This window comes from Molossus molossus, unplaced genomic scaffold (genome assembly GCF_014108415.1).
Source record: "Molossus molossus isolate mMolMol1 unplaced genomic scaffold, mMolMol1.p scaffold_m16_p_6, whole genome shotgun sequence".
In the NCBI taxonomy this organism is placed as follows: Eukaryota; Metazoa; Chordata; class Mammalia; order Chiroptera; family Molossidae; genus Molossus; species Molossus molossus.
In genome coordinates, this window is record NW_023425399.1 from 11,221,303 (window position 1) to 11,290,347 (window position 69,045).

The 69,045-nt window shown below is 53.2% G+C and overlaps 2 protein-coding genes across 9 annotated transcripts; both read left to right on the forward strand.

Annotated features, from left to right (window-relative positions):
• The first annotated feature begins 3,188 nt into the window (after window positions 1-3,188).
• ELMO2 (engulfment and cell motility 2) lies at window positions 3,189-38,419 on the forward strand. 8 transcript variants are annotated; one of them, XM_036244416.1, is made up of 22 exons: window positions 3,189-3,243; window positions 13,642-13,769; window positions 14,065-14,105; window positions 14,568-14,640; window positions 15,014-15,064; window positions 18,381-18,562; window positions 20,069-20,168; window positions 21,229-21,380; window positions 22,248-22,326; window positions 23,510-23,545; window positions 25,428-25,478; window positions 29,679-29,801; window positions 30,115-30,249; window positions 30,794-30,898; window positions 30,978-31,086; window positions 31,509-31,645; window positions 32,753-32,916; window positions 33,019-33,131; window positions 33,267-33,374; window positions 34,127-34,209; window positions 35,751-35,828; window positions 36,942-38,415. In XM_036244416.1, exons 2-22 carry the CDS (start codon window positions 13,692-13,694, stop codon window positions 37,140-37,142), a joined length of 2,199 nt encoding a protein of 732 aa, XP_036100309.1. In that variant the 5' UTR covers window positions 3,189-3,243; window positions 13,642-13,691; the 3' UTR covers window positions 37,143-38,415. The 8 variants fall into 8 exon arrangements, with proteins under 8 accessions (XP_036100309.1, XP_036100302.1, XP_036100308.1 ...); XM_036244409.1 differs by lacking the exon at window positions 23,510-23,545 and adding an exon at window positions 36,196-36,249 and having other exon boundaries at window positions 36,942-38,403; XM_036244410.1 differs by lacking the exons at window positions 3,189-3,243; window positions 23,510-23,545 and adding an exon at window positions 36,196-36,249 and having other exon boundaries at window positions 13,692-13,769; window positions 35,754-35,828; window positions 36,942-38,403.
• A 1,491-nt stretch (window positions 38,420-39,910) lies between these two features.
• SLC35C2 (solute carrier family 35 member C2) lies at window positions 39,911-54,164 on the forward strand. Its single transcript, XM_036244830.1, has 10 exons — window positions 39,911-39,966; window positions 45,863-46,234; window positions 46,823-46,973; window positions 47,784-47,847; window positions 48,524-48,596; window positions 49,125-49,293; window positions 49,371-49,454; window positions 51,906-52,081; window positions 53,126-53,255; window positions 53,582-54,164. Exons 2-10 carry the CDS (start codon window positions 46,115-46,117, stop codon window positions 53,734-53,736), a joined length of 1,122 nt encoding a protein of 373 aa, XP_036100723.1. The 5' UTR covers window positions 39,911-39,966; window positions 45,863-46,114; the 3' UTR covers window positions 53,737-54,164.
• Window positions 54,165-69,045: the final 14,881 nt, after the last annotated feature.

Sequence of the window (69,045 nt, forward strand, 5' to 3'; positions counted from 1 at the left end):
AGAGAAGACCAGGGTTCTGAGCTGGGGAAGGAGGGAAGTGAGGCCACAAAGGGGATGACAAACTACACAAATGTGGGAGGCCAGTGGATTAGAGAACTGGGAGGGTATTTCGATGCACTCCAGTTTCAGATATGATTTTAGAGGAACTCAAACTACTACATTCACTCACACAGTAAGTACTTATTGAGGACCTGCTATACTTTTTTAAATTGCCTACAATTTATTGAGCACTTATTCTGTGCCAGGCATTGTGCTAAATGTTCCTTTACTGTATCTCATCTAATTTTCACAACAATGCATTAAAGTCAGTACTGTTATTGTCCTGACTGTACAGATGAGGAGACTTGAGGTTCAGAGAGATCTAGTAACTTTCATAAGAATGCACAGCTGGTAAGTAGCAGAGAGCTCTGTATGATTACAAGGCCCAAGCTGTGCTGCGTTTGTGCAATCATGAAATTCAGATTCAGGTAATTCTCCTGCTTGATCCCAACCTGAAAACAGGGCACCTGGCCTCAGTTGCCCAGGGGTAGAAGCTGGGAGTGGAAGTAGAGGGATCTGGAATTCTCTGGTGTCCTGTCTTGATGGAAGTGTCAATCAAGTGCCCACCCTCCTTAGCTTAGGGGAAGACTTGTTACCTGAACTCAGCCAATTGGACTCTTGTGCCAGGACTTCAACATTGATCAAAGAAAGATCAATAAAGGGGAGAAAAAGGTGGAACTAATCCATTTTGTCCATCTAAACACTCAAAGCATCTCCAGTCTCTGTTCTTTTCTACGCCTGGTTCTCCAGCTTCCTGCCACCTCTGTGAATTCACCACTTGCCTGCCAATAAACTCCTTTCCTGCTCAAGTTAGCCAGAATTGGTTCTGACTTGCAGTTTAAGAATCGGCACTGGCATATCAGGAACAAAACAACAGAACGAAGTATTGTAAAGCTAAAGGGAATGATTTGTTCCTGTTATAAACTATACACCGAGCAGGGCCAGGACTAGGGCGAGACACCGCAGACACAAGATTCAGGGAGGCTTTTACTCTCAGAGCTGTGTGAGTGCAGGGCTGGCTCTAAGGAGCAGGTGCCTCCCTCCGAAAAAAAAAAAGGCAGTGGCTTAAAGAACAAAGATTCCTTCTCTCTCACAGAAGGGCGTGAAGTGCTCCATGCAATCATTCTGGGAGGGACGCTGGCACCTTCTAGCTGTGGCCCTCTCCTCCCCCAGAACATCCTCATCATCATAAGGTTAAGGCTGGGCCTAGCCAGGGAGAAGCAGGGAGGAGGCAGGCCCTCTGACTAAGGGCCGTGCCTGAAGTTTCACCCATCATGTCCGCTGGCGAGGACTTCGTTACTCACTGCAAGGGAGACTGGGAAGTGAACACAAACTGAGCAGCCACGTGACTGTGGAAGGCAGGGAGAAGGTGGACAGTTAGGTTCCACTGCAGTCACGGCCCGCAGGGAACCTATTTGCCAGCCGATTCTATTGTCTGTGATATTAAAGGCTGCGAGGTATAAGTACGATGGGGAGAGGTGTTCATGGGCTGGCGTACTGTGGGAGAATGTGCCTGAGGAGTAACCCCTGGGCTGGGAAAAAGGTAAAATGAGCACGGCCAGTCGTCCCGCCAGGGGACAGGGAGGAGATCTGCTGGACCCAAGTAGAGAGCGCTCATGTAATCTCACAACACACTGTGGGAGACAGAGGATGTGGGATGAGGAAAGCTGGATCTGACTTCCGGTTCCTGGGTTAACCTCGGGTCAGTCCTTAACCTTGACATGCCTTAGATTGCTCCTTTGTGAAATGATAAGGATGATAACAGCATCATCAACAATGATAATACATTAATAAGAAACAATGGCAGTACAAAAAGTAACAATGTGGATGTGAGGATCCCGCAAAGCCATGGTCTATGAAAGGCTTTGGTATGCAGCAAAGTGTAGAGCAGGGGCCGGCAAACTACCGCCACAGGCCACCACCCATGTTGTAAATAAAAGTTGCAATAGAACGTAATCATTTGTTCCTGTAGTGTCTGTGGCTGCTCTCACACTACAAAAACACAGTTGGGTGGTTGTGACAGGGATCATGTGACCAAAAGTATTTCCTCTCTGGACCTTTATGGACAATTTTCGGCAAGGACTGTAGTGATGTCAGCTATTACTGAGCCTCAACTTCCTTGGACATTATTTTATGCACTAGTAAAACATGACTAACAAAAATCATCTTCAATTCCAAGATGCTTTGAGGACCAAATGAAACAACATATGTAAAACTGCTTTGCAGGCTGTTAAGTGCCATATAAATGGCAGTCATGATTTAGTTCCTTTGCTGAGTATCAGTTGCATGATTTAGTCTCTGCTGAGCATCTGTAAAACAGACAACCACAGACCTCCCTCCCCGAGTTGTAAGCATCTGTGAGCCAAAATGGTTAAAGCGTAAACTTTGGAATCAAACAGGCTCAAGCTGGTGTCTTGCTCCGCCCGTACCAGCTGTATGATCTCTGGCCCTCTCGGAGCATCGGTTTCCTCATCTGTAACAAGGGGATCCGCTTTATACCTGCCCCAGAGCTGCTGTGAGACAACACGAGGCAGGCCTTGGCGTCCTGCGGGCCTCGTTCCCATGGCTGTTGCAGTAACGAGTGCCACCGCCCACGGGTCTCTATCACCAGTACAGCTGAGCTGTATCCCTCTGCCTCTGCTCAGCGCCCACGGTCAGCTCTGGGTGCCGGTCTAATTAGCTCCATCTCGTTGGTGAGCATGCTCACAGACTCTGACACGACTGTCACCTCCCACGCACTTATCCCCTCTGCTGGGCACAGGTCTGAGTGCCACCAGAGGACAGGCTTAGCCCTCAAAACCTCTGCTTTGTCACATGGAATCAAAGCCTTTTCCTTCACTCCCGGGCTGTATCAAAAGAAAAGTTTGAAGGGGAAGAAATGCTGTCTCTTGCATTTGCTGAGAAATCCCTTCCCCCTGATCTCATAACCCGCAAGGGAGAAAGGCAGCCTGTTTCTTTAAGAGGCCTCCGCTAGCGGGGCGGGGACCGCCGGCGTTTCCCGCGACAGCTGAGCCCACCCTTTCTTGACTGACAAGCAAACAACCTAATTGAAGAGAGAGAGATCATCGTGACGGCGAAGCGGAGCAATAGAAACCCGGGTTGGCCCGCGCTGGGCGGGGTCTCGGGAAGGCGGGGCGGGCGGAGGCTGGAGGAGCCGCGGCGGCGAGAGCCCAGCGCGGGAGCAGGGCCTAGGTCCGCGCCCAGGTGAGTAACGAGCGCGGGCAGTCGGGTGGTGGCGGGCTGCGGAGAAGGGCCTGACCCTAAGGACGCAGCGAGGAGAAGCGAGGTCGAGCTAGGAAGGGGGCCGGGGCTGCTGTGTGCTTCTGCCCTGGGGGCTGAGGGGCTGGAGAGGGCGGGCCTGGGCGGCACTGCGCGGGTTCGGCAGGCCCCCGAGGGGTCGTGGCCCAGCTGAGTCTGCCCGGCCCGAGGGGGCCCCAGTTCCTGACCAGGAAGGGGAGTCGCGTGCGAGAGAGGGCGGGCCAGGCCTTGAGCAGCGGGGGCTGCGTCGCCCGAGGGAGGAGGAGGAGGAGGAGGAGGGAGTCCGGGGGCGCGACGGGAAGGTGCGGGGCGAGGAGAGGGGCAGGATGGGGGAGGGCTCAGGAGGAACCTGGAGAGTGCTTGCGGCTGGGTGGCACAAGTTCGAAGCCTGGGAGTTTTTCATGACACCCCGCGACACACACAGACACTGCTCATCACCCCGCCCGCCAGTCGGGCCGGCCCAGTAGCCCGCATCCCGTCCACTTTGCATCTTTTCGCCTCCCTCTCAGTTCAGGCCTCGCATCTGGACTGTTCCAGCGCCCAGCGGACCCGCTCCCCTGCACTCGGGCCGCTCTCTCGTGGGCCTCGGCCGTGGCCAAAGGGCTCTTTTCAAAATGCAGATCAGATCCGGACCCTCTGCTAATTAAAGCTGGCGGGCTTCCCACCTCTTGTAGGGTCAGCCCAGATCCTCATCCAAGCCCTGGAGATCTGGCCCCTCTGACCTTTCCCTCCTTCCAGTCCATGAATCCCTCTTGCTCAGTCCTCTCCTCACACTGCAAATCCAGCCCTGGCTGCCCTCGGGGTCTTTACCCTGAAGACCTCCTTCCCCCTGGGCCTCTCTTCTCACCCGACTTCTCCAGTCAACTCTCCATCCTTCAGCTCTCCATTCAAGTATCACTTCCTCCAGAGGCATCTGCGTCCCTGACTCCCCCACTGGGTGAATTCCCCACTTTCATCACCCCGTGTACTTCTCCTTCACCACACTTGCACAGCTGCAGTTTTACTTTAATTTAGGAAAGTACTAATGTCTGCCTGGCCCACCAGACAATAAGGTCCACAAGGGCAAAGTGTCTGCTGTTGCTCCTTGTACCTCCAGCATCTTGCACAGGGCCAGGCACTGTGAATATTCATTTAAAAAATGAATGGAGGACCTGGCTTTGGCAGGAGGCAGGGTGTGGTCCCCCCCCCCCCATGTCCTACCAGTGGGGGGAGGAAACCAATAATGGAATACTTTTCTGTGCCACGCTCTGCGCTACAGCAGTGCTGTCCAGTAGAAATACGATGCAGTATATGTAATTTAAAATTTTTTAGTAGCCACGTTAAAAAGAAACAGGTGAAATTAATTTTTGTAGTATGTATTTACTTAACCTAATATTATCCAAATTATTATTTTTCCACTGAATTTTACATGGAGTAGAAGAGAAGGAGGGAGGAAGGGAGGGAGAGAGAGAGAGAGAAACATCAATGTGAGAAAGACACATCGATTAGTTACCTCCCAAACATCCCTGACCGGGCTGGGGATGGAACCTGCAACCCAGGTACATGCCCCTGATGAGGAATCAAACCCATGACCCTTTGGTCCGAGGGCTGACGCTCTAACCACTGAGTCATATCAGCCAGGGCATTCCAAAATATTATTTTGACATGTAATCAATATAAAAACATTATTAATGAGGTATGTCACATTTTTGTGTGTGTACTGTCTTTAAAATCTGGTGTGTTTTACACATATAGCCCATCTCAGTATGTGGCAACCATATTGCAAATGCTCGGTAGCCACAGGCGCGAGGGGCTGCTGTGTTGGGCTGTGCAGTGCTAGGAGCGTTATATACCTGTGGCATTTTATCCCCTTTAGAGTCTTTTGAGGAAATTATTGTTATCTGCACTTTAGTAGTAAAAATAATGCAGCTCCTAAAAGTCACCTTGCCTGCCAGCAATCGTCCTAGATGTTGTGAGTGGAGGAAGCAAGATTAGGACTGGGACCCCCATCTGTTAGTATGGAGTCTTTCTATACCCCTTCTGCCTGTAGGAGGTGCCAAGGAAGTTTAGGGGTGCAGGAAGTGGGAACGAAACATTGGAAACAGTGGTACTGTGGGTATATTGCACATTCTATCTCGTTCCATGCAGAGATAATGTGTCTGGATACCTTAGTACCACCTGCCTAAGTGGCTCAGCAACAAGTGTATTTGATGCAGTTGAAGGAAACACCTGCCTTCTTTGACCCAGTCCCTGTACCTCAGTGCAGCCTGCACCAACTCAGCCTGGTCCCAGGATCTGGGTAGAACAATGTACGCACCCTGCAGTACCTCAAAGGTGCGGGGAGTGCTAGGCTTGAGTTAACAGTCTGGTCCTTCAGTTCAGTAATTGCTCATTGAGTGAGGCTCTCGGTGCTGTGAGGCCAGCACGGTTCTAGGCCATTTAGGGTGACTGGGGAGTATAAGTCACAGCCTTCGTCTTCAAGATGCTTATCGTGTACTTGGGAAGACAAGACTAGATTACAGAATGATTAGATGCTGTGCAAGACACCAAGGTGTGTGATGAAGAACTAGAATCAGTGGTGTGCAGAGACTGCAAAGTGGTTGTCTAAGCCAAGCTGTGTAATGTGTGTGAAAGTGTTTAATTTTAATTCTTTAGGCAGGATGAGCACTTTGTGGTTTGCCACAGTCCCTACATAGGTGCTACTTGACGTATTTACTTACCTGCCTGGCTGCTTAAGGCATCTGAATTTGTAACCCCATTAGACATGCTGGTTTTCCTTGAGTTACTAGAAGAGATTTGTTGAGCACCTGTTGGCCACAGCTCTCTAACTGACTTAAACTCTCCAAGGTTATTCTGCTAGAAGAAAAGAATAATAATGATAATAATAATAGAACAACACCACCAGCAGTGCTTTGCCTCTTGTATTGATTTTCCTCCCTTTCACATATCTTCTCTCATTTTGTCATCATTATACTTCAGCCTGGCAAATAGGGCTCTTTGATGCTGGGGAAACATGGTTACAGTGTTTTTGCAATTTCAATTTCACACAGTTGGAATTCTGCTTATTCTGTGTCAGGTATTATGTTTAAATAGTTTACCTATGTTATCCCACTTAATGTTTACAACAACTTTATAGAGTAGGATTGATGCTAATCCCCATTTTGTAGATAAGCACATTCATTGTTAGAGCTGGGACCCAAATCCAGGTTTGTCCCACTCCAAAACACATGCTTCTAACTGCTAAGCTATACTGTCTCACTAGAAGGTCAGGTAGGAAGAGATGTCAGAAACATCAAGTGCAATCCCGTCACGTAGATCAGGACCTGAGGTCCAGCGAGGCTTGTGCTTGTAAGCAGTCAGGTCTCCTGTGCCCCAGTGGGGAGGACTAACCCAGAAGTGGAGGCCTACGCCTTCTTTTGTCCCTAACTGGTAGTGTAGCCTTGCCAGTTCTCTGGACCTCAGTTCCCTTATTTATAAAACGAGAGGGCTTGGCCTGATTTAACAAAAACAATGCTGTGTTGTTAGGGTTGATATTGAAGGAGTCAGGCTCACAGCCCGGATTTCAGTCCTAACCCAGGACTCTTAACTCCCCACACTCTCTCCTTACAGCTCTGCCTCCTGGTTGCAACCATGGTAGAAGGGAAACAGTCTCTTAAAGGTCATCTGATTTTCCACCTCAGTTTCTGTTTCCTTTGATTTCTAAAAACTGAAGCAAGTGATCTGTAGACACTGACCCCTTCTAAATCTTTTTCCGCAGTTATGATAGGGTTTTGCAGAGTTCCAGGCAATGGATAATCCTCTGTTATTGATGTTTTTATTTTATTTTAAAGGAGTTAGGTCTAGGGGCGTCCTGGAGGGTATTTTTGGTATGGAAATCTTCGGGCACAGCTGTTTACTGGGCACTGTGCTGTGGCTTTGGGGGAGTAGACACGGGTTTGATGAGTTCCTGTCTTCAAATTGCTGACCATCCTGGAGCTGTGGCTCTCAACCCTGGCACCCATTAGACTCACCTGGGAGAGTGTCTCAGGACTGTGGAGTGGGCTTGAACCCCTGGTCGAGAGCTGCTTGTCTGATGTTGAAGTGCATGTGAACCCCCCAGGGGACCTGTTTGAAGGCAGATTCTGAGGCAGTGGATGATTCTGCGTTCCTGTGGGCTCCCAAGCAGTGCTGATGCTGCTGGTGTGCAAATCATACTGTGAGTAGCAGGAGAAGACACTGCCCGTAGAGAACTCACAGTCAGTGGGATTGTGAAGGTCTGTATAAAAGACTCGGGGCGCAGATGAGGGCACAGGGTGACAGACTAGGAATACACTTAGATGAGTGATTATCTGAGCTGGGTCTTGAAGGATGAGTAGGAGTTTATCAGCTGAACATGGTGAAGGGAAGCAAAAGTCCAGACTTAGAGGAGCATGGTGTTTGAGGGAACAAAGTAGCCTGCTTGACAGATGTAACATCTACAAGGAAGAGGCTGAAAGCCACAGGGAACTGGAGTGAGCCAAATGCCCTGCTGAGGGGTGTAAGCGTAGGACTATTCTGTAAGTATAGGACTATTCTATTCTGTGTGTACAGGACTGTTGTGGTAGGTTTCTAAGCAGCATAAGGGAGACCTAGGCGATTCTTAGGGTAGGTGTTAAGCGGAAGAAGCCCAAACAGTTACCCTGTTCCACACCCTTCCTCACCACACTTTGTCTTTATCTAACTTAGTGGCTTTTAACCACGTATTTGAGTAAGTCCTGTGTCCAACACATTTCAACAAAAGAAGAAACCTCAGCTGTTTCTCAGCATTTCTAGCAGTGAATGTCAGAACATGAATCCTTGCCCACCGAATTCCCCTCCCCTCTTCCTCAGAGCCTCATCATCATTCAGTGGTTGGAACTAAGGGAAGTTGAGTCACTTCTCAGATGAGAAGATCTGAGGGAGAAGCCTCTACTGAGATTGCACTCTTGATTAGAATGATGGTGTGACCCCTAGTTACCTTCCTGGTGCAGCATATTCTGCTGCAGGAAACAAACCAAATGTATCCCTGCCTCCCCCACGGAATCAGAAGCAAAAGAACAGAACAAAGAGCACTAGGCAATCCCATCCTTAAAGGCAAGGGGGGAGGGGAGAGCTGGAAACCTCTGGCATTCTTCATTCTGAATTCCTTACTAATGGGAAGGGATAGTCTTTCACTTCCTTTCCTATGAAGGGCTGTCCAACCTCTGCTAGAGTCCAGCTCCATGAAGGAGTCACTGCATGGGCGATAGACTGAGAAAGCTCCGTGGTGCTGATTTGACAAGCACACCTTCCAGAAGCCACCTAGAGAATGCTTCATTGGAGACACCAACGTTGCTGTTCTTCCCTTGTTGCCCCAGCTTTGCCTTTGAAAACCTGGGCTTTCAATTCTCCTGTCTTAGAGAATTACCTTCTTCAGATCAGTGTGTACCTCTCTCCTGTTTTGCGGCATCTTGAGTTTTCCAATATAAAGTATTACTGTATACCCGTAATAATTCCAAGGGGGGGGGGGAGGCAAGGGATGGAAAGTCGTGTAATCTGAAGAGGCATTTTACTTCTTTGCCCCTGGGCCTGGATGTGGAGCTACAGTTCTCTTGTCCTGACTCTTCGCTAGTGAGTTCTATAGTATTGCTGAGTGGTAGAGCAAGAGGCTATTTATAACCCCGAGAATTTTGCAATGTTATTGAATTGCTTCGACCTAATTTCTACTTCCTTTCTAAAATGAAAATGAAAAGAGTAAGCAAACAAGTGCTGGTAGAGTTCCCCACAGGAGATCCTTTATCTTGGGAAGACTGGCGAATATTGTGACTTCTATTCCCCTATCTCCTGACATTTCTTAGGGAGAAAAGCAGGACATTCCCCTTTTTCTTTTAACTAGAGTCAGGGGTACCAAATCTGATTTTCCAGTGAAACCCATTCTAATGTTAGATATGAAAACAAAACTTTAAACAATGGAATACTGTGTAGTCGGGAGGTGGTGGGACATGAGGGGAACATCAGGCAACTGGGACAATTCCTGCCAGCCCCCTTCCATGTAGAGCCAGCCAGTGCATAGGTGTTGAAGCAGTCAGAGCTGGTGGATTTGAGCGGACACAGGTGCTCACTGAACTATAACTGTGTGCCAGGTGCTATGCTAGGTTATGAGACCACAGGGGTGTTGCTGCCCTGGAGGAGGAGATATCAGAAAGAGAGATGTGTAAATCCTATTTTGTTTTGCTAAGGAAAATTAGGGAAAGCCAAGAATGGTACAGAGAGGAAGTGAAGTATGAGCTGGGCTTTGGCGCTTGAATAGGAGCTCTTTTGATGGTCAAAGGAAGGAAGAGAATGTGCAAAGTTACAGAGGAAATGAAGGAATATGGCCTACCTCATAGAAATAGCAAGGTTAAATGAATTAATATTTGCAAAGACCTTAGAACAGTACCATAGCACTATGTAATTGTCAGCTAATGTCATCACTATCAAAGGAATTCTTATGTAGAGGGAAGAAAACTAACTTTGAAGTCCTAAGACCTAGCCTCGTGACCCAGTTCTGAGGTGGAGGCATATGGAAGACAAGTTTCTCAATCCATCTGAGCTTCAATTACCTCACCTGTAAAATAGGGGTGATTTTCAGGGTTCTTGTGAGCATCAGCTATAATAATGCTGTAGAGTGAGTGATCAACTATAAAGAGGCATCTACACATAACTATTACATACAGATGATTGCTATAAAGTCACCATGTAACTGCTCTGTTTCAAACAAGCCAGACTTATCTGGGTTCTGCTCTTCATTAATTCAGCCAGTGTTCATTAAGGGCCTGCTTGATGCATCACCTTAGGCCTAGTGTGCTGGTGTCTATTCAGACCTCCATTTTAGAGTTCCTTCAAAGCTCGAGGTCAATCTTACTGTAAGACTTTTTAGCTGCAATGAACAGAAATGCAGGCTAGTTTAATTTAAAGGAGTTTTATTGGCATGAGACAGGGGAACTTCCGGTACTGCAAGTGTGGGAGGTGTAGCCATGGAATCTCGAAAGTCCTCAGGCAGTGGTTTCTTCCATCTCTTCCTGGGACTTTGTGGTTTCTGGTTTCTAGTCTCCACTCGTCTGTATATTTCTGGATTCTTTATGCAGAGCAGCTTCCTCTGCAAGGCGCTTGGTTTTTGCTTCTCCATGTCTTTGGCTTATGAATGGCCTCGGCTTGCCATGGTACCTGCTCTGAAGCTGACTATGATCTTTCTGTTCCAGGGCCTATTGCCACCCAACTCCCTTTAAGCCTGTGTCTGTGAGGTCAGGAGAAAGATTGGACTAGTCCAGCTAAGGCTGAGTGCACACCTCGGTGCCTTCAGCGATAGTGGTGTTGGGAAGAGGTCATTCAACACACCGGGCTGTTTGGGCTTTGTGGGAATGGGCAGAGTTACCGAGAATGAGATTTAAAGTATCTCTGGAATAGTCTTGGTGGTTGCAAATCTCCAAGCTTGAAAATGGATATAAATTTTTGGAATAGCCAGGGATCATTCAGGGCTCACTTGAAGAAAGAAAGAATCGATCAACCTAGGAAATGCCTTATGGGTCAAAGTAATGTGGAACTGTAAATCAATGAGCTTTTGCTTGTTTATCTCCGACAGTATCCAGAAAGGAGTTCCAAAAATATGATTTGTTTCTTAGCAGCAACATCGAAATAAGGGTTTAGCTTCTTTGGGTGAGGACTTTGAAATGGGCAACCTGTGTTCGAATTTTTAAGTTCTACTCTAGAAGCAGGGACTTTTAGACTTAGAAGGCATCTCATACATGCTTTGGTTTAACGTACACACCTCACAGAGGAAGAAAACTGAGACTGGGGTAAGAGGCATGTGCACATCACCCAGACGCAGTACGGGAACTGGGACTCGGTCCTGAGTCCTTTGGCTCTCAGTCCAGCTGCTCTTCAGCGGGGAGAATCGTCTCAGCCCGCCGCTCTTGCTGTTGTCCTTGTGCGGTCTGCTTCTGTGAAATTCAAGGAGAACTAACGAATGTCTAGGGAGGCTTACCGCTCAGTTCCATGTATATAAAGTACAAAAGCAGGCAAAGTGGTAGAAGTTGGAAAGACGTCCCCTCTTGGAGGGCTGGAAGGTAGGGGATTGACTGGAATGATGTAGGAGGGAATTTTCACAGGTAATGAAATGTTCAATCTGTAATACTTTCAACAATTAAAAAAAAAAGAATGTTCAAAGTCTTGTTTTAGTTGGGGGTTACAGGGACGAATGTACTCCTATTATATATATTATATGTTATATATTTATATATAAAATAGAAGTTTATATCTATATATAATAGAAATGTATATAAAAGCTCTGTCATTTTATTGTTTGTAAATGACATCTCAGTTTCTAAAGATGATCTCACAACTGACAGTCATGCCCCTAATGAAGGCAGGCTTACTGATAAGGACCAGATGCCTGCCCTAGCACCATAGGTCTGTGGCGCCACCCTGCCTGGCCATGTCACTGGAGCAGAGCATTTCAACCAGGGGTTATTCTTATGGGGCCAGTTTCTACTCAGACATTTGCTGTGTGTCTAAGCACATAAAAATTACACATGAAAAATTCTGCTTGGAGCTGCAGGAGTTGTGGAAGCTTGAGGGGCCATTAGGCCAGCCCACTTCAGTCCCTTTAGGCTTGATTTGGTGGCAGTGAACAGAAATTTAGGCAGGCTCAGTGGGGAGGGGGAGAGCATTGGCCAAAGTTAGCTCCAGCTTCTGTCCCTTCACTACTTATTAGCTGGGTGAACTCGGGCAACTTCACCAGACTCTGAGCTTCATTTTGTCATCTTCACAGGGAGGTAATGATCCTACTCTGCCTGCTTCATAAGGCTGCTGGAAGGATTCAGCAAACTAAGCGAAAGCACTTGGGAAACCATCTCTTTTACATGGTCGTGTTCTGGAAATGCTTGTATTTTTGACAGTTGACCTCTGAAGCAGCCTTTCCTGATCAGGAAATGAAAGCTTCTCTCCTTCTGAGACCCGTGGTTTACAGGGGACAGGGCTTTTACCCCTTTCACCATGCCTGCCAGGCCGAGAACTGCCCTTGGTGTTTGGGCGGGGAATGGGCAGTATACAGGAACTACAGCCCAGCAACAGCTCTGCTGCGTGAACTGCGGGCGAGGGGCTGAACCTGGAGGGGACAGGAGAAAGGTCTTTTTCATGAAGAGGGAGGCCTCTCCTGAACCTGTAGGCAAGGAGTATACATTTGCAGGAAAGAGTCCATCGGTGAAGTGACTTCCCTTCATCAGACCTCGGAGAGAGAAAGCTCTAGCTACTGCTTGGAATACCACTAAGCGAGCAGAGTTGCCTAGGATATCGGTCACATGGGCACATCTTCCAGACTGGTTCAAAATGATTTATTTCCTTTATTTTGGAGAGAAATGGGGGAGGAGGTCAGAGGTACTTCCGAAGCCTTGTCCTTCTCCAGAGGCCTTTGTATGAGGGCACCCTCACCTCCCTACACTTGAGCTCTCAGCAGCTCTTGCCCTTGGTGATAGCAACCAAAATAGCATTTCCTGTCCCTTTTCTCTCTCCCATTTTCTGAACTCTGGATCATCCCACACAGAGAAGGCTCCACATCGTGTCCTTTGAGTGGGAGGGAGTGGCAGCAATAACTAGGGAGGAGGCAAGAGAGCATGTGGCCGGGATCTGCTGACACTGGGATCTTCCCGGATTGACTGCACAACAGAAGGAGGCTGGCTTCTCCAGCTAACTGCTCAACCAAGAGGAGGCTGTGTCTGTTCTTATCCGTCTCCGAGCATATGCTTCCCTCTCCAGGTCCCAAGCCAGGAATTTGCAGTACATGTGCTCTGCCAGAGTCCTCCCGACCCGTAAGCAGAAGTGCCACGTTGGCAGATCTCGCTGCTGGCTGATCTGCAGTTGATAGATAGGTTTGTCCCATTTCTCCTTGCTGATTTCGTCTAAAGAGACAAAAAGCCCAAGAGAGGTTGTGGTGTGATCTAGAAAAATTCTAAGTCATTCCATGTGTTTGGCCTTTGGACATTGTCTGTCTTCCTGTTCTCCAAAATATCTAACAAGAGTGAAAAGTAAAGGCAGCCCTGGCCAGTTTGGCTCAGCGGTTAGAGCATCGGCCTGCGGTCCAGAGAGACCCGGGTTCGGTTCTCGCTAAGGGCACGTACCTCGGTTGCAGTTTGTCCCTGGCCCTGGTTGGGTCGTGCAGGTGGCCCTTTGATGTGTCCCTTTCACGTCGATGTTTCTCTCTCTCTCTCTCTCTCTCTCTCCCTCTCCCTCTCTCTCCCTCCTGCTCTGTCTGAACAAAAAATGAATAAAATGTCCTCGGGTAAGGATTAAAAAAAAAAAAAAGTGAAGGCAAACTCTGTGACTTTTCCCTTCTTTCTGATTCTTTCTCCCCAGGCAGCCGTGTCTGTGTGTGCGTCTTGGAGAAGCAGGGCCCATTGGGAACAATGCCACCACCATCAGATATTGTCAAAGTGGCCATTGAGTGGCCAGGTGCTAATGCTCAGCTCCTTGAAATCGACCAGGTAAGCTCCTGAAATGAGAAACAGTGATGCAAGGAGAGGGATCTGGGAGATGCATGGCAGAGGATGTCTTTAGGGATGAGGACCACCGGCATCAGGAGTAAGAACCAGCAACAGGAAAGCTGAGGCCTGCCCTACCCTGTGGAAGGTTGGTTACCATGGTTTGGGAAAGGCTGCCTCTCAGCACAAGCTATCAGGGAAGAAGTCTGCTGGGGCCCCAGGTTGATCCTGCTGGGCAGCCCTGCATCGGAACCTTGGCACGAGGAGGACGTGGTTGAAAGATCTCTCTTTCTTTCAGAAACGGCCGCTGGCATCCATCATCAAGGAAGTTTGCGATGGGTAAGCTAAAACTACCTTGTTTTGGATGAAGGCAGGCTGAAGATTAAAGGAGCACTGCCAGGTCTCGCCAGGACTTCTGCTCACGGGCCAGTTAGTAAGGTCCCCAGGGTGGGGCTTTTGTGCATCATTGTCTTACATAGGCAGCATGGCAGTGCGGATATCCCTTAGGTCTATCAGCCTTTAGTTTTCCCTTTAAGCCCAGGAATGCCCTGCCTGAGGTCCTGGTGGGATATGAGGCCCATGCTGAGTTGTATTACCTCCTTTTGTGATGCCAATCTTACATGGTTATCTGTAACCTTGAGGAAGTTATTTTTTTAACATCTCAACCTAATGCTTTGATTTTTGTCCTCCAGTTCTCCAAACTTGCCACCTTGAGCAACTGTACTGAAATTATTTATTTGTAGCTTCTAGATAGGCCCAGAGGAGTGGCCAAACAGGCTGTACTATTTTTCTCTTACACAGGTGGTCACTGCCAAACCCGGAGTATTACACCCTGCGTTATGCAGACGGGCCCCAGCTCTACATCACCGAACAGGTCAGTACAGGGAGAAGCAAATCAGTACAGGCCTTGCTTTGCAGCGAACCACCCCAGGAGACCCGCAGTTTACCTTACTCACATCAGGTAGCTCCCACTCACTGGAGAACGAGCTGCTTCCTGGGCCACTGGGGAGCGCCAGCCCTTGTTCTCCGCGACTGGCTGGAACCCTGTGGTCTGACTTCCTGAGAGCCCAGGTCTTGAAGGGGACCTTAGAAGTTCTGTGCCACGAAAGAAGCAGCAGGAGAAGAGGGCCTGACTCAGGAGCCTCAGTTACTACTCCTTTAAAAATGACAGAAAGCTCTTGTTGATTCAACCTGCTTGCACATTTAATATTTTGTCTCAGTTACTCTTTTTTCTCTCTGCTCCCCAGACTCGCAGTGACATTAAGAATGGGACAATCTTACAGCTGGCCATCTCCCCGGTAGGTACTCTGCTTTCCTTAGAAATTAATTTATTTAACAAACACGCATGAGTATCCACCCTGAGCCAGGCTCTGTTCTAGAAACTAAGACTGTGGAGATTAACAAGTTATTCTTTGCTCACAGCCTGGTTGGGAGTAAACAAACAAATACAACCTATGGCCTTTCTCAAGGATCTTGATGGAAAGTTGCTTATGGAGTTATAGGAACTCAGAAAGGGACCACCTGACTCAGCCTGAGGCTTCCTAGAGAAGGGAACATGTAGTTCAGATGCTGAAGGCTGAGCAAGACTAGCCGAAGAGAGAAGAAAATGAAAAGTGTCTCAGGCAGAGAGGTATGCTTTGTTTGGGGAAGGCAGGGTGCTGGGTGGCTGAGGGCCTGTGGTCATCAGTGAGAAGCCAGGTACTGATGTTCCTGATAAGTTTGAATTTTATCTAGAAGGGAGCGTGGAAACACTGAAGATTTTGAGCAGGAAGGTATATTATGTTCAGATTTGTATTTTAGAAAGATCACTCTAGTGGTAGGGTGGAAGCTGGGCCAAGGAAAGGCAGCTTGGTGGCAGGAGGAAGACTCTCTGAGAAGCTAACGAGGACCATTACCAGCCCCCGAAGGCAAATGGCAATGGAGCCGTAAGAACGGTCACGAAGAATATTTACAGGTAAACTGGGTAAATATGGTAGCACACTGGATTTGGAAGGAAAGGGGAGAATCCAGGATGACCCCTGGCGTCTGTAAGAGCAGTCTTCAAAGATCACTGAGGAAGCAACCAGAGGGGCAGGAAGAAAACCGGAGAGTGAAGTGACTCAGGAGCTGAGGGCAGGCAGAGTGTCGGGATGGGGAGGTGTGGTCTGCAAGGAGCAGGGGGATAAAGTAAACCGAGAAGGGAAAGGCTGTCTGTTGATCTGCGAAGTCATTGGTGAGCTTCCTACAAACCGTTTTGGTGAGGTGACAACCAGATTACTGTGGACTGAGTAAAAAGAAGTGAGAATCTCAAGTTTATCACATTATCAAGAAACTTGGTTATAAAAGGGAGTAGATGGAGGTGGTGGTAACTTCAAAATGTGGAGTCCAAAAGATATGCTCTTTAGAACAAGGTAAAACATTCCAGTGTCTGAATATCAACAAATTTGACAAAGACACAGTGAAAGGTCTCCCTCCCACTCCCCTTCCTCCTCTACCCAGTTCCCTACCTCCTCGACCCTTCACAGTTGTTAACTTCCGTTGCAGTTCTTGTGTGCCCTTGCAGATCTGTTCAGGTGGAGGAGGGGAAGGCTGACAGCGCAGGAAAGGGGGCAATAAATGGAACAGACCCTCCTGAGTCAGGACGGCAGGAGCCCAAAGCCCAGGTGGAGGGATGCGCCCTGGCTGCTGGGCCCCGGGGAGGACAGCTGATATGGGGGTAACTTGGGTACATTTGCAGAAAGGCTGCCAGAAAATTAAGGGCATGATGGCACCTGTTTTCTCAATGAAGAGAGAGGCTGGTTGTCTGTGAGGGAGGAAGGCTTGGAGTAATAACAGCCAATATTTCTTCAACACCCAGATTTTGCTAAATACTTTGCATATGTTGTATCCCATAATCCTAGCAAACACCTGAGGAGATGGGCACTCTTAACAGCCCCATTTGGCAGACAAGGAAACTGAGACTTAGAGAGGTTAAATAACTTGCCACTTGTCACACAGCTACAAATGTGGTGGGGCTGTCTCTCCTACCCAGGTCTGTTCGACTCTAGGCCAGTATTCCTACCATCACGTTCTTCTGCTTCCCTCTCTTTTCCTGAACTCATCTTGAGGACTTCATTATTCCCCCCTTAGCTCTGCTAATTTAACATGAGAGCCTGGGAGCTGCTCACCTTTGTAGAAGTGCCCAGCATCTTACAGCCCTCTCTCACTGAGCAGTTGACTTCCCAGAAGCGCCTCTCTGAAGTGCTGTCTCAGGAGGAAGTAACACTTGGAGTTGGAAGTTTCTAAGCGTGATGCAGGCCAGTGCTCTTCAGATTGTTCCCTCCTGTGACCTTTTCTCCTGGAGGACAGTTTCCCGCCGTGGAGTTCTTGGAGGAGGAGTCTGTATCACTGAGAGTAGTGTACTGTTAAGGGCCATCTGTAACAGTTGAGGAGAGGCAAAGGCGAGAGAGATGCACAGGCCCGACTCCTTGGCTGGCAACTGGACTGCTGGGCTTCATTCACATGCTTAGCACTACAAGAAAAAAATAAAGACCACAGGGGCATTTTTGCTCTCAAGACACTCCCGTTCCAACTGAGAATGTTCAGTGGACACACCAGAAATAGAGAAGGATGGAACGGTAAATCGTGAGGCACTGACTGTAGTTAGTAAGGTCAACAAAAGGAAGATCAGTGAGCACTAGGGGGGGATTGTAGCTGTAGCTTGCAGAGTGGAGGCAAGCATTGTGCCAGGAGAAGTTCCCACGTGGGGAGGAGGCTTTGTCACCAGTCATCATCTTCAGAAAGTCATTTTGTTTGTTTGTTTTAAAATTTTTTCTTTATTGATTTTTTTAGAAAGAGAGAGAAACATCGATGAGAGAGAACATCGATTGCCCGCCTCCTCCATGCCCCCCACTGGGGATCAGGCCCACAACCTGGACATGTGCCCTGACCGCAGATTGAACCGCAACCTCTTGGTGCAGGGGCTGACGCTCAACCACTGAGCCACACAGGCCGGGCTCAAAAACCCATTTAGAAATTAACTGCTTCCTGCTCCTTGATATTCTTAGTTTCTGCAGGACTGTCACTTTGAGGAACAATGAAGTGGACTTGAATAGAAAGTTCAAAAAAAATTATGAGGCCTACCACATTTTCAGATTGAAAGGGATCTTCAGGGTCATCGGATTAAATTCTCCACCCAGTGCAGGCATTCCTTTAGTATCATCTTTGACAGATGGTTGTGTAGATTCTCGTTGATCGCTTCCAGTGATCGAGAGCTCATTACTTCAAGAGACAACCTCTTCCACTGTCTGATAGTTTTAATTAATAGAAAACTGCCCTATATGGAACCAGGATCGGTTTCTCTGTGACTTGTCATAGTTAGTGGACTATCGTCTCCAGATCTCTCTTGTATTCCCTCGGTGGGAATTTCTTTAATCCATAGACCATAGAAAGGATATAGATACTACAGATACCACAGTCTTGGCATACTGGTAATTCCCCGATTGATCCAGTGCACATTTATTTAGCAGCTCCTAAGCAGTGGAAAAACAGTTGTGTTTCAGGCTTGGATATCCATAGAAAGGGCCTCAGGGCTATCCACAAAGCAGTCACCTGCCACAAGGAGCAGATGGCAAACACGTGTTCCTGCTCTCACAGTCCCGGGCCGCACGCCAGCTGATGGAGAGGACCCAGTCGTCCAGCATGGAGACCCGGCTGGACGCCATGAAGGAGCTGGCCAAGCTCTCTGCTGACGTGACCTTCGCCACGGAATTCATCAACATGGATGGCATTGTTGTGCTGACGCGGCTGGTGGAAAGTGGAACCAAGCTCTTGTCCCAGTGAGTATTACTGAGGTCTTATTTGGGGCTTTCAGAGGTTTGACACTCTCCACAGGGCATCCAGTTCTCATTTCCATTGAGTCAAATGAGATTTTTGAACACCGTCTGCATACAGAGCAGTGTGCCAAGCACTAGAGCCCACACAGAGGGATATAATTCACTCTTGTGGTCCTATAGTATAGTTGAGCTCTCATAAAATGGTACTGTGCCAAGTGAGTAGTAAAAATAGGGGCCACAGAACTCAGGAAGAGAGAGGTCAGCTCAACACAGACCTGTAAGTTTATGCAAAATGATTGGCCTGATGGAGGTTAGTGAGCAGACTGTCCATTAGGGACGAGAACAGGTGTCTGTCTATTCTTAACCACCCTGTGCCTCCCTCCCTCCTACACGCACACATGCACGCACACACACGCCTTTCTGTTTACCACAGGTTACCCCCTGCCCATTTGCCATCTCCCTGCCACCCATTTTCACAGGGCAGAGGAGATCCAGACACACCACGAACATCTTTACGCTGCTCCAGCGCCAAGATGAATGTGGTGGGGAACTGCCTTGTCATGATCAGCAGGAATAAACATGTTTAGTTTGCCTTCTGAGCCTGTGGAGCCTGAGCTGGCAGAGAGGGAGTCAGAAATCTTTCAGCCAATGGATCAGCTATTGAAATTTTCAGCCAAACCAAACAACTAATCATGGGTATTTGTTTAAGTCCTAGAAAATCTTAAAGCTTTTGCTGTCGTCAGCATTGAGTGCCGCAGTCTCCCAAGAGTACAGGTTGAGAAGGGCCTTTATTTCCTCCTCTTTAAAATGGGGCTAATACCCACCTTGCAGTATTGCCATGAGCATTGTTAATGAGAACGGAACTGAACATGCTTTGTCCATGGGAATGTTGTTAATTATAAAGCACGCTGCAGAAGTAGAACAGATTTAATGTATAAAGAGGAGACAAAGGAGAGAAAACATTGCCATCCTTATTCTCCATCAGTACGATGCTAAGGGCTTTGCATATATTGTCATCTTGCCCCCACCACAATTCTGTGAGATTATCACCATTTTACAGAGGAAGAAATTGAAGTTTGAAAAGACAAAATTTGCACAATTAGCAAACAGCTGAACAGAAATTGAACCCATGTCCAAAGTGTGTACTCTCTGCTGCCTCTAGGCCTAAAAGTAAGTGTGAGATATAAGCTTCCTTAGCTACCCCCACCAAGCGTTGGGGTTTGACAGAGGTCTGCTTGCTCTTGTTCTTGGGAAATAGAGAAGTGATTCTTTTGCCCTGAGATGAGGTGACATGAAGGAAAGACTAATCCCCAGCAGCTCCTACATTTTCAGTGATAGCTGGCTGGACAGAATCTGCTCCACGTCTGCCTAGGTGTTAGTGCAGGCGCTGACTCGGCTGACGGCTCGTGTGGTGCTTACATTGAAATCCATCCCATTGTGGCTGCCTTCACACCTGTTCCCAGTTTTGAATTTTTGTATTATTGTGTGTGTGTTTTGCACATGTCTCAGCTACAGTGAGATGCTGGCATTCACCCTGACTGCCTTCTTAGAGCTCATGGACCATGGCATTGTCTCCTGGGACATGGTTTCCATCACCTTCATTAAGCAGGTGAGGCCTCCAACATTCTGTCTTTCCCTCCTCCCTCAGTCGCCAGTAGTTCTCTAGGCTAAGGTGGAGCTGCAGGCAATACTGCATGCTGGTGAGGGTCAGCTTTCTATCCCTAGGCCAGATTTTCATCCTCGAGCACTGGTCTTCCTGTGGCTCCTGAAAGACTTACTCTGCTGGGCTCTCCCAGCTGAATCTGGCCAAAGTGGCACTGGATCGCCAGTGACCAGCACAACCAGTGCCATCCTCAAGTCCTCTGACCTGCTTCCTGACTCTCCCTTCTCTTTGATGGAAAGTGTTCATTTCATTTGCCTTATATTTACAAGGCTGCCTTCTGTTTGCAAACCTGCCAGGTAGCCTGTTTGAACTGTCAGACTGAGCTCAGTCGGGGGGAGTGAAGACTTCTAGTTTTGCCCTCCTTTCTTCTACTAGGAGGGACAGCATCAGTTCAGAAAACTGAACTAAAACCAATGACTAATATGCCCTATCATTGGCTGGGGACTTTGGGAGCCTCTCCATGCTGGAGCTATTTTGGCAAAAGCGACATGACCATGTATGTGTCAAGGATATTGTAATGAGGATTGGGAAGGATTAGATGACAAGACTGTGAGGTCCTTTCTGCCTCTCCAAGTCTCTGCTGTTCTACGCATGTACAGGGACCCAGTGTGTGTCAGCAGAAGAGTACCTGCAGATAACATGATATCCTCATGTCAGTAAGGTCCTCTGCTTTCTGCAGTTAGCTTTTTCACACCTGGGCCATTATTTTGGAAGCATTAAGCCCTTAGATTTTGAGGAAACACAGTTAACTGGATACTGTAATTTGAAATTGAGTTTTCCATGCCTAGGGAATCCCTGGCACATTGGCCAAGGTAACCATAAACCACCTCGGCACACCTGCCCCAATGTGGGCAGCACGCCTGAGAAGAGAGAGCCTTTGTGGGCTGGCTGCAGAAACCTAAGCCAGCCGGCTCCCATGGGCCCTGTGCGCAAGCAGAGGAAACCTAAGCCCTCCGGCTCCCATGGGCCCTGGGCTCCTAACTTATTTGCCCCTCTCTGGCTTTAGATTGCAGGGTACGTGAGCCAACCCATGGTGGATGTGTCCATCCTTCAGAGGTCTTTGGCCATCCTGGAGAGCATGGTCCTGAACAGCCAGAGTCTGTACCAGAAGATAGCAGAGGAAATCACCGTGGGGCAGCTCATCTCTCACCTCCAGGTGTGAGTAAGGGACCCTGCACCCACCTCCCTTCCCTTGTCTCCTCTCCCCTCAGCCTGCTTCAGTCTTCCAGTACTCCTGCTGCTCTGCTTGTCTTCCAAGCTACTTCCAAGCTTATTCATTCACTCGTCACCTCTTCCACACTATTGCCAGGTTCCTCCCTAATTCAGATCTGATCACATCATGCTCCTGTGTAAAACCCTCTAACTCTCCTTGCCCCTTCGGATACAGTGAAGTTCTTCCCAGTCTTCCGGTACCACCGTGGTGCCAGACAGAATTAGGTGCTTTTCCCCTACGGACCAGACGGTCTCTGTTTGTACCTGTGATAACTCTATTTACATGAAATACTCTATTTTTGTTTTTTTTATCCTCTCCTGAGGACATTTTTCCATTTTTTGTTCAGGTAGAGTGGGAGGGAGAGAGAGGAACAGAGAGAGAGAGAGAGAAACATCGATGTGAAGGGACACATCGAGTGGTTGCCACCCGCACAACCGACCAGGGCCGGGGACAAACTGCAACCGAGGTATATGCCTTTAGCGGGAACCGAACCCGGGTCTCTCAGGACCGCAGGCCGACGCTCTAACCACTGAGCCAAACCGGCCAGGGCGAAATACTCTATTTTTTATGATCTGTCTCCCATTTTAAACGGAGCTCTCTAAGAACAGGGACCAATCGTTTTTGTACCCCCTGCTTTGATTTAAGCAGAAGCTCAATTAGCATTTGTTGAATGAACACTTTAAAAAAGACTTTGGAGACTTAGCCCCAGATTATTATTTGATTACAACCTGTGAGTGATTTTATGAATCATTTCTAAGTCATCTTGTTCGTCACTCTTCTAACCTCGTCTGCCTTCTCTCTCCATTGCACAGCTCCAACCAGGAAATTCAGACCTACGCCATTGCCCTGATTAACGCACTTTTTCTGAAGGCTCCTGAGGACAAGCGACAGGTCTGTGGCTGCCTTTCAAAGCTTTTCATCTGGGCTCTTCCAGGAGAATTCTCACCCGCCCACCCTTTGCTGTGCAGAGATAGAAGCCCAGCCATTTTCCCAAGTCCTTCCCCCGCCCTCTGGTCAGAGCCTATCAGAGCAGCTTTGCTAAGGAAGACGCAGGGGAGAACTAGCAGGGAAACCAGCTGGGGTCTTAAGTCAGAGCAAGGGCCTGCGAACTTGATCCTCTAAACTTTAGGGCCAGAGTGTAAATATTGTTTGCTTTGTGGGCCATATCGTCTGTGTGACAACTGTTCACCCTTGCCGTTGTCACCGAGAGCAACCTGGGACAGTAGGCACATGAATGACTGTGGCCATCTCCAATAAGACCTATTTACACAAACAGGTGACAAACCTAATTTGGCCTGAGTTTGCCTACCCCTAGGTTAGAGGATCAAGAAGGACATCACTGTTTGAGTCCAAGGAAACCGAGACAAATGAGAGCCTTACTTAAGGAGGCAGGAGTGCAGGGACTTGGCACGAAGTTTCATGTGTAAAGATCCTCTGATCCAGGTTCTAAACTTCCTCCTTCCCCTGTGAATTAGCTGGGTGGTGTTATGCACATGGTTCTACTTCTCTGAACCCCAGTTTCCTCACCTGGAACATGGGAGCTACCACACCGGCCCCATTTACTTCACAGGGATATCCTGAGGCAAACCAGACCCTGTTCTACAAGTGAGGACTCCAGGAATCAGCCAAGCAGGGGAATAAGCACTGACCTAAGAGTCCAGGGCCTCGAGACCGAGGACTGTCCCTGCCGCTGGCTGGACACGTGCTTTAACCTCTTCGGGTCTCAGCTTCTCTTCCTGTCAAATGACAGGGCCGGTTTAAAGGATCACTAAGGGTCCTTCCAACACACTTTCTAGATTTCTCTGGTAAAAGCCCAAGTGGTGTGCAAAAGAAAGACTTTTTTTAGTTGTCTGTCAGTACCCTGGGCTCAGGAAGTTGATATTCATGTGGAATCAGGTACAAGCTCCTGGTGGATTCTAGTGGGAGGACCAGGAATGTCTGTGGTTCTGTCTGTCATGTCTCTTTGGATGGCTTTGCTCCGTTAATCTCTTCCTTCCTGGTCCTGTTTTGAATGTAAACTGAAAGCTCATTCTTCCATCTGCTTCTCTCTGTGCTTTTTGCTTTCTGCCGGCAGGACAAGCACCTTAACCCTCTAGACCTGCCTGTCACTGTAAGTAGCACTGCTGTGTGGAAGGGGCCCCGCTCTCATCCAGGTGGGGAGGGCACAGCTGGGCAAGAACCTCATCTCTGATCTGGACGCGCAGGGAACTCCAGGACCCAGGAAAAGGTTGTGTGCTGTGAACCTCACTTGTCAGGACACTCGAGGGCATCCTGCAGATTAGTCACATACAGGATTAAAGCGGTGCCTGTCTCAGGGAATGTGGCCCAGTCTTTCCTTTGTAACTTGCCTCCATGTGGGTCTCTGGTTCAGCCAGGAAAGATCAGATTCAGAAATAGCCTGTGGCTTTCATCTAGATGACACTGTGACGCATCATCTCCCAACTTGGAATGGCAAAGTGTAAAGGTAAATGCACGCCTTTTTGGATGCTTACTAGACCATGGGCATTGAAAAGGCTTAGATAGTTGACAAGAGAGAATTTGGTTGCTTCTTGCTTGTTAGAGGGAGCTTAGAGAGGTCAGCTCTCCAAGGATCTGAAAGAGGATGAGTGCTTCCCCCCGCCAGCCCTGCAGAGGAGCTTTTGGTCTGAGGCCTTTATATTCTAGCAGTAGACCACTGTCTGTGACCCACTTTGTTAGTTGTCCACACTGAGATTTCATCTCAGGTTGACCTCCTACAGCTACCAAGGAAGTTTCTAGGCCGCCTTCCGCCTCCAGTCAGTGTGTGCTCAGGGCATGCAAAGTAAAACCCAGTGTTCCTGGCAGCATCGCCATTTGGAATGTGGCCAGAGACCCAGAGGTGCGGGAGAAGGGCCTTTCAGCTCCGAGGCCACTGCTCCCTGGGAGAGAGGTGTGGCAGTCCCCTCGGGCGATGGGCAGAATTCTCCGTAAAATTAAATTAAGGCAGCGGTTTAGAAAGTGAAGTCATACTAATTAACATTATAAGAAGTGATGGCTGACATTGGAAGGCAGACAGAAGAATTATGAAAAGCTGTCAGAGAAATTAAAAGCATGATAATCTGGGACCATTTTGTTTAGGGGAAATAGCTTCACATTTCAATAGCTCCTTTAGGGTATCATAGTGTCACAACCCAGGAAAATAAATGATGGTCTCTTTGATGAAGCCAAGTCCTTGGCAGTGATTAAAGTATAATCGTTGCAGTCTCTTCAGAAATAAAGACGTGTATATAATGTCTTTTAGAAGATTTGCATAAGAATGGTCAAAGGAATGGTTCTGAGAGGACCCTGACAGCTTCCCTTGCTCCCTGGAAGATTCACTTAGCGAGGACACTTCCCTGAGTGTGCTAAATAAAGTGTTCCTGTTAAAACTGGAACCAAATATGATTTAAAGATTGAAAAATTACCCCAAAGTACCCAACGTGTTGTCTACACCTGTCAGAAAGTGAACTCTGTTTCAGGTCCACGCCCAGCTCTCGCTGCCAGGCTTGGGGGAAGGGGGTGGGGGGGTGGGGGCTGCAGGAGGCGCTGCCACAGCCCTTCCCTGGGTCTGGAGTCCCTTCTGGCCTGGGCAGGGGTGTCAGCCTGGGCAGAGTGAACAGTGCGTGCGGCTTGGGGGCCATCACGCTGCTCTGTGCTCCGTGTGCATTGTCCATCGCCCAGCGTCCTCGTAACACCGTGTCTTGTCCCGAAGCGGTCCTCGTCCCCCTTGAAGATGATAAAGTCGATTGTGCCACTGGGAAGGGAAACCCTATTTGAGTTCATTTGTGCTCACAAAGGAAAATGTGAGGGAACTGGTTAGAGTAGAAGGTATATTTGGTGGATCTGGGATTTTTTTCTATTTGCCCACTTTTTGTTGGAAAGGAATGAAAATGTAAAGGAAAAAGGCCCAGAGCTCTGCTGTCACCTTTCTCTTGGCAGCTGTCACAGCCGTGTGCCTGCCACCTGGCCTTATGTTTGCTTATTTTTCTCAACAGGACATGGCCAATGCATTCGCACAGAAGCACCTTCGATCCATAATCCTAAATGTAAGTTTCCGGATACGGCTAGTTTGTTACTCTTGTTTCGTTACTATTAATAACAATTCTTAGTACTATTGTAGTTGTATTGTTATCATTGAAATTACTATTGAGCGGGGAGGGCACGCAGAGGAAACTTACCAAATGGTACTAAACACTTCTTAAGGTGAGAAGCTTTTTTTTTTTAAATAATTTTCTGTAGGCACAGTTGTCTCTAGGAGGCTGGCCGGCCCACCGGGAATTGCAGAGCCTCAAAGGAGGAACTAAAGCCAGCTATACTGTTTGTTGCCCTACAAATCCAAAAATTTTTACCTGGAGGGAATGTGTTAAAATAGGCACAAAAAGAAAAAAGTGATTCTAATTTGAACTAACACTGGTCATAAACCTGAGTGTGTGGGGCACCAGCAGAGATGAATAAGAGAGTGTTTGCTCTCGAAAAACTTCCCTGGTCCGGGAGGAAAGACGAGTGGTCCGCAGAGATCCGTGGTCCGGGAGGTTTGAGGGGGGCAGTCCTGCGTTGAAGGAGAGGTGTCAGGAAGCCTTTAGAGCAGGGGTAGGGAACCTTTTTCCTGCTAAGGGCCCTTTGGATATTTACAGCATCACTCATGGGCCATACAAAATTATGAACTTAAAAATTAGCCTGCTATATTTGGTCAGACATTTAATTAACTCACCCCTAATGATGGCTGGAACTGCTTCTGTTTAGTGAGGCATGTGATAAGAGCTGGTATTGATTTCACGGGCCTTATGCGGCCCGTGGGCTGGACATTCCCCACCCCTGCTTTAGAGGAATGTCTTCAGGTGAGGCTGAGGACGAGTAAGCAGACCAAGAAGAAAAAGAGTGGGGATAGGGGATGGAGCCTAGGTGGAGGGTGTGACGGGCAGAGGGTGAAGCAAGGAGCAGATCTGTGGTGAGACTGCAGAGGTAGCAAAGACCAGATCAAGTAGGGTCTTAGTCTGTTTCCCAGGGGCAGTGGGGAGGGTTTAATCAGGATCATGAAATAACCAGACTGGCATTTCAGAAAGATCACACTCCAAGGTCTGCATGTTCCCGAGGGGGAATGAGGGAGGAAAGTAGAGTAGGAATTGGTGGGGAGAGGGAGGCGTCTGGAAAGGGGTCTAATTCCTTGTTGCCAGGGTGGTGAAGTGGGGTGGGAGGTGGGGACGGTGGGAGCTGGGAAAGAGCCAAGGATCTAGGTTAAAAGGGGGTCGTTTTGTCAGTTGTTAAAAACAAGGGAGAACTGAGAGACCGCAGTGAAGGGAATAACATGAGAAATTCGGAGTCAAGTGTGAAAGCCTTAATGATTCTGAACGTGAGCTTTGGAGTCACCAGCCCCCCTCTGCATTAACCAATCTTTGATCTTGAGCAGTTCACTTAACTTCTGTGGGTTTCGATGTGCTCCTCTGGATGTGAAGAGTAAATGAGCTAATATATATACAGTGCTTAGCAGGGTGCCTGGCGCATGGTGAGCGCCGTGCTCATATTGGCAGATTTTGTGAACAAGATACAAAGAATTCCGAAAGTAAAACACAAGCTCCGGGTATTTGTGAAGTCCAGTGACCAGCTGGTGGAAACACGCAGAGCCTGTCGGACTTCACCTCGCAGAACTAGCTCCTGCCTACTGGTCATTTCCCTGGTCACAGCCCCATGGCCAGCCTGGCAGGAGGGACCCGAGCAAATGCTCAAGCACTCTGCCTACAAGTGACGGAGAACACACAGGTGCCCACGCATTCTCGGCCACGTTCCTGAGCAGCTGTCCTACGTGCCATTCTCTGTGTGGGGGAGTGGACATGCCCTTCTGAGGGGAACATAATGAATAGTAATGAATTTTCAGGCTCTTTATTTACTTAAATGGGGTTATGACAAGCTGAGATTCCACTACAGAAGACAGTCCAGTGTTCGGACTCAGGTCTTAAGCTAGGAAATGGTTATGCATGCTCACTTCAGTCCAGGAGTTTAACTGAGTCTGACAGTCAAATAAGACATCAGGTAAACCTCTGAGACTACAACTCACCCAACTAGAGCTGTATTTCTTTAAGCCATTGATGGCGAGAGTAATTACCTTCCCACTATGATGTGTCTATAAGTTTGAGAAAGGGGGATTAAAGTGAATGAAAACCAACATTTCATTCACTTGAACCTCTCTTTAAAGTGGTTTCCTGAATTCTGGAGAGGTGAGGAGGAAGGACTAGGGATAGACAGGTGGGGAGAAATCGAAGTGGCAGAGGGGGGAACATTGAGAAGAAAGAGGCTCCGAGTGGGGCAAAGAAGAGGTGTGGGGGGCACAGCAGAGCAGCGGCAGGGGAAGGAGCCTGGGCAGTGAGTCGGGGAGGGAGGAAAGGGAAGCTCGGGGAGGAGAGAGCAGAGACTGGAGAGTAAGCTTGGGGAGATGGAGACAGACACTGAGACGAGCATAGAGGAGGGATCTCTCACTGGAGAGGGTTCAGAGGGAGGGGCGAGGGCATCAGCACCCGCGAGCAAGAGCGGAGCAGCCTGTCCCGCAGAAGTGTCTGCAGCTGTGGCAGTGCTGTCCCAACAGGAAGCCACGAGCCACGTGTGGATGTTGAGCACTTGAAATGCACCTAGTCTGACTAGGGAACTTAATTTGTCATTTTGAAAATTTTTGTTGAAATTGAAATACCCACCTGTGGCTTGTGGCTTCTGTTTGGGCTTTGCAGAGCCAGAGAAAGAAAGAAACAGAAAGGAAAAGCACTCTGGCGTCTCATGGTGGGGGAGACGAGGCCTAGAGCAGCACCGTCCAGTGGAAATACAATAGGAACCACTTATTTATTAACGTTCTAGTAGCAACGTTAAAAAAGGAATAGAGGAAATTAATTTCAATAACATTGAACCCAGTATATCTAAAATACTATGATTTCAACATGTAATCAGTGGAGAAAATCATTCATCTGGAGGCCTTTTTCACTCCGCGCGTCTTGGTTTGCACCAGCCACATTTCCATGCTGAACCGCCACGCGTGGCTAGTGGCACCGAGAGTGGACTGCGCAGGTCTGACGAGCTCGAGCCGAGCAGGCCCAGAGAAGGCCAATCTGAAGTTAGAGGGAGCTCCTAAAAGATGCCGATCTAGACTTAGAAGCTCTGGGGTGGAGCTGTCTGGTAGGATTTTCTGTGAGAATGGAAATGTCCCTTGTCTGCCCTACCACTGGGTGGCAGCCACTACCCCAGGTGCCTGGTGAGCTTAGAATTGGCTAGTGCTACTGAGGACCTGAATTTTCAACGTAAATTAACTGTAAGTGACTTAAATGCAAATAGCTGCATATGACCCGGGGCTTCCATATTGCACAGCACAGGCCTCACACAGCTTGATTACATGTGAGAATACAGAGGACACAGGGGGCTTGTGTGGGACACTGGGCAAGAGTCTCAATTGGCCCTGGTCGGTTTGGCTCAGTGGTTAGAGCACCGCCCCGCAGACCAGAGAGTCCTGGGTTCGATTCCAGCCAAGAGCACATACCTCGGTTGTGGTTTGTCCCTGGGCCCACTTGGGGTTGTGCGGGTGGCAACCAATCGATGTCTCTCTCACATTGATGTTTCTCTCTCTTCCTCCCTCTCTCCCTCCCACTCTATCTGAAGGTAAATGTAAGGATATCCTCGGGTGAGGATGAAAAAAAGTCTCATTTGACTGACAAAAAAACCAAGAGTGACAGGATTCAAGATGGTAGTGTGCTCTGGCCGGTTTGGCTCAGCAGTTAGAGGGTCAGATGGTGCACCAAGGGTCGCCGTTTTGATTCCTGGTCAAGGGCACATACTTGTGTTGCAGGTGTGATCCCTGGCCCCGGTTGGGGTCATGCGGCAGGCAACTAATCAATGTGTCTCTCGCATCCATGTTTCCCTCCCTCCCTCCCTTCTCTATCTAAAAAAAAAAAAACAATGGAAAAATATCCTCAGCTGAGGAGTAACAAAAATAAATAAATAAAAAGTCTGGTAGTGAGACAAAGAAGAGGAGCGAGAGATACAGGGAAAGAGCAGGCTCTGGGGAGCGTGAGAACAGGACAGTTTGAGACGAGAATGTAACCAAGCACCGCGCAGCCCCGGGGACAGAGGGAGATGGAGCGCACAGGAAGAAGACAGACCGAGCGTCAAAATAGGAGAGGGGTGGGCATCAGAGGGACAAACAGAGGAAGTGATGGGGGGCGTGGACAGTTAGAGGAGGGAGAGGGACATGCCCCCTGCCTTTGCTTTCCCAGCATGTGATCCGAGGGAACCGCCCAATCAAGACCGAGATGGCCCATCAGCTATATGTGCTGCAAGTCCTGACCTTTAACCTTCTGGAAGAAAGGATGATGACCAAGATGGACCCCAATGACCAGGTGGGTGCAAAGTGAGGCAGAACTTTCCTGGCTGAAGCTGTGTGCTGTTTGATGTGCGTTCCACCCTCAGGCTGTGTATGACACCTGCTGTGTGCCAGGGACTTGCTCAGGTTGTCTGCACAGACGGTTCGTGTCTGCTCTGAGACATCTAGCTGTGTGGCTCCCGTGACCTCTTCCTGCTGGTGACCCTCTGGGTCACCCATCTCTGTCATCCATCAGGGCCACTGTTCTGCCCGAGCCCCACCCACTCTTTCTTGTCCTGGCTTCCCTTGGTTAGCTGATTCACCTGCTGACTGACTGTTTCACCTCTCAGGCTCAAAGAGACATTATATTTGAACTGAGGAGGATTGCATTTGACGCAGAGTCTGACCCGAGCAGTGTCCCTGGGAGTGGGACTGAAAAACGCAAAGCCATGTATACCAAGGACTACAAAATGCTGGGATTCACTGTGAGTTTCCCAAAGCAGGACCTGGCAGGCCTTCTGCCCTGACAGGAAGTCAGAGGACCCATCCAGTGGAGCCCTGGGCGCCCCTCCTTCATGGTGGTGGCCCTGGAATAAATGTCACTAAGAAGCTGGTGGGCCGTAACGCTCGGCTTGCCTCTGCGATGGCAGGCTCACGAGTTTACGTGCAGCTTGGCCCCGTGAAGCAAAGCCATCTGCAGGCAGGCCCAGGAGCGCAGCTAGCTGGGTGGAGAGGGGACCTGTCGCCACGGCGGCGAGGCTCTTTGGAAAGCTGGCGTGGATATCTTGTGATAGGATACAGCTTGCGGATGGAGTTAATTCAATTAAATGTTTATGCTGCATGCTAGGGATACTGGGGCGGGGGGCACAGCCCGTGGTCAAGGTTCACAGTCTCGTAGTAGCGCTGGGCGTGTGAGAGCAGCGCTGGACGTAGATACGCGGTGCTGGCACTCAGACAAGGGCAGCGGCTTCCCCTCGGGACACACAGTGAGACTACCGAGTCTCAGGTCGGGTTTCTTTCTCCCTCCAGAACCATATCAACCCCGCAATGGACTTTACGCAGACTCCTCCTGGAATGCTGGCCTTGGACAACATGCTGTACTTGGCTAAAGTCCATCAGGACACCTACATCCGGGTAAAGGCTGGAGGCCAGCTTTCTCAGTCCTGGTGCCACCTCTCTGCGCCCCCCCCTCACCTCGCCTCTCCCCCCACAGATCGTCCTGGAGAACAGCAGCCGCGAAGACAAACACGAATGCCCCTTTGGCCGGAGTGCCATCGAGCTTACCAAAATGCTCTGTGAAATCCTCCAGGTTGGGGAACTACGTAAGTCCGTGCAGCCGCCTTGCTCCCTGCGGCCAGTCTTCGTAATCGGGAACCGGGGGGCGGGGGTTATAAAGTTAGGTGTTATTGGGCCTGGGCAACCTGAGGCACCGAGTGAGCTGTGATCCCTCATCCTTGTTAATGGGAGTCTCAGGTATTGCTTTGTTCAAGACAGCAGTTTGACATATCTGAGAGGCACGCCACCCACTCACTCCCGTGAGCAAGGACTAGCTGCGTCTGTCACGGGGTCATGGCAGACCAAGAGAAAGTGCCCTGGAGAAGAAGGCCCAGGGGTGGGAACAGCCCACCCACTCCTCATTAGCCCTGGTCCTCGCTGTGGTTTGTTCTCGGGACTTTGCGCAGAACCCAGCGTTTCTGGACGTGGGCACCGAGCGCATCCCTTCCCTGCCTCTTTTCTCCCACAGCGAACGAAGGGCGCAACGACTACCACCCGATGTTCTTCACCCACGACCGTGCCTTTGAAGAGCTCTTCGGCATCTGCATCCAGCTGCTGAACAAGACCTGGAAGGAAATGAGGGCAACGGCGGAGGACTTCAACAAGGTCCGTGTCGCAGGGCTCTGAAGCCCATGAGCGAGACCGTCCCTGACAGCCTGTGGCAGCTGGCCAGAGCCCGAAATCCCTGAGCTGGGAAGCCAGCTTGGTCTGCAGCGCTGTCGCAGGCCGAGGCACTGGAGAGCCTCAGTCCCCTCTGGCTGCGCGTCCTCTGCCACCTTGAGCAAGTGTCTTCCCCTTGGTGCCTGGGCCCCTCGTTTGCCCACGGAGCCAGTACTTAGTCTCCTGCCTTCCGTAGGAGCCAGGAGAGTGAGCACAGCAATGACAGCTGTGGTTTACTGAGCACGTACTATGTGCAGGCACGGTGTCCTTTTCGTGCACTGGAAGCGTCAGGGTGAGGTCAGCGTGGATTGCATGACACGCAGGTCATGGTGCCTCCTCAGAAGTCATTCTTCCATGCTTTCTGAGTACCCACTCTGGGGCACACGAGGCCCTCAAAAGCTGGTGATCCAGGACTTGAGTGTTTTGAAGCTGCTCATCTCATTTAAGAAATTTGGACAGTATAAAGAAGAAAGTTTTCTATAATGCTGCCACCCAGCGACTATCATTTTTATGTGTGTCACTGTGGTCCTTTTTTCCTATACATTTTTTCTTCACTGGTGGAGAGCTGACCAGATGTGCAGTGTGATATTGTTTTTCCTCTAACTGTAGTTTGGGGGAAAGTAACATTTTTTGAACACACCAGAGTGTGCCAGGCACCCTGGCTCCCTAAAGCATCTCAGTCCTTCAGGCACGTATCAGAAGATGTCTTTCTCTCCCTTTGAGAAGTAGATGGAGGCCTGAGGGTGTTAAGTGACTTGTTCAAGGAACAGATTAAGGGACAGAGTCATGATCTGAACCCATTTCTCTCTGACTCCAACAACCTATGCTCATTCCACACCATTGACTAATTGAAATTTTTGAGAAATAAAGCATTTGTCACCATCAGTCATTTGTCCTAAACAACCATCCGAGAAGGTGTGCCTTAGCATGTCAGTGCTCAGTTCCCCCAGCCTGCTGTGCTCGGGACCGCCAGTGAGGGCCAGCCTCGGGGCCAGAGGCGGCCTGTCTGCATCAAGCAGGGGCGAAGTGGCTGCCTTCTTCCTTTCCCCGCAGGTTATGCAGGTCGTCCGAGAACAGATCACGCGTGCTCTGCCCTCTAAACCCAACTCTTTGGATCAGTTCAAGAGCAAATTGCGCAGCCTGAGCTACTCTGAGATTCTGCGGCTGCGCCAGTCCGAGAGGATGAGCCAGGATGACTTCCAGTCCCCACCAATTGTGTAAGTGCCATCCGGAGGGGCAGGCAGGGGAGGCAGCCCCAGCTCTGCCTTCCTTCCAGAGCTTCGCTGTGACCTCCTTACCCCGGTGCATGCCCACCCCAGGGAGCTGCGGGAGAAGATCCAGCCGGAGATCCTTGAGCTGATCAAGCAGCAGCGCCTGAACCGGCTCTGTGAGGGCAGCAGCTTCCGGAAGATTGGGAATCGCCGAAGGCAAGGTGACGGGGGCCTGGGGCACTGGGCTGCCTGGGTGGACCCTGCAGGCAGCAGGCAGGGAACGAGGCTACCTTTGGGTGCCCAGGCCTTTCCCAGAACTGCCCTTGCTCACCTGCTTGTCTTCCCTTGGGTTCTAGAACGTTTCTGGTACTGCCGCTTGGCCCTGAACCACAAGGTCCTGCACTATGGTGACCTGGACGACAACCCTCAAGGGGAGGTGACATTTGAATCCCTCCAGGAGAAAAGTAGGTTCATTTCTCTGTTGCTGTATCCTGGTAGCTGGACTTGACGTCAAGACAGTTCTAGCCCTGGCTGTTTCAAACTGATCATCTGGTCTTGGCCAGTCATCTCTGGACCCGGTTCCTCATTGTCCAAGGTCATCTCTCTCTGGCCTGCCTCACAGGGCTGTTTGGAGAACTCAAGAGATCACGGGGGCATGGGAATGGGTTTTGCAGATTGTAAAGAGTGATACAAAACGAAGTTGGAACGTGGTAGATAAGAGCAGACTGCCTGGATTCAGATCCCGCCTTTGCTACTGACTGATTAATCCTGATTAATTCTAATCAGCTGGGAGTTCATTCTCCCCTCAGCCTTGGTTTCTTCTGTCAAAATAACAGCCACATCACCCTCCTAAGCGGACTGGATAAGTAGTGTATGTAAAGCACTTAGAACCAGTCGCAGGCAGGTGACAAGTGAGACTGTCAGCTGCTGGCACTGCTGTTTGCTGTGGTGGCGTTGTCATCGCCATTGCTGTGACGTGAAAGTGATGAGTGTCGGGGAGATAATCCAGAACTCTGAGCTGACCCCATCAGATCTGACACAGCCCAGCAGACTATGGTCCGTGGGAAGTGACCACGGAGGAGGGGACAATACCAGCCACACTCCCTGGACCGATAGAGCCCTTTGAGTCTGGGGCCTGGGGCTTCCCTTTGAGCACCGAAGCAAGGACCAACTTGCAGCATGAAGCTCCCAGAGACTAATTCCTGTCATTTCTCAGTTCCTGTTGCAGACATTAAGGCCATTGTCACCGGGAAAGACTGTCCCCACATGAAAGAGAAGAGCGCTCTGAAACAGAACAAGGTGAGTGGGGAGCCATCGCTGTCACGGTGAGTCCTGGGTGGTCGGTGGTGGTGGCTGGGGGCGCATGCTCTCTCGCCCTCATCCTGTCTCTCTCTAAGTGACTCCTGAATGTTTTAGTAAGAACATTTTGAACATACAGATAAACAGACAGAACCCCAGGTGTGCCTCCCCAGCCTCAGCAGCCAAGCAGAGTCTGCAGGTCTTCCGCCCGCTCCCTTGTTACTTTGAAGAAAACCCCAAGTGTTACATCACTTCATCTATAAACAGTTAGAATATATCTCTGGATTAGGAGGACTCCTTTAACATGATCACGATAGCATCATCACACCTAAAAATAAAAAGTTTTAATTCAATGTCAACTATTCCACTGATGATTGAATTTCCACTAATTGTGTTATAAATATCATAATTGCTCTGTGTAAAAATACGTGTTTGCTTGTATGCACACGTGTACACACAAACATGCGTCCCCATTTTGATTGCTAAGTCGCATCCAGAGAGGGGCTACACTTTGTGCTTAGTCTTGTAAGCGTCTTAGTTCATAAGTTCCCCTGCCAGCTTTTTTTTCTCTTTGCAGTTTATTAGTTGAAGAAACCAGGTTGCTTGTTTGGTCATTTCCCAGAGTCTGAAATTTGCTGACTGTCTCCCCACGGTGCAGTTTAACTTGCTCCTCTGTCCCAGATCTGTAAATGGGGAGCAGGATCTAGAGTCTTGATCCAGTTCAGGTTCAACTTTTTTTTTATAAGACTGCTTCCTAGACGGTCTTACGTTCTATCAAGAGACACATACTGTGTGGCCATCTCTCCTTCTGTGATGTCAGCACCCTGGATGCCCACTGCCTCCTTCCACTAGTAAATTAAGGCTCGCTAACGAGTGGTATTCTAATGCAGCCTGTCCTGTTCGCTTAGTAGCTGGACTGCTTCTCCAAAGAGGAACTTGCTGTTCATACGGTTGGTTCCCCGTGGCACAGTGTATGAGAAAGGAAGGTGAAGGCTCGATTCTTTCCTGTTGTGACCTGCTTTTAAAACACAGTTCCCTCATGTCATCCGACAGTGACAGTTTTGTTTTGTTTTTCGGTATTATGATGGACTCAGGGGCTTAAGCAAATTGTATTTGTTTCAACCCCTCACAGTTGTGTTGTTGATACTCACACTGTCCCATCTTAGGCCACAATTTGTTTTCATTGTTGTGGTTTTAAACTGTTAAGACCTTTCAGTTTAATTAGCAAGATACATATTTAAGGTAATACACAGTCATGGACTCTGACATCCTGAAGCTTCTGAGTATTGAGTAATAACTTTTCTCCAATCTTGAAAGTTATCTCCACCTCTCCTAGGCGTGATTTGGGTGGGGAGTGGGTGAATGAATGTTGATCAGTTGACCTCTCTCATGCACATGCCCTGGGGCTTTGATGGCCTCACATCTGAATCAGCACAATTGGTGACGGTGCCAACTTGCTAGGACTCCAGCCAAGATCTTGGAGTGCAGAGCCCAGGTAGGCCAGTCCATTGCTCCAACTAACTGAAACCTTTCCCCTCCAGGAGGTGTTGGAATTGGCTTTCTCCATCTTGTATGACCCCGATGAGACCTTGAACTTCATCGCACCTAATAAGTATGAGGTGAGCAGCCGTGGCACTGCCCGGCATCGTTGGGCCCGCTGTGGTTCTTCAGCTGGAGGGGAGGCGTGGGCAGGAGTGTGCTGTCGCCCTGAGGGCAGGAGGCCGCAGCTGTCGTGGAAGCTGTTTGACCCTGAGGATCAGCCACCGAGGGCCCTTTCCCCTGAGCTGGGCCCTCAGGTCACTCTCTAGCAGTAGCTGTAGGCCGTCATTCGCAGGACAGGGCCACCTAGGGATAACTTTTTGCCTCTTTTCAGTTTCTGTGTGGCCACCTACCCAGTGAACCTGACAGATCCCCCCTCAGTAGGCCGGGCCTGGGCTTTGAAGCCAGATGGCTCTGGCCCTACTGACGTGGCTGTTTCATCTGCAGCCCTGGAAGACACCAGGTGTTACTGAGTTACTACGATTGAGACCACAGTGTCTGGTGAGCTCTGAGCCATCAGAGGAAACCAGAGGTGGGGCTTCTGGAGGAAGGGACACTAAGGCAGGGCCTGAGCTGCCAGCGGAGATGTGGGGAGGAAGTGAAGAAGTAGCTGAGTGGGGTGTGGGGAGCGGGCGAGAAAGGCATGGAAGATGGAACAGAAAGGGCTAGGGAGGCAGGGCTGAGGATTCTGTTATTCCCTCTTAGTGTGAGCCCCTCGAGTTCAGTTTCCCTAGTGCTTCACTTGAACATTTATTGACTGGGTGATTTTTTGTTTTTGTTTGTTTTTAGCTTACTTTTCTTGAAATAAAATTGAGGTCCCAGTGTTGGTTTCTTTTGTGTTCTGCTTTTTTCCACCTGATTTGTGTTCTCCCCTCCCCATTACGTTTTTCAGGGGCAATTTCAGGTACTTGATGCCCCAGTTCTCAGGTCTGGTTTTGCTGTATTCTTTAACTGCATTTTTAAAAATCATAAACTATTACCTAGGGAGTTTCAGTGTCAATCCTTTATAAAAACCAAAAGGTCTTTCGAGAAAGTGAGTGATCAGCTCCCAGCTTACCTTTGCTCTTATCCCAAGTCAGTTTTGCGTATGCTGAGACCCACCTGACCAGAGTGAGTCCTACAGGAGGGGCCTTGGCAGGACTGCCTGCCGACCAGGGGCCACTGTGTGATGATTTGAAACTTGCTTCCCCCAGTACTGCATCTGGATTGATGGCCTCAGCGCCCTTCTGGGGAAGGACATGTCCAGCGAGCTGACCAAGAGTGACCTGGACACCCTGCTGAGCATGGAGATGAAGCTGCGGCTCCTGGACCTGGAGAACATCCAGATTCCGGAGGCCCCGCCACCAGTGCCCAAGGAGCCCAGCAGCTACGACTTTGTCTATCACTACGGCTGAGCCAGAGCCAGAGACGACGGCACCCAGGAAGGGATTTGGGGCCCAGGAGAAACACTCACAGTCTGGTGCCTTGTCTTTTGCTTGTACAGAATTTGTAGTGACTATTGTGGCCAGTAAATGCTAGCCATTCCTCCGCCCACCTCAGGCTACCCAGAGCTTCCTCTCGGTCCCCGCCACTATGAGTCATGGAGGCAGGTGCTGTGCCCTCCCCATCACTGTGGAGCCCGGCTTCAGGCCATGAGGATGAGCAGCAGATGCCCTTGCCGGTCGGGCCGAGAAACTGCTTCTGGAGCTGGATTTAAAAACAGCCACTCACCTTTTCTTCTGAGCCTGCCTTCCGGTGGTCAGCTGGCTCCCCACATGGGCAAGAGCTGGCCCAGCAAAGGCGGCCTGCAGGGGACAGACGTGCTGGGCACGGTGAGAGCCTTGGAGAGACGGCCTCTGGCGGCCCGGCCTGGGTCAGATACAAGCAGAGGCTTTGCCCTCGCTTTGTCGTCGTCCTGAGGGCTCGCTCTGGCCGCACACAGGGCCAGCGTGCTGCCGCTGAGGTTTGGCCCTGACATCTCCGGCCTCCGGAGCCACAGTTGTCTGGGCAGATGGAAATTTCTCCCTGCAATCTCTCAGTCTCATCCTGGCAAGTCAGAGATCTGAAGGCTGAGTCCCACCCTCTTAGTCTCAAGGAACTCTGCAGGGAGAGCCCAGATGAGCCTGGGCCTAGACTGTGGTGAGGTCACTAGATCCCCCTCGCCTCCCTTAGACCTTTCCCTTCTTCCGGGAGAGACCTCCCACAGCCTGACGTACAGCCCCTCCAGCTGGCTTTCCCTTGGCCTTCCAGACCTCAGGAAGTTTGCCTTCCTTTCCTCCCCATCCAGTGCTGTGGTTCCTGACATGGGCCATGATTTCAGGGAGCTGGCCGAGGCCACAGCTGTGCCAACAGCCTCCCTGGTGCTGCCGCACTCGTAAACCACACGCACAGCCTCTTTCCTTGGAGATACGTCAACATGGTGGCATTCAATTTTGGTAGCCGGGCATGGTAGGTACTACCCAATGAAGAGTGTACTATATATTTTCTTTACTATAGGCCATACTTATACAGACGTGTATATATATTTATATAAGATCTACCTATCCTAGGATGGAATGTTTGAGGGAAAATAAAATTGGAGGCAAAAAAATTAAAAACATACTTCCAGCTGTGAGCCAAGATTGTAACCTGAGAGCAGCCAGGAGCTTCCTGTCCGTAACATGTTTTCAATAAATACTCTTTCATGTACAAACCGTGGTTGCTACTTCCTGCTAACAGCTCTTTCTCTGTTACTGGCTTCCTGCCCAAGGGAACTTTCACCTTGACAAGCCTTCATTTCATTGGGAAACTTGGGAGAGCTCAAGCTGGAGTCCTCAGCCACCTTCCAAGAACTCCTTTCTCCTCTTCAACCACCCTGCCTCCACCACACACGCACCTGCTGGGTAAAGATGCTCACAGATTGTCACATCAGGACAAAGTGTTCTCTGCTCAGGCCTGCTGGGTACATCAGGGAAAGACATACTGTACACCCGTGAGCATGTCCTCTGTTCTTCCTGCCAGGGAACAGCTGAGTACTTGTACGTTACAAAGCAGACGTGTTCTTCACCCTGTGTGTCACCATGCCTAGTGCCCAGCCTTCCAGCTGGGGCTTTAGGCTGTTGCTCCAAACCTCGGCCTTGGTGGCTGGGAGGCGTGCATGAGGGCCACCTTGCCTCAGAGAGAAGGGCAAGGACCAGCTCTGAACAGGCATGGGGAGCGCATGCAGCGCAGGCCTTGAGGCCCGAACAAAGCCGAGACCTTGGGCTGCCAGGGGTGCCATTGTGAGTGATTGTTAAGTGCAGAATGAACTAATAATGCCCGAAATGCCAGCTGCTGGTGGTGGGGGCAGCAGTGGTTTGCAAAATAAACTGCTCACGCTCTGGCCTTGAACCCTCTGTTCAGAGCAGCCAGGGAACCCAGCTGAATCACTTGCAAGGATCCTTGTTTGCAGTCAGTCCTAGAGCCAGAGAGCCCGGGAGGGGGTTGGCTGAGAGTGACAAAGAACCCCAGAGTGGGCCACAGTCTGCAACCCCCGCCTGCCCTGGCCTCCGAATGGATCTCCCTGTCTGCTGGCTCTGCCACTTTCAATCCACCCTGCAAGATGAATAATATCTCAACTCCCTAGCTGGCATTTTGGGGACCACTGCATCCTGTCCCTTGGCTACTTACAACCACAGTTTTTCTTCTCTCCTTTCCTCTCTCTCCCCTTCCTCGACCTATTGAAATGGAAATCATTCTTATAAAGTTTCAGGCACAAGAAAATGGTCCACAAATGTTTATTATTTACTGCCTTCCATGGGTCTTCTAAATCTTAAAATGTAATAGCACTCCGCAGCCGGCTTGGGCAACCAGAAGAAAAAACCCAGGAGATTTATCTCTGGTTCCTTCCGGGTTGCCCAGCACTGGGCTGGAATCAGGTGAACAATGTGCTCACCAGGAGTCACTAGGTGACTGTTTTCCGGGTGCCCGGCGCGCAGGGCTCTGCCGGCACCGCGGCTCCAGAGCAGGGCCCCGGCGGAGCGCAGGGAAGCAAGCACCCACGCACGAGGGGTGCCCGGCACCTGCGCCGGGGGCTCCCACCGGAGCGCACGCAGCGCGGGGCCTCGGCGGACCGTGGGTGAGGCCCCGCCCCGTCCCCCTGGCGGACGGCCCCGCCCCGGCGGCTCCTGGCGGAAATGCTCCTCCCGACCACGCAGCGCCGGCCCCGCACTTCCGGCAGGAGGATCCCGGCCCGGAGCGCCCGGAGCACCCGCAGCCGAGGTGAGTGGGCGCGCCGCTGGCCTCCGCGCGCGCCCGGGGCGGGGAGGGCGGGGGAGCGGGTCCCGGCCGGGCTCTGGGGGGCGCCTGGGCTCCTGCCCCCGTGGAGGGGCCCCGGGCCTCCACGCACCCTCCTGGGCATTGCCTGAGCCCCGCGGCCAGCTGGGCCTGGACCCCGACCGACGGGAGGCACGCCTGCCCGGCTCTGCCCGCGGAGAGGCTGCATCCCGCGTGGGCTGGAGGGAGGGGCGGCAGTCAACTCCGCAAACAAGGAACGTCAGGTGGTAGGAGGGGTTATGAGGATGACGAGGGGCCCTCGAGGGGACTTCAGCCACACGGTGTGTGGATCAGTGTTCTAGGCAGAGGGAACAGCAGGTGCAAAGGACACTCTCGGGCTTGAGGTGTTTGACCCAGCGCCAGGGGCCAGCCTGCTGGGTGCTGGGGGCGTGGTGGGCGAAGGAGGTTGCAGCTGACCGCAAAGTCCAGGTGGTGGAGGACTTTCAGCAGGGCCATCCTGAGGCCTTGGGAGTCTCTGTGGCTGATGGTCCGCTTTCTGTGCTTCGGCGTCTCTCCAGGCTGGAGGATGGGGCCTGGGAGTGCAGGGACAACAGAGGGAAAGCAGTCAGCAGGTGAATGAGAGCTGTGGCTTGGACTGTGATGTAGGAGCAGAGGTGAAGAGCGTAGCTGATCAGGAAATAGATTGGAGGTGGAACAGGACAGGATTTGAGGAAAGAGGGAAAGAGTGGTCAAGGACAGTGTCCGTCATCGATTTGGGGGTATAGGCTTAAGTAACCAGACATATTATGCTGGCATTTACTAATGACGGCGGGGACATGAGTCGAGACATCAGCTTGGGGCACTGTGAGTTTAGGTGTCTCGCGGAGCTCAAGTTAGCTGCACTAGCCCGGAGCGCGTAGAAAAGGTTAGGGCTGATGTGAGGAATTGAGAAATCATTGGCCTGTCGGTCGATGGGATGCGATTCCACAAGGTGGGAATTGAGATAGAAAAGAGAAGCCAGGGTCCAGCATCAGGCACCCCGTTTTTACAGGTTGGGTTGGCAGAGAGAGTCCAGAAAAGCAGAAGAAACCCTGGAGAATGTGGTGTGGCATCCAAGAGGTTTGTCTGGGTGGAGGAAGTGGTCAGTTGTGTAAGGTGCTGGTGAGGCTAGACACTTGGCCCTTGAAGGGCAATGAGGAGGAGGGTGTGGTGACTCAGTGGAGCAGTTCAGACAGGCTGGGGAGGAGGCCCTACAGTGAGCCAGCATCACGTGCTGTACCTGATGCCCCTGGCTCCCCTCCCAGGAGGCTCGCGATGTTATCCTCCTTCATAGGTGGGGAAACTGAAGTGCAGAAGTCAGGTACCTTAGGGTCACGAAGCGGTAAGGAGAGGAGCCAGGGTTTGATCCCAGGTCTTTCTCCACGCCCACACTTCCTGAGCACTAAGCTGCTGCCCAGTTCCAGCTGGGGAGCTGGGTGGTGTGGTCACGCACCCGCTGACGTGGCTGCGGCTCCGAGCTACGCTGCCCCGGGGGAAGGTGAGGCAAGGAGGCAGTTCCTTTCCTGGGCACATGAGATTCGAAAGAGCAGGTGCTCCTTGAAGCCTGGTTTCCCTTATCGTAAAATAAGGGTGAGGACCTTATCGGTTACTGCCTCTATCTCCAGTGCTAGGTATACAGGTATGCTTCATAAATGCATGTTGAGTGAGTGGCTAGGTGATTTCTAAGAGCCCTACTAGCTGAGGTCTGATAATTGTGTTTGGGGTTCGGTGACCTAAATGATAGTAAGAGAAGGAGTGTTGGTAACTGAGACGGTGCTCCCTGTGGGCGGGGTAGTCATGGGGACTTCCCAGAGGTGGGTTCCTGGACTGGCTCTTTGAAGGAGGGGCAGGATTTGAACTGTGGAGGGCAGAGGGCACTGCAGTGTTGGAGCAGGAACAGCAGCAAAGGCAGAAGGTATGAGAAGCAGATCCACAGAAGGGTCAGACTGCCCTGGCTTGGAAGCTGTGGCTGGGAGCCTGGGGAGGGCCCGCTAGAAGAAAGATCTCTCAGTGCCAGCTTGCCCTGTGGTCACCTGGGTGGTGTCAGCAGCCCTTCTCAACAGGGAGCAGTTTGTCCCCAGGTAACATTTGGCAGTGCCTGGAGACATTCTTGTTGGTCATTACTTGGGATGAGGGGCAGGGGTGCTACAGGTATCTAGTGGGTAGAGACCAGAAATACTGCTAAACATCCTACAATGCACAGGACAGGCCTTCTCCCCACAGGGCACTATCTGGCTCCAAATATCAGTAATGCCAAGGTGGAGCAGCCCGCGTCTAGAGGAGGGAATCTGGGCCTTGAGATCTGTTGGACCGCACTGTGTAGCTGTTGGCAGGATGCGGACTGGGGGTGCCGGGAGAAGCAGAAAGAACCATATGGGAAACTAAGGCATCATATTGGGCGGGGCGGGGACAGTGGCTCAGGTGGTAGTGGTGGAAGTCAGGAAATGTGATCATATTTGAGATATTTTTTGAAGGCAGAGCTGAGAGTATTTGTTGATTGAATGTAGGCTGAGGGAAAAGAGGAGTCGAGGATGAGAACAGGGTTTCTGGCCCCAGCGGTGCGGTGCCTGGTGGGGCCACGGCCGAGGTGGGGCAGGAGCAGGTTTGAATGGGGCTAGGGGACTCCTGGAGAGCAGGACCCGTTCTGGAGAGGCTGGGTGAGACGCCTGGCGTTGGACATCCAGGTGAAGAGGACGAGTAGGCAGTTGGATTTCCTGCATTTGACCTGGGGGTCAGGGGCGCACTCTGGGAATGTAGTTTACAGAAGAAGGCATTTCAAGGAAGGGGCCCACGTTAAGCAGAATAGCATAGTGGTGCGCAACCTCGTGGATGCAACACCCATGTTTTTTTCCTCACCTGAGGATATGCTTTTCATTGATTTTTTTTCTTTATTGATTTTTAGAGAGAGAGGAAGAGAGAGGGAGAGAGAGGTAGAAACATCGATGAGAGAGAACATCGATTGGCCGCCTCCTGCATGCCCCCCACTGGGGATCAGGCCCACAACCTGGGCATGTGCCCTGACCAGGAATCGAACCAGCAAGCTCTTGGTGCGTGGGTTGACGCTCAGCCACTGAGCCACACTGACCAGACTCACTGATTTTTTTTTTTAAGAGAGAGAGAAACATCAGTTGGCTTGCCTCTTACATGTACTCCCACCAGGGATCGAACCACAACCCAGGCATGTGCCCTGATTGGGAATCAAACCCACCACCTTTCGGTGCACAGAATGACACTGCAACCAACTGACCCACCCGGCCAGGACAACACCTTCTTTTTAATGACAAGTATTTTGTTAACAACCTCTCCTCCCTTACAATCTTAAAATGAAACTTATGGTTCAAAAAACTGCCTACATGTAATTTTTTTTTCTTCATTGATTTTTAGAGAGGGAGGGAGGGAGAGAGAGAGAGAAACATTGATGAGAGAGAACATTGACTGGCCACCTTGTGCACATCTTCATTGGGGATTGGGCCCACAACCTGGGCATGTGCTCTGACCGGGAATCGAACTGACAACCTCTTGATGTGAGTTGATGCTCAACCACTGAGCCATACCGGCCGGGCCATATAATTTTCTAAATTGGAATTGCCCCATCCATAATGTAAAAGAGAACTGAAAGGAAAGTAGCTGGCAATGCAGTGGCTCAGTCTGTAAGCTCCTGGGCACAGGGTACCAGAAGCTACAATGAAGCAGCCCCTGCCTTCCCCGCTCCTGTGGAAGTGGGGACTCGGGCCACGGTGCAGACTGCTGCAGGGCGCCGTGTGGCCGCTCGAAACTCACGCACACGGTGGCCGTAGGAGATGGGGGTTCTCCAAACTGGGAGCGCATGGAACCCTTTTATCAAAAACAGTTCAGTCTCACCCTGGTTGATTTGGCTCAATGGTTAGTGTTGGCCCGAGGATCGAAGAGTCTTGGGTTTGATTCCAGTCAAGGGCATGTACCTTGGTTTCGGTTCAGTCCCAGCCCTGGCCAAGGTCGTACAGGAGGCAACCAATCAATGTGTCTCCCCCTCTCCCTCTCCTTCTCCCTCTCCCTCTCCCTCCCTCCCCTTCCCACTCTCTCTGAAGATAAATGGAAAAATATCCTCAGGTGAGAATTAAAAAAAATAAATTTAGAAACAAAACAAAACCAGCCCTGGCCAGTTTGGCTCAGCGGTTAAAGCGTCAGCCTTCTTCGGTCCAGAGAGACCAGGGTTCGGTTCCCGCTAAGGGCATGTATCTCGGTTGCAGTTTGTCCCCGGCCCTGGTTGGTCGTGCGGGTGGCAGCCACTCGATGTGTCCCTTTCACGTCGATGTTTCTCTCTCTCTCTCTCTTCCTCTCTCTCCCTCCCACTCTATCTGATCAAAAAATGAAAAAAAAAAATGTCCTCGGTTGAGGATAAAAAACAAACAAACAAAAAAACAAAACCAGTTCAGTCTCTCCCCAGTGTACGTGGTAAATGTATCCTTGGGGAGTTTAGTACCTGGGAGAACCATGGAAAAACTGCTCTGTGTTACCTGTGAAACAGCTGGGTTCTAGGTTCAGGTCATTATAAGCAGATCTTTTACCTACAGGAATCTCAAGTCATGCAGGGTGCAGAACCGTTCTCGGTTGTGTGGACTGTCCCCCCACCCCATAGTCCCCAATCACTAAAAATAGAAGTATTCCCCCAAAACACCGCCATGGATTCCCAGAGTTCCCCTGAAGAGAACCAGAGTCCTAGGGTGTCCTTGGGGACAGGAGCTGGTGCCAGCTCCCAGTTTGCCTTGGGGGAGGAGAAGTGATAACCCAGGTTCCAGAGTACAGCAGCAATGTAAATACCACTTCAGAAAGGACTGGGGAGGGGACGCTGGGGTATGTCTGATCAGATGGTCCTGGAGGGCTTCAGGGAGGTGGCATTGCAGCAGGGTGGGAACCACAGGAGGGGCGGGAGGAGGGACACACAGATAAAGCAGCAGGTGGGATAATGCTGGACTGGGGTGTCTGCCTGGTCTCCCCAGGGTCTGCGTGCTCTGGGCACTCACCGGGGTTGGCTGGTTGATGGGGAGCCAGGAAGTGGTTTAGTTTGACAAGCCCCTAAGGCAGGCTCCGTGTCTGTGACTGGTGGGAGGCTAGGGCAAGGTAGGTGTTGGCTTCCTGGTCCGTTTCTAACACCTCAGAGTCCCCTGGAAAGGGTAGGCCCTCCCTTCTGCAGTGAGTCGTCACCATGGGAGAACGCCCAGTGTCCCAGGGGTAAGGCCAGCGTGGACACGGTGGGCCCTCTCTTTGTGGAGGGACACAACGTCACTCAGTCACGCCCCGCACAGGTTCGCCGAAGGAATCGAAGGAATCGTGGGGGAGCCGCGAGAGCAGCCTGTCTGGGCCCCCACCACATGCGGGAGGGTCCTGAGGAAATAGCCTTGGAGCTGGAGAGAGTAGATCAGCTGGAGAAGTAGCAGAAGGAGGGCAGAGCCTGGGCTCCTCAGGCGGGGGGTGGGGGTGGGGGCGCAGGTGGGACGAGGGCCCAGCTGAGCCAGAGAGGTGGGCAGGGGCCCGGTCGGGCCTTTTCCACCTAAAGGTTTTGATCTTCATCTTAGGAGCACTGGAAGCCACAGAAGGGCTTTAGGCAGAGGTCTGACATGATCAGATTTATGTTTTCTAAAGGTCACTTTGGTAGCAATTCATGGAGAACAGCTTGAGGCGACAAGAGAATGGATGTGACCGGGAGCTCTGCTTGAGCGCCTGAGCTGGGTGTGGGCTCCTTCCTGCTGTCCAGCTGTCTGCTCTGCTGGGCTCTTTCCTGCTGTCCGTCCGCTCTGCTGCGCTCCCTGCCGGCCAGGCCCGTGCAGGCGGAGTTGGGCCCTCACTGTGCCCAAGCCACCGAGCTGCTTTCTCATCCTTCTAGCCTCAGACCTGGGGACCTGTGAGCCCTGCATTCGGTCAGCCATGGAGAGGGTTGGCTCGGGCCACCAGCCCCTGAGGTGAGGACTCCGCCTAGGGCTCCGTTTACCGTCCTGAGCCATGGAGGTGAAGAGAACTCTAACCAGGCGACATTCCTGTTGAAAGTCGTGGCCCAGGTTCAGCGGCTCCCCCTGCAGCCTGTCTTCTGGAGAGGTGCCTGCACCCCCACCCCAGCTAGAGAGCGCCCCTCCCACAGATGGGGAGGTGGGCCCTCGACCTGGCCTTTGTGTGGAAGGCGGTGTTGACCCTGGGGCTGGTCCTCCTCTACTACTGCTTCTCCATCGGCATCACCTTCTACAACAAATGGCTCACAAAGGTGACTTGGGGCCTGTGTGTGGGGACGAGGGAGGTGCCTGGGGCTGCAGCATCCCCAGTATTTAACAGTAGGAAGGCGTGGGCTTCAATGAGTCTCACTAGTGATGGCCCAGGGTCCCAGAGCCAGCCCTGCCAGAATTCCCCTGAAATGTTTGGATGGAGGGGAAATTGGCAGGGGGCACAGGGATGAGCTGGGGAGACTTGAGGGGCTTCAGCAGCAGCTGTTGACCAATGGGTAGAAGAGTAGTTCAGTCCTCCCATGACTGGCACAGGCCTCCTGGCCGGCTCTGGCTCTGACCGGGGTGTGGGCCATGGGGAGGGCTGGAGCAGGTCGCCAGGGGCTGTAGGGGTGGAGACAGCCCCGCGCTTCGACTGAGTGCCGTCCTTCCACCTGCTGTCTGCGTGCCTCCACTTGGGGCTGAGTGTCGCGTGCTCTGGGGCTGGTGTGGGTGAAGCCCCGGCACACAGCAGCAGAGCCCTGGGGCAGGCCCAGCCGGTGGGAGGGGGGAGAGTGGGAGGGGGGAGAGTGGGCGGGGCGAGCGCGGGCGGGGCGAGCCCTCCGGCTGACCCGTCTGCTCCGGGCCTGCAGAGCTTCCACTTCCCGCTCTTCATGACCATGCTGCACCTGGCCGTGATCTTCCTGTTCTCCGCCCTGTCCCGGGCGCTGGTCCAGTGCTCCAGCCACAGAGCCCGCGTGGTGCTCAGCTGGACCGACTACCTCAGAAGAGTGGCTCCCACAGGTGCGTGCCTGGGGGGGCGCCGCAGGAGGGTCGCTTGGGAAGCCATAGGCCAGGAACACAGGGGGAGCCTCCATGGCTTGAAGCTTAGGCCCCTCTCCCCACCCCCACCCCCACCCCGTGTTTTCTCCTCTGCCTGCCCTACCCACCCCCATTTCCGCCCCTTATGTACCCCATCTTCCCCTTCACCCCAAGAAGGCCCCAGGCAGCAGTGGCCTGGTAGTGCCCTTGGCCTTGAGCGGGCGCACTGACTGTGTTCCCAGGCCCGGAGATGTGAGCAGAGGAAGGGAACCAGCCAAGGCTGGGCCGGGAGGGCTCCCCAGAGCAAGGGCTGCGTTGGCGGAGACCTGGAGGGCGCCTGGGAGGGAGGGTGCTCTGTGCCCCGAGAGGTCTGCAAGGGAACTGAGTGTCTCAGGATGCTGAGCTCGGCGCTGGGGAGAGGAAGTGGGAGAGGTGAGAGGTGGCGGGTCAGGCCTGGAGGGCCAGGGCCTCTGAAGGGTTTGAGGGTCAGAGTGCTACCTGCCAGCAGGGGGGTGCACAGTATTCAACAAGTGGGAGCACAGGCCCCGCCAAACAAAGTGGATGCAGCCTGAACACTGGAGCAGACCCCCCCCTTTTCTTGGCCAGGAGTTAACCTTTTAGTCGCTGGATAGAAAGGGAGGCCTGAAGGCCCCCAGAGAAAGCCAGGGTGAGCAGGGCAAAGTGGGGGGCACTCGGGTGCCTCACAAAAGTGTTCTAATAACTGGTGCCCCCATGCTGCCTGCCCTTTCTCCCCGCATGTCCGGTGGGCGCCCCTTGTCCTTGTCTCCACAGCACTGGCTACAGCACTTGACGTGGGCTTGTCCAACTGGAGCTTCCTCTACATCACCGTCTCACTGTGAGTACCGCCAGGCCTGCGCCTCCCCGGCTCCAGCTCTGTGTCCCCCCGCTGTCTGCACACCTGACCCACAAGCCGCCACCGCCCACTCCGGAACCAGCCCTCCCCTCTCAGTTCTTCCCTGACACCCAGCGGCTCTGCAGAAGCTCACCTGCCTCTTCCCTAAGCCGGGCGCACGGGGATGCCGTGCCCGCCTGCCAGGCAGCCTGGGGAAGCCAGCGCTCAGACAGAATGCCCACAGCCGCGGCTCGGGAGGACGGGCGTGACGATGTGCAGAGCACACAGTGGCACAGAGGGAGGCCTGACAGGACCTCTTATCTCCAGTTCTGTGCTTCGGAGAGCACAGCCCTCCTGCTCTCTCCTCTGCTCCCTCGTCCCCACCTGGGCTGCAGTCACAGGCCGTGAGCTCCGCGTCAGCCCCGCAGCCTGTCTCCCTGCGACAGTTACAGGCCTCGTAGAGCGTTCTTTCAATTCAAGGCCACTCACTTGTCAACCCAGATGACTCGGGCCACCTTCTTTTGGTCTTTTGTGCCCAGGTTGCCCTGCTGCCCTGAGCAGAGCCATCGCCCTCAGGGAAGGCAGGAATCCCCCCCCCCCCCCCACTGAGTGTACTTGGGGCTCCTTTCTGAGTGGCGGCCCCAGCGCTAGTCAGCATTGTGGTAATTTCCGCTTCCAGGTACACAATGACCAAATCCTCAGCCGTCCTCTTCATCTTGATCTTCTCCCTGATCTTCAAGCTGGAGGAGCTGGTGAGGCCCAGCATCCCTTTGCCCCTCCTACCCCCACAGGTGCTGAGAATAAAGAGGGGTCTGAGCAGTGGCTGTCACTGTGTGACAGGAGACGAGCCCAGCCCAGGTGCAGAAGCTCCCGTCGCCGAGGAAGGACCTAGGGCTGGGCGCTACTGAAAAGTTTTAGAAAGTGGTGTGGCCAGCAGGGGCAGTGACCAGGGACAGGGGGCCAGGTCGGGTCAGGCTGGGCCGGAGGCTCCCTGCGGTGCGAGGCAGTACTCGTATGTCCTGACGTCCTGGTCCGGGGAGGGAGGGAGGCCACTTGGAGCCTAGGACAGCCATAGGGAAGCCCTTCAGTATTTTAGGGCAGGTAGGGATGTTGGGGACATGCCGGCAGAGTGTCGGCCCTGCATACATCCATGGGAAGAAGCTGGCCAGGACCTCCCAGGGTGGGGGACGGGGGGATAGCCAAGGTGTCTGCTGACCCCCACCCCGGTAGGTGACCCTGAGACTCCCGAGTGAGTTGCCACCTGTTCCCCATCCCAATAGCGCGCGGCGCTGGTCCTGGTGGTCCTCCTCATCGCGGGGGGCCTCTTCATGTTCACCTACAAGTCCACACAGTTCAACATGGAGGGCTTCGCCTTGGTGCTGGGGGCCTCGTTCATCGGCGGCATTCGCTGGACCCTCACCCAGATACTCCTGCAGAAGGCGGAACTCGGTGAGGAGGGGCCCGCACCGGCGGGGTGGAGGCGGGCCGGCCAGGCCCGCTGGCTCACCCGTGTCACCATTCTGCAGGGCTCCAGAATCCCATCGACACCATGTTCCACCTGCAGCCGCTCATGTTTCTCGGGCTCTTCCCTCTCTTCGCCATATTCGAAGGTAGGTTGGGCCGTCCACCTCGGGGCCCCTCGGTACAGCAGATCCCCAGTCCCGGCTCTCAGCCCAGCGCTGTGGTAGCTGCCGAAACACAAGTCCGAGGGGTGGCCCCTCTCCTGGCAGTGTTGGGGGACTGGACAGACACTTAAACCAAGTCACTAGAATCCAGCATGATAAACCTAGAGAGTCCCGGGTTCGGTTCCCACTAAGGGCACCTACCTCGGTTGCAGTTCATCCCGGCCCCGGTTGGGGTCATGTGGGTGGTGACCACTCGATGTGTCTCTCTCATGTCGATGTTTCTCTCTCTGTCTTCCTCCCTTTCTCCCTCTTCCTCTATCTGAAAACACATGCAAAAATGTCCTTAGGTAAGGATTAAAAAAATAAAAGTGCATGAAATGGGGCAGCCGGTAATGGCAGTGAGCGTGTTCAGCCCGAAGCTACACCGGCGCTGTTCTCGTCGTTTACGTAGATCAGCTCTTCATGCTCTCCCAGACCCCATGGGCCAGCGCTATCAATGTCCCCGTCTTGCAGGTGAAGGAAACCGAGGCAGAGAAGCAGATAACCTTGCTTGGGGCCCACGGCTCGTGACCGAGCCTGCGCTGGGTCCAGGAGCTGGCTGCAGAGCCCCTCCTAACCTTGCGCTGCGCTCTGCAGACTTGGGCGGGGGAGGGCCCAGGTCTGTCTCAGCAGGGCGGGGCGGGAAGGCAGCCAGAAAGGCTTCCCAGACAGTGATCTGAGGGTGGGAGTGAAGGAGACTGGACAGGCTGATGGGGGCGGGTGTCCCGAGAATCAGGAGCAATTGATTCAGAGCAGTGGGGTGTGTGTTGGGGGCTGGGGTGCAGGGAGCCAGGGGAGGTGAGTGGTTCCCCTCCACTGGCATCTCCCAGAGAAGGGGCGAGTCCTCTCGCCTGGGAGGTGCAGCCCACGCTCCGTCCTCCGATCTTTGGGATTACTCTGTCCCCTGTCTGTTCATCCTGCCTCCCAGAGTCCCCCCTGTCCTCAGGGTCATGACAAATTTCTGTCCTACATCCATTAAGTTCCAAGCAGCGAAGCGTCGCTGAGAACATTATTCTGCAGCCCCGTTGTCCAGGAAACTTCTGTGCTAGCCTCATTTTTCTTCCTCTTTAAAAATCTCTTCCCATTCCTTCGTTATGCCCCTTGTAGCGAATGCCACACTCTCCCTTCCTGGGTGTTTACACGGCCCCATCTCTGCAACCCTCGTCCGAAAGCCCTGGTCGTGGGCACTTAGCAAAGCTGCATGGATTTAGCTCCTTTAATCTTTTCTGGTAAATTAATCCCCCAAGCGCCTTCGTTACTTATGCTGCTCTCCCCGAACTCCCTTCAGTCTGCCCGTGCCTCTGCGGTGCTGCGGAGCCCAGCACCAGCCCACGTCCTACATGGGGGCTGTTTGCCGGAGGGGAGCCGGCACTGCGTGTCTGACCTCAAAGCCCGGCCAGCCTGCCGCCGCCCAGGAGCGTCCTTTGTGCCTGGTCTGGGCTCCCCTCACATCCTGCTGGTAGTCCCGGCCTTTCCTGCAGAGGGCCCGGGGCCAGACCGGGAGAGTCTGAGCGCAGGAGCTGCGGGATGCCGGTGTGGGCGTCTCAGGAACGGGACCGCGGCTTGTGCCGAATATTTATGTGCAGTGTTTGTTGTTTGAGACTGTTCATCAGATTATGCCATCTGTTCGAGAAGCACTGGCTAGTCCCAGCCCGTTCACTTTATTAGTGGGGGAACTGCTTCAGAAGGGGGTTCTCAGCCCCGTCCCACGACTCTGTTCTCGTTAGGCCTGGATTAGAACAGCGCAGATGCCCTGGCCGGTCTGGCTCAGCGGTTAGAGCGTCGGCCCGCGGACCAGAATCCCGGGTTCGGTTCCTGCTAAGGGCATGCGCCTCGGTTGCAGTTTGTCCCTCGCCTCGGTTGTGTAGGTGGCAGCCACTTGATGTGTCTCTCTCACATTGATGTTTCTCTCTCTCTCTCTCTCTCTCTCTCTCTCTCTTCCTCCTTCTCTCCCTCCCGCTCTAAAATATAAAAAAATAAAATAAAATGGCACAGACTGCTAAGGACATAGTTTGTCCCTGTTTGCAGGTGGCCTGAGATTGAGAACAAGGGACTCCATCGACAGTCCTCACCTCTCTGGCCCGTTAGTTACCACAGCTCCAAGGCCGGGGGAACCACCCCCTCCCCCGCGGGCGGGAGGAAATGCCACCTGAGAGAGCAGAGTGCTCACGGGGATTCCCTCTGCAGTGCCCCCACCCCGCGCCCTCCTCCTCGCTCCCCACCTGTCTCCCGGTCTCGGGCCATCTCCGCCCTCTCTGTCCTCGGGGCCCCGGGCAGGCGGCAGGTGCCTAGGAAGTGTGCCCTGCGACAGTGGCAGGTCTCCCAGCGGCAGGAGGGTGAGGCCGCCCGGCAGGCACACCCAGGACCTGGTCGCGCTCTCTCCCCTGTTGCTTCCAGGTCTCCATTTGTCCACATCTGAGAAAATCTTCCGTTTCCAGGACACAGGGCTGCTCCTGCGGGTGCTCGGGAGCCTCTTCCTTGGCGGGATTCTGGCCTTCGGCTTGGGTTTCTCCGAGTTCCTGCTGGTTTCCAGAACCTCCAGCCTCACTCTCTCCATCGCCGGCATCTTCAAGGTACAGACTGGGGGTGACCCCAGTCCTGTCTTAGAGAGGAGCCCCTAGGGTGTGTCTCACCAGCGGTACAGAGACAGACAGAAGTACATCAGGGTGCTAGGTGCCAGGCTCCGTCTGTGCCCCTGCCGCCCTCACTGCAGCCCGGGGGGTGGGGGGCGTCAGACAGGCAGAGCTGCCTCTGCCCAAGAAAACAGCTCGGGGGCTGAGCGGGGAGGCAGAGCCAGGTCCGACTCCGCCAGGCTGGGGACACGTCTACATTCTACCAGGAATGCCGGCTCTGGTCATCGGCGGCAGCCTGGAGCCGGGTTGAGAAGCCCCCGTCCAGGCTCATCAGTAGCAGGTTCTGTGACTGATCAGCAGTGCCTGCCACGGGCACAGCCTGGGACAGTTAAGTTACGAGAGCCCTGTGCCTGCGGAGCCTGCCTCTCCTTTGGTCGCCTCTCCCTTCCCTCCGCCACCGGGTCTTGCTCCTTCCTCCTCGGGGCCGCGGAGGGAGTTTGCTCTCTGACCCTGGAGCAGTGCTGCCTAAAAGCAGAAATGGAGGCTCCCCAAGGGTCTCTGGTAGCAACCAAATGACAAGGCTTAAGCCGTGGTTCTCAGAATGTCGTGCCATGGTGCCACTTGCGGCCACCGTGCACAAAGAACCCTGGGACCAGTGAGTGTCCCTGGAAGCCCGGTATGACGCTGCGTTCTCCCGGCGGAGGGCTCCCATCGGGGAGTGCCTTCCGGGAGGGGCTCTCCTTCACTCCTGTGGACACGGCTGCGTTTGCTTTGTCCCTTTTATCCTGACAGTTCTGTGGAAAGCACCTCCTTTGTTTCGTCCCAAGTGACACAGGGAGGGAAGCGATACAGGCAGGCCTGTCCTCCCCGTGGAGCTTCCGCTTCGCCTGCGCCGGCCTGCGCGGCGTTCCGGCGGAGTTCCCGGCGTTCCGGCGGAGTTCGGGGAGCCCGGCTCTCCCGCGGTGTGCTCAGTGCCTTGGCCGGCCTTGCAAAGCGGCCAACTCATCCCGCTGATCACGTCCTTTCCTGCTTCTCCGCCCACAGGAGGTCTGCACTCTGCTGTTGGCAGCTCATCTGCTGGGTGATCAGATCAGCCTCCTGAACTGGCTGGGCTTTGCCCTCTGCCTCTCGGGAATATCCCTGCACGTCGCTCTCAAAGCCCTGCACTCCAGAGGTAACTCGAGACCCTTTGGGGAGCCTGTTTTCTGATGACACTCTCCCTGTGACTCCGCTCCTCTGATGTCCCCGCAACCCAGCCCTGCCAGGAAGAGGCAGGTGGCCCTCAGCTCCCCCGGGGGTTCCACTCTGCCCAGTTCAGCCGCCTCTGCAGTGGCTGTTGCTCCAGTTAGGCAGGGTGCCCGCTGGTTCTGCCACCGCCACTCCTGAGAAGCCGGGGGGGTCATCTCTGAGGAGGGGTGGGGGCCTGGTGACTCAGTGCACGCTCACCTCAGGCACACCAGGAAGCTGACTGGGCCGAAACTGGTCTGTCTGTATCCCCAGGTGACGGCAACCCGAGGCCCTCGAAGGGGCTGGGCTCCCACCCTGACCTGGAGCTGCTGCTCCGGAGCAGACAGCCGGAGGGAGATGATCGTGAGGCTGCGGAGGAGGAGGAAGAGGAGGAGGAGGAGGAGGAGTACTTTGTGGCCCAGGGATAGCGGCAACCAGCCAGGAGAGCTGCTTGGAAGCAGGCCTCTCCCGGCTTCATACTGAGTGGCAGCTCCGGGACCCAGGTGGCTCCTCACAGCAGCTGGGAGCAGTGGCCAGGAGTGCCCCGGGCTGGGCCTCGGGCAGCACGTGACCACGTGGTGGGCTGGGTCAGAGAGCTGGTCAGACGATGAGCACCGGGCCAGTCGGACCTGGCCAGTCGGACCCAGGCTGTGCTGGAGTCGGGGACGAAGAGGGCTGCGCTCGGCTCGGCCAGGCTCTGGTTGCCAAGATGATTTTAGAGGCATCAGGTGTCCAAGGGGACTGGGTCTGCGCGTAGAGCAGTTGAGACAGGGAGATGGAGAGGCTGGGGACTTCCCACCGGGACAGCTCTTTGCTCCAAGAGCAGATCTATTTATAGTTTGGAAATAAAGGGTTTTCGGTGCACTGGCCACTTCGTGTTGCCTGGAGGTGGGGGGCAGGGAGGGACAGTCCGGGCCTGGCCCCTCTCCTTTCTTTGCCTGGGGCCTCCTTCAGGTGACTGGTCAGACTGATCGACCTCCATCACCTGTGCTCCTGATCGAGCCCCAGGACCCTTTCTTGGGGCCCAAGCACCCCTGCAGGCAGGGAAAAAATTCATATGCACTGAGTACCATACTCTGGGGACCCAAAAGCTTGCACAGCCTGACTGTGTCACTTACTAGCTGTGTGACCTTAACCAAATTACTTAACCTCTCTGTACCACAGTGTTTTCATCTGTGAAATGGGGGTAATAATTGTCTCAGAGTTGTTCTGAAGATTGGAAACAATTTAAATGTTATAGAGTGTTCATTTTGAAAATCCTTTCAACAACCATGGATCCAAGACCCTAAATGAGTGGCCGACCTGGGATTCCCAGCACCAGGTCTGTGTGCCCAGTGTGCGTCCCTGGAACACACGCTGCTGGGTCTGTGGGCCTCGGCTCCCATCACCTACCTTGGACGAGTCACACTGCCCTCTAGACTGCAGTCCTTATTGAATGATGGGGGAGGACAAGAGCCCGCTCCCATGTGCCTGGGTCCTGAGGCCTGTCCTGTCCCTGCGAGCGGCTGCCCTGGGACTGGGGGACTGCTGGGGGCAGAGGTCACAGCTGCCCAAGCAAAAGTGATTTTAGGCATTCACAGCAGGTGGCGCTATTGCACCACAAGGTGACTCTGGGAACTGCCTACCTACCACCCGAATCCAAATCCAGGCAGGGGTCCTAGGAAGAGGACTGGGTGTCCGCGGGGGACCCCCTGGACAGGGCTGGCTGTGAATTGTTCTGATCAGGCTAGAGCCAGGAAAGCTCACTTCTAAGCCTCGGGAACGTTAACGCGTTAGGAGTGGGCCGTAGACTACAGGCGGCACAGTCGGCATCTCCGTGTGGGGCCACATGGCCTGACAGACGGCACACGCCTTGGCTGTGTTCCAGTGAGACCGTATTTACAGAAACAGGGTTGGGCTTGTTGGCTGCAGTTTGCCACCTCCTGCCATAGAAGAAACTGTAAGAATTGTTGAGGCCCGCTCCCAGTCTTGCAGCAGGGAAACTGAGGCATGACTAGCCTGGGGTCCTCAGAGCCTCCGGGCTCAGGAGTTCAGCTTCACAGCACAGATCTCTTCCGCACGTGGAGGCCGACACCGAGGACCCCGCTGCGGTGGCGCCTTATCTGCTTCCTGCACCTCTGCTCCCCTTGGATCCTGGGAGCTCAGAGGCCAGGATTAAAGGAAGCTCATGTTCCACGAGAGATGATGTGGGGAGAGCCAGCAAAAAGGAGGGGCTGAGCCTCCTCCCCTCAGCCTGAGGCAGCTTGGGATGTAGGATGCTTGGGCTGCGGGAAGCCTGCCAGAGCCCCCGGCTCAGGTGGTTGAGAGCTTCCTGCCTGCCCCCCCACACCATCCCCCTCTTCCAGCACAGGGAGCAAAAGCTGCTTTCTGGTGCAGTAATTACAGGGTGCAGAGCGGGGGCCTTGCTGCCTGCATGTTAGGTTCAATGACAGCCCCTCACTTAGCAGCAATTACCCGCCGATCCTAGAGGAGGCCTCCCTCCCCTTCCCTCCTCCCTGCTGCCCAATCGCCTGGCCTCCCAGGCCAGACCTTGTTCACCCTCGGCTTTGAGCCCTAGAAGCACCCATGCTGTCTGCAGCCATTGCATCTCAGGGCTGCAGCGTTGTCATGGTAACAGGTGCTTGCACAGGTTTCAGGAAGCTGAGGATGTGACTTGTCTCTCCAAGGCTGTGGTGTCTGTCCCCACGAAGCCTACAGCTCCAGGGCTTCTGCGGAGGAGGGAGGAGGGAATGCGGGCTGACCTGCAGGTTCGAGTTTTTAAGTGCTTACATGCCCACCGACTCTCCCAGGAGCCTGCGTGGAAGGAAGGTTATTGCTCCCAATATATGAGGCTGTCTGGTTGAGGTTGTGGTGGGGATGAGACGAGCCGGAGTTTGCCTGTGGGGAAACCTGCCACGGCAGGCAGGGCCTGGAATGCCTTCATCTTCATTCCGGCCCCCTGCTCTGCGCAAGGGCTCAGGGCATCACCTCCATCTGTTTCTGCTCCATTCTGCTGAGAAGAAAAAAAAAAGGAAAATCCCAGCGGCTTGAGAGTAGAGTTTCACGGAACCAAGGGAATGGTCTTTGTGATACTTGCCACAGCTTTTCTGCATCGTGGACTGTCGATGGACTAAGCAGGGTCCCCGATGTGCAGAGGACTGAGGGTGGGGACTCAGATCATCCTTTGGGTTGACAGCATCCAGTGAGTGCTGAGCTTGGGCTAGAGACCTTTGTCTTTGGAGAGATGACAAATGGGGCCATCTTTCCTCCCAGCCCAGGGAAGTGTTGAGGCAGGGGACCAGGGAAACAGGAGAACAGGACCGACTGGTCACGGCACCCTCGAGGTCTCTCACACAGGCTATTTAACCCCTCCACCCCAGTGCAGGAGTTGACTGTACCCATTTCATAGCTGTGGAAACTAGCTTGTGCAGGGTAAGCATGGTGGTGGCCGAGATCACACCTCATGGACTCCACCAGACCAGGGTTTATGTGCCCTGTGATTAGCTGTGTGTCTTGGGCTTGTTGCTGATCCCCTCTGAGCCTGTTTCCGTGTCTAGAAAGCAGGAATCTTAACACACGTCTCCTAATGAAGCTATTGTGAAGATGGACTAATGTCTACAGAGCAGCAGCACAGGCTGGGCACAAAGTGATAACCACTTAGTAAATGTCAGCCACCAGGATGTGACATAACTTGCCCAGGTGGCAAAGCCAGTGTGACAGGAGGAGCAAGCATGAAGTCCCTCGTGCTACAGTGCCCGGTGCAGTGGAGGGAATCCCAACAGTGGGAACTGAAGGGGTTTTGCAGGTCCTGGGGACCACCCTAACTTCGGAGTGATTTTGTCCTGCAAGGAAAAGCTGTTCCCCACCAGCCCCTGAGCCTTCACCCTGACCACACAGCCCTGACATTAGCCAGGCCCCCTCGCCCCTGCTTTGTAGTAACCAACTAGCTTGACTTCCGTTCCCATGGTTATCTGCAGTTTCGTTGGCAACTAGTACATTTCCCAGGAACAGGCCCACAGCCCGGTTATGCTGGCATCCTGCTGGAGGGGCTGTCCCTTCTGGATGTCTGAGGAGAGCCCTCCTGCTGGGACAAGAGAGGGACAGAAGAGAGAGCCAGGGGGGAACGCAGTAAAATGCATTTAATACATTTTTCTAGAGCATCTGCAATGGGCCCTGCCCAGGGAGAGCTGCTGGAGATACAGGAGTCATTAAGATGCTGCCGTCGTCCTCGAGGAACTTCTGCAGGGCCTTTGAATCCAGCAGTTCCCTGGGAGGCAGACTCGGGGATGGAGATTAGTGTGTAGGACATTGCTTAGAAAATGGTCTTGGGAAAAACACGTGTGGGTGGGAGGAGAAGGACGCAGGTGCGGGAGTGGGAGACGTTGAGTCCCGACAAAGGGCTCAGGACGCCCCGGGGAGCCCCGGGACCCAGACGACCCTTCCGATTTGTCCAGAGGTGGGATGAGAGGTTCGGACCTCTGCATTTCTACACTGATCTGTCACTGGAATTGGACCTGTCCCCGGGAGGAGGTGTGGCCTTGGGGGAGGCTGTCTTCTACCAATTAAGAGAATCGACAAAGAGGTCTAACAGCTGAGGGCCACCTTCCAGCCCACTGGCGGCAGCTGGACAATGGGCGTTACACTCCCAAGGTGAGACCGGAACAGCTCAGCACGGCCTCCACTATACCCAGGCCACCGATGCCTGGCTTCAAGGATGACCAGGGGCACCTGCATGTTTGTGCCTTTTTTCTGGGGAAGGCTGCCTTTGATCCCTGAAAGATTAAGAACCGTTGGTCTAGGGAAAGCCAGACTTCCCAAACCTCAAAACAACACGATCAGAGGTGTACACTATAGGTGCTCAGTATAGATGGATGATGGGTGGGCGGGTGGTGGGTGGATGGGTGTCATAACAGAAGAATGATTGGGAGACGAAGGAGCCGCCGATTCTGCCCGGGGCAGGAAAGCAAAACTTTTCAGGAGGAGCTGACCATTTTGAATTGAGTCTTGAAGACCGAGTGGGAGCTGCCAAGCAGACAGAAGGGTGAAGCATCCCAGGCAGGCGGAGCGCAGGTGCTGGGCACTGTATGTAGGAGTTAGTTCACCTGGGCAAGAGGAGGGTCCCCCAGGAGGTGTCCTGATAGGAATTATTCTCCCAGGTTGCTCCGAACCAGCATGTGTCTCCCACCCTCAACACAATTGCCTCTGGGGGGTGGGGAGGTCCCAAAGGTAACCCCACACAAGAGCATCGGGTCATTCACTGTATCCTTTCCCACCCTTGATTTCTTCACTCCTGCAGCCCACCCCTGGACAGATGGCCTTATGACCACCCCACTTTCCGGGTGAGAAGAGGCTCGGGGAGGCTGGGCCACGTGCCACGGTCGCTCACCTCACAGCTCCAGGAGCAGCAGGAGCCTCCCTGGCTGGGACGCCAGTGGTCTCCGCACCTCCTGAGACTGGCTCCTCCGGTTGGGGCCATAAAACGCGGCCCACCGCCAGGGCCACGGGGCGGCAGGGGCAGCCTCCCTCCAGCCATATTTTGCTCTGGGAGGAATCCCCCACTGAGCCCGAGCCTCCATCCTGTTGCAGGGCTGCCCCATGAATTAAACATGCCCCCGTGGTTGGCTCAGTAATGCTTTTATTAATAGTTAATTACTCAACGCGCACTGGGGAAATGAGACTCACTCAGGCCTCGTAAATTAAGACAGTGATCTTGTGGAGAAAGCCAATGGGAGTTCATTACCCCAGCCCCTGCAGTCGCCGCACCCCTGGGCTTGCCACTTAGCAGTGCTAAACGAGATGGGGGGCAGGGGGCAGGGACCTCAGGGTGGAGCTGGGAAGTGGACGATGAACATCGCTCGATTTCTGGGAGAGAGAGAAAGGGGGCCCGAGGGGCGGGGCGGAGGGTGTCAGCTGGAGACGCTGTCCCTGCAGTCTGTCTTCAGCTTGTGTTGTTCCTTGTCACTCTGGGGACCCGCACAGCCTCCAGAGAGTCCCACACAGGGCAGGGCACCTGTGTCAGGTGCGGGGCACACTCCTTCAGCCCAGGGGACAGGAGCGGAGCTAAGGCACTCTGCCTGGAGCCTCGGCCCCGCACCCCCACGATGGCCTTCCTCATTTCACCGGTGTCGAGGTGTCCGAGCTCCGCCTTCGTTGCGGCTGAAGCCAGTTCCCCATCCTGGTGTTGCCGCTGAGCTGCAGAAGGGGCTTGTTCTCACCTGGCTTGGCCTTTGTAAATACAACTTCCTCCCATGTTTTGTTTCCCAGAAGACAGGATCCCCTCCTCATCTTCCTGGGTCACCAGAGCCAACACCTGCTTCGAACCTACTGTGCGCCGGGACCTGTCCCTCTGGCTCGTGTTCCTGAGCTCTGATTTTTGGTGTGACTTTGGGCCAGCGACTCCACTCCCCGGGGCTCCATTTCCCATCTGGAACTGGAGAGGACAGTAACCCCCGTGCACAGTTACCGTGATGATTAAACCAAGGGACACCTGAGAAGTCCTTGAACGCCGCCTGAAGTTCTCCCTAAGTGGCAGCAATTAGGGTCTTTACGACCATGCTGCCATTTTACAGACAAGCAAAGTGAGGGTTCAATACATTCTTTTGTCAAAGCTCATCACTTTCCCCCCATGAGGGCAAAGTGAGGGGTCGATCGCCTCTCCAGAAGAGCACGTTGGTGTGGTCCCAGGACCCAGGAAAGATCTGCCTTCTGTCCCCAAGTCACACAGCCTCACCCAGGCCATCTGGGAGGAGATGCCAGTCTGCACAGGGCTGGCCGGGGTCGAATCCTGCCACACCCCCTCCCCGCCCATTGATCCTGGAGCCTCGCTTCCACCCTGACAAAGTGGGGTCGTGGCAACACCCACCTCCTTGCAGCTCGTAGGGATCCTGCTTGAAAGTGCCAAGCGCCTAGCAGCCTTGTTTCAGAACTCTGCCTCTGGTTGCTTTATGTGTAACCCTGGGATAACAAAAAACCTTGCTGGCTGGGCTATTGGAGCCCCGCGGAGATAATGGGCTCCACTCAGCCTGGCAAGCAGGGAAATGCAAACTGGGTGAGCTGCAGGTGTCCCAGGGATTTTCGGGGAGCCACTGGGGGTTGAACGCTGCCCCGGGGTGGATGGGTGGAGGCAACGACCCCAGAGGAGGGCTCTCCTGGGTCAGGTGATGCGGAGGGTTGGGGACAGAGCACCTTCAGACACCCACACTAGCCACCAGATGCTTTGCAGGTGGAGGTCAGCCTCTTTGCTGCGACCCCCAACTTCCCAAATTGCCAGAGCCACACGCGGGCGAGGAGTCTGGGGCGGGCGATTGAAGCCTCCCCCGTGAGCGAGTGCAGCTCCGGGTTCACATATAATATGTAGCGTCAGATTTAAATGTCACTGCTGCAGGCGGCTGACCCAGGTTCCCACACAATGGGCCGCGAGGGGCGTCTCCGCTGCCTCTTCATCTTCCTGGCAGTAGCTGACCAAAGGAAGGGAGATTTGGTTTCTTAAAAAACTAAACAGTTGTTGAGCACTCTGGTGTTGCCTGGGCAACAGCCAAGGGGGAGAGAGAAGCATCTTATTGTTTAAAGTTATTCTTGCTCCATTTCAAAGGGCTGCATTGTCCAAGCAGCCCGGCTGGTCCTCTCTCTCCTCCAGCCCGCTGTGCATTCCCGGTCCTGCTTCCCCTCAGCCCTGCGCCCCACTGCCCAGCCTGAGGCGGTGGGAGCCCTCACGGCCAGCCCAGCGTGCAGGACACCGGGCACCAGAGACAAGCTCCCTCCTGTGCTCTGCACATTCACCCCGCAGGCCCAGCGGGGCTCATGCGGAATAAACACACCGCCAACATGCCCACATGGAGGACCCACGCCCCCCGGCCTGGGCTGCTTTTCCAGCCATCCCTGACTTGGGCATATGCCCATAGTGTGGCGCAGTGACTTAGGGGTCAGCTCACAGAAGTGCCTGCACTTGGTGGGGAGGACGGGGGAAGTCTCCATATAGTCTAGAGGTGGGCATCTTTGTTTTCAAGCCCAGCCAGGGGTGAGATGAAGGTGGTCATGGTCATTGCTTGGGAGTCATGGCAGAGTGCAACCACCAACATCATTTGAGACCTTGCCAAGTGGTATCCCGTGTCCCTCTGCCCCTGTGTGACACTGTATTGGAGTTGCTTACTCATCCCCTTTCCCCACGAGACTGTCAACTCCCCAACAGCAGGCTGCATCCATTCATCTGTGTATTCTTGTAAGCTGCCCCAAATTCTTTCAGGAGCAAGGCAAATTTTGAAACTCTAGAGGAGATGTACATATATTTTTAATTTAAAAAATGTTCGGTGAATAGATACACATAATACAAAATTCAAAGGGTTTAAAAGGAATAAATACCCATGACTTCTGGTGCCCAGTCTCCCTCTGCGGGGATAGTCATGGTTCCCAGCTTCCAATGTATCCTTCCAGAGATATTCTGCTCAGATAGAAGCAAGTGGGTATCAAATATGTTATTTCTATGTCTAGCGTCTGCGTCTAGCACAGGGTCCAGCACATAGTACATACTTTATAAAACAATAGATGGATGTGCAAACAAACAGGTTGGATGAATGGATGGATGGATAGATGGTGGACAGATGGATGGATGAGTGGTGGTCGGATAGAAGGGTGGATGGGTAGATAGATGGGTGAATGGATTATTGGATGAATAATGGATGAAGATAGATGGATAGATGGGTGAATGAGTGGGTGGGTAGGTGGATGGATGGATGGATGGATGGATGGATGGATGGTGGTCAGATAGATGGGTGGATGGGTAGATAGATGGGTGAATGGATGGTTGGGTGAATGATGAATGGGGGAATAGATGGATAGATGGGTGAATGAGTGGGTGGGTGGATGGATGGATAGATGGATGGATGGATGAAGGGATAAGCAGGTGGGTAGGTGGATAGGTATAGCTCTTGTACTGTTAATTCTCTTTTCTCCCAGATGTCTGTGTTCCCCAATAAGAAGTTCCTTCAGAGAAAGATGGCAGACCCAGCATTAGACATGTTGAATCTCAAGGGCCTGTGTTATTCAGATGGAGACAACCAATAAACAGCTGGATTATGGTTGTATCAGGTAAGAGTTGTATTCTGCTGCTAACAGAGACCCAACTACAAAGGCTTGAATCCATAAAGGTTTTATTTTTTTTCATGATGAGAAGTTCCAGTAGAGGTACAGCCCCCAAGGATATCAGGGTTGAGGTCACCGTGATGCCCTTGACCTTTTCTTCATGGTCTCAAAAGAGCTGCTGGGGGGAGGAGCCTCACTCATCATGCCCATGTTCCAAGAAGGAAGAAAGAGGAAGAAGAGGGGCAAAAAGTTGAGTCAACCTCCTATAGAAAGCCTGTTCCTGGAAGTCCCACCCAGCGACTTTTAATTATGTCTCCCTGGCAACCTAAATGCAAAGAGGACGGGGATACCTGGCTTTTAAGGTGGGCACATTACTCTCCCAGATAATATTGGGGATCTATTAGTACGGAGGAAAGAGGAACCGAATCAAGAGTAGGCAACCAGCAGCCTCTGCTACATGGTGGAGAATCAGAGGCGAGTTCTGGGCCGGAGGATCGATGCGGCAGGAAGGTGCACCCTCGGAAGAGCACATGTAAGGCTCAGAGGTGTGATCGCTCAGGGCGCGCCCGGCATCTGTACCCCGTCCGAGTCCTGTTGGCTCCAGTGTGGGACCACTTCTCCCCCTCCGGCCCTGGTCCAGGCCGCCATCATCTTCACCTGGATCACAGCAGCAGCCTTGTACGGTCTCCCTGCTCCCTTCTGACCCAGCGCTCAGGGCCCCGCTCTGCGCCCAACATTTACAGGGACCCCTGATGGATAAATCGGAAAGACTGGCTGCCTGCTCAACACCCTACAGTGGCTTCCAGCTCACTCAGAATGAGACCCAAGTCCCCACCGAGGCCTGCAAGGCTTTACTTGACATAACCCCTTCTCCTCCGCCACATTGGTCCCTGTGCTCCAGCCACACTGGCCTTCTGGCTCCTTCCCGGTCCGCAGCCTCACACGTGCTGTCCCCGCTGCCCACGATGCATTTCACCCAGAGCCTTCGCATAGAGGCTCCTTTCCCTCCGCCAGGTGGTTGCTCAAATGTCACTTCCCCAGACAGGCTCCCTGACCGTCCCCCTAACCCCCTCACCATCACTGTCTCCAGGATTTAACCCATCGGGGCGCAGCCTCCTGGGCCGCTGGTGAAGCCGAGACCCCCTCCCCAGATGCTTAGAAGAGAGTATGTAGAATTACCAAGGAAATCAATTATATTGAAATACACTTTTCAAAATATTTGCAAAACAAATGTGTGATAGAGTACTTACTCCGAGCTCCTTTATTAACGCATTAAATAACAGGACCCAGAAGAAGTCTGTAAACTACCACACTTTTGAAGCAATGATGAGTGTCAATGATATTCTGAAACTCCTGCAACAACCCTAACGTGATGGGAAATGTCTGATTTCCGCTGGCGACAGTCGCAGGCACTGCTAACACGACCAAGGTGTGTGGCCGACATTTATCACTGGAGAGAGATGCTGCATTTCAGTTAGTGGTTAATGAAATAAAAACGTAATTTCCGCCCCCCCACTCCCTCTAACTTCAGTGACTCCCTGGATTCTGTCTGTAAATCCCTTGGGGGGATTCTGGTTTTTTTTTTTGTTTTGTTTTGTTTTGTTGTTTTTGAAGTCCCTTTCTTTGCCTGACATTATACATTTATTTGTTAACTTGCTCACTGTCAGCTTCTCCCAGGAGAGCAGAGATTTGATCTGCTCTGCTCTCTGCTGTCTCTTCAGTACCTAGAACACTGCCAGGCACATAAGTGATCAATACGCATTTTTTTAAAATAAATGAACAAGCGAGAGATAAGGCTGGAGAGACAGGGAGGCTGGAGTTACACGTGAAGGGCCTGAAATGCCACCCTCAGGAGTGTGGCTGTGACCCTGGGAGGTCACTGTCCCCGGGCAGCCAGGCTGACAGGTAGGGTGACAGGGAGGTGACTCTGAGGGAGTCGGGCATAAACCACATCAGTCGAGAATGTCAGCAGCCATTTCACTCCCTGCTGGCCTGTCTCCTCCTTCCTGCCTCCCTGGGTGTAGAACAGGAGCCTTGCAGAGGCCGGGCCCAAAGCGCTGCCATCGTTGTTCTTTGGTATTTCCCGGGCAGCGATGGTTGCCAGGTGCCAGGGCAGGGCCCCCGGGGCTGGGGAGGCAGGCCCGGGGCTGGGAAGGGGCGGAGAGCCCCAAGGCTCCTGGCTCACCTCGGGACATCTCACCGGCAGCTGTTGCAGAGGGACCTGGTGTGTGAGACCCTGAAGCCAAGGAGCAGACGGGTCACCCCTCCCAGACTGGAGCTGGCTCTTTAGGGCCATGGATTTCACGGCAACCTCAGAGTCCGGGAAGGAGCAAACTTTCCGAGTCGGGCCGACTCACGTCCAATTCCGGGTCACGCTCCTGAACCGCAGGCGGGGAGGGGTCACAGACACACACATCGGAAGGGAGGTGCTGGAGGAGTCAGTGGGGAACAACGAAACGATCCAGAGCAGCTGGCTCATCCATGCGTGGAGGGCACTCAAGCACGGCTGCCCCTGGCACTGCCAACATGTAGCAGATGACGGGCCAACGGGGCCAACGGTCCCTCCACTGCTGGCTGGCACGAATCACAACCCACTTCGTCACTCTGGACGTGGGAGGGTGAGGCGGGAGCACAGAAGCCAGTAAGACCAGGGTGGAAAGAACAAGCTCTGGGGTGCAGCTCTGGGTTCGAGTCCAGCTGTGTGACCCTGGGCAAGCTGCAGCACCTCTCTGAACCTCAGCTTTCTAGAAAGTCCACGAAGCACGGGTAGCGCCTCCTCCTCGTGGTGCCGTGAGGATTGCTGGAGAGGAGCGAGGGTGAGGCCCCAAGAGAGGGCCTGGCCCAGGTCCGCTCCATCACCGGCCCTGGGCAGCGAGCCGCGCAGGAGAGGCAGTACTAACGCCCGTTCGCCGGCGTTTCACGCGCTGGGAAGCCCTTGTCCTCATCCATCACTACGCTGGAGCCTCACTGCAGCCCCGCAGGGACAGGACTGACTCTGGTCCGCGCTGGACAGCGGGACACACGAGCTCAGGGATGGGACAGTCGCGGAAGCCATCTGCTCGGAGGTCACGCAGCGGCAGGATTTCGGGTGGGCTCTGCAGCCAGGCGTCCTCTCCAGAGCAGCGCTCGGCTGTGCGTTCACCCGACGCCTGAGCCCCGCAGATGCAGCAACAACCGCAGACCGGGCAGGCCGCCGCTGTCCAGGAACTTGGAGCCTGGCGGGCTCAGGGCACAGGCTTCTCCCCTGGGCAGTGGTCCCGGGAAGGCCGTGTCTGCTCCCGGGCCGCCAACCCGGGGTGCCCTGAGCTCAGAGTCAGGCTCCTGTCCCACCTTGGGCAGCGAGCAGACGAGAAACAGAGGCGCTCCCTGCCCTTGGGGACCAGTCAGTCCTTCATAGATCCAGAGGTAGGCACTGGGTTCCCACACACACAAGGATCCTAAAATAAATGCTTCCCTGGCCAACAGCTTTCAGGAAAAGCTAGCCTGCCTGCCGCTCTGAGGGTCGCCCTACTTTGGCACTTGCCACAGGCTCTGCGGAAAGTCAGGCAGAAAAGACACCTGTTTCACCCCAAGCCTGCTTGACCCCGCAAACCTTTGCTTCAAGCCACACCTCCTAACTTCAGAATAGGCCGGGGCAAGTGGAAAGGACGCAGTGCCAGAGCCCAGTGGCTTGGGTTCGAAGCCCAGCCGTAGATGTGACTTGCACTTGACACTGTCAAAACATTATAACCCAGAGGAGGGGAAGTGACTTGCCCAAGGTCACTCAGCATCAGACCTAGAGCCCTGGTCTCCATGCAACTATAAACGTGAGAGGCGACCTTTGCTTCCCGCTGACTGGGGTAGGCTGACACCCTGCTGGGGGTGTAGTTCGAGTCCCCTAGTCCATCAGGGCCTTTGTGCAGATTGCAGAAAGGTGTCTCCTCCTCCTGGGTCAACAAACCCCCAGTCAGGGCACCTGGACTGAGGAAGCATCGCGTGGGCTGGACTTCAGCCCCCACTGCCCCCTTGGCCAAGTACAACTGCACAGGGCAACCCTCCGTAGCTCATTTCCCCAGTCCTCCCTCCTTCCATCCTCTCCCGTGTGAGCGCCACCTCGCACAGGGTCCCAGCTGAGCGCCAGGGGACCTGCCCAGTTGTTGGGCTGCTCTTCCCGAGCCCCCAAGAGGCATCGGCCAAAGGTGCTGACTCAGCAAACTTTAATTTATCTCACAGGCCAGGGGTGTGCATGAAGCAATTAGTGAAATAATGGTTATGTCGCACTAAAAATTATTTATAGAGTCACCGTGCACACAGCTGTGATTAAATTAGACAACCAGGGGGACTTTAACTGCCAATGGAGCTGGCATCCAAGGCTCAGACTCCAGCTGGTTAGGGATGGGTGGGGTCACCTCTCCCCATTCGCTCACCCCTGCCAGCCAGGCCAGTCAACCCCAGTCGGGCAGGGATGAGGAGGGTCTGCATGGGCAGGGAGGGGTCCCCATCACACATGGGCTGAGCTGCCAGGATCCTTGAACATGGAGTCAGGGGCTTCACACGTATCTGAGGTTTCGAAGCAGCTGAGACACATTCAGATCAAGTCTTCCATGGCCGCTCAGTGAGTAAAAGGGAGGTGGGCTGGGTGCCTTAGTAAAGACGACCCTGGAGCCCCGTGGGCTTGGCAATGACACCAACAGTGGCCACTGAGAGCCCAGAGCCAAGCTGTAAACTACAGATCAGTCCAGCCCTCTCCTTTCACAGGTGGCCAAACTGAGGGCCAGAGGTCTCATCACTCTTGTCCCCTGGCAGGGGTCAGGAGACCTTTGTTCTGGTCCTGGGTCTGGAGGAAGCCCTTGAGCCATCGGACCCAGTATATCCCCGGAGTATTCGTTAGACAAGGGGCGTCGACAGAGGGAACAAATGGATTTTGAACACCTACTGCATACTGGACACTGTCTCTCTATTGTCTTATTCATGTTTATGTTTATATTTCTATTTAGCTCCTCCAAACATTTCTGTAAGGTGAGTATTCTTGCTCCCATTCACAGATGGAGAATCTGAGGTTCAGAGAGGTAAAGATATTTGCCCACAGCCACATAGCAAGTAAGGGCAGAGCCCTCTTCTAAAGGCCCGTCTGACTCCAAGGGAGCCTGATGGTGCTCTGAGTACTTCAGGGCACCTTCTGGGTGCCCAGCACGGTGCTGGGTGTGATGCTGAGAAATGACAACGGCTTCCTTTACATGGGACACTGGGCCAGACACTGGACACACACCGTCTCATTCCATCAGCAACCCCTGGGGTGCACATGGGGTAACTGAGTCACAGCTCTCCCAAATGGCCCCCAGCTTGTGAGTGTCAGGGTGTGTGTTCCTAACCGGCTCTGTCTCTCTCGGTGACACAGGCAGCCCCCCAGGTAGGAGCCGCAGCTCTGCCAAAGGCCAAGCTTCCTGCGTGACTCCAGGATTGTCCCGGGGAGCAGAGGAGCTGGCAGCCCTGAGGGGTGGCAGCCGGGGAAGGAGCGTTGATGCCGCAGGAGACCCTGACTCCCGGCCTGGCACCAACCCAGGCCCACAGCCCTGGCACTTCCATCCTCCCCCTCTGAACTACAGGCGGTTTCGGACCATTTCCCAGGAGTTGTAGCCTTGGTCATCTTTTAACAGCCAGGGCCCTTTGCAGACCTCACCGGGCCTCCCTCCAAACAAGGCCCTGGAGGCTCCGAGCAGTGGCTGACTGAGCAGAACCCCGAGGCCCAAGGCCTCCCTCCCACACACCCCAGTGCCCCTTCTCCTCTGTTCCAGCACTTTCCTTATGCCCCCATCAGCTCCACTGCACCCACAGCCAGCCCCCTCCAATTACCTCCAAAGACAGTATCAGTCACTCTCCAGATGTCCCCTGCCCCGTGGCCGGACTCGCAGTCCCCACCAACCCCGCCCTGGGACCCCACAGGAGGGTTAGCTGTGGGCAGGACAGGGAATGGAGAAGGGAGCTGGTGACCCCAGTGTTCCCATCTCCCAGCAGCCCCCCCAGGGAGTAACCTCTGACCCCACGGCATGCACAGTCCCCCTTACTGTCCCCCTGCCACTGCCCAGTGTGGCTCCTCATCCAAGTCCGGGCAGTGTCTGGGCTCTCAGGCCAGTCCCCTCTCTGGTCTGTCCTGAGTCCTGCTGCTGCCTCACGCCACTTAGCATGCAGTCCGGTGGTGCAGGCTGCAGCAACCGAATGAGATTAGCTCGCCTGCTAAAGCAAGTCCCCCTCGCCACCACCCACGCCCTGCGGCCCTGCCAGCTGTTCTGCTGAGCTCTCACAGCAGGGAGGTCCCAGCCCGCCCTTCCCACCTCGCCCACCCCGAGAGCGGGGTCAGCCCGGGAGGGGCGGGGCAGGTGGAAGAGGTGGGCAGAGGGAGGAGGGAGCCTCTGTATGCAAAGGCAGGAGGGCGTGGATTAGAAGCCCATCACAGAAATGGCTTTCTTATCACCGCGCGACCTGAATTGCCAGGACCAAGTCTGGAAATTGAATTGCCTCCCACCCTCCTGCCTGCCCTCCCCTACCCCCTTCCCTCTGCTCCTCGTTCCCTCCCCAGCTGCCACCCCCTCCCTGAAAGCCCTGTTGGGAGAGACCAAGAGACCGAGATGCAGGAGACAAGCCAGGTGGAGAGGAAAGGGGTGGGCAGAGACCCAGGCTCGGGGGACCAGGAAGCAGAGGTA

Coding starts and splice junctions, on each gene's coding strand:
- ELMO2 (XM_036244409.1), top strand. CDS start 13,692: ATGCCACCACCATCAGATATTGTCAAAGTGGCCATTGAGTGGCCAGGT. Junction 18,563..20,068: donor GGAACCAAGCTCTTGTCCCA/GTGAGTATTACT, acceptor CACATGTCTCAG/CTACAGTGAGATGCTGGCAT. Junction 31,087..31,508: donor CCTCCAGGTTGGGGAACTAC/GTAAGTCCGTGC, acceptor TTTCTCCCACAG/CGAACGAAGGGCGCAACGAC.
- SLC35C2 (XM_036244830.1), top strand. CDS start 46,115: ATGGGGAGGTGGGCCCTCGACCTGGCCTTTGTGTGGAAGGCGGTGTTG. Junction 46,974..47,783: donor CAGAAGAGTGGCTCCCACAG/GTGCGTGCCTGG, acceptor TTGTCTCCACAG/CACTGGCTACAGCACTTGAC. Junction 48,597..49,124: donor TCTTCAAGCTGGAGGAGCTG/GTGAGGCCCAGC, acceptor CCATCCCAATAG/CGCGCGGCGCTGGTCCTGGT.